This window comes from Amphibalanus amphitrite, unplaced genomic scaffold, assembly GCF_019059575.1.
Source record: "Amphibalanus amphitrite isolate SeventyFive unplaced genomic scaffold, NRLGWU_Aamphi_draft 000221F_arrow, whole genome shotgun sequence".
NCBI lineage: Eukaryota > Metazoa > Arthropoda > Thecostraca > Balanomorpha > Balanidae > Amphibalanus > Amphibalanus amphitrite.
Genome location: NW_024881716.1, coordinates 178,336 through 248,641, shown reverse-complemented (window position 1 = coordinate 248,641; position 70,306 = coordinate 178,336). Strand labels below are relative to the sequence as shown.

At 50.2% G+C, this 70,306-nt stretch overlaps 4 protein-coding genes and 1 long non-coding RNA gene across 9 annotated transcripts in view; 2 read left to right on the top strand and 3 right to left on the bottom strand.

Moving 5' to 3' along the window:
• Window positions 1–9: 9 nt before the first annotated feature.
• On the top strand, window positions 10–18,641 carry LOC122385517. Of its 3 annotated transcripts, none has more exons than XM_043373854.1 (8): window positions 10–256; window positions 4,938–5,009; window positions 5,052–5,148; window positions 11,147–11,372; window positions 13,636–13,763; window positions 14,945–15,034; window positions 17,373–17,598; window positions 18,165–18,641. In XM_043373854.1, exons 1-8 carry the CDS (start codon window positions 16–18, stop codon window positions 18,294–18,296), a joined length of 1,212 nt encoding a protein of 403 aa, XP_043229789.1. In that variant the 5' UTR covers window positions 10–15; the 3' UTR covers window positions 18,297–18,641. The 3 variants fall into 3 exon arrangements, with proteins under 3 accessions (XP_043229789.1, XP_043229788.1, XP_043229791.1); XM_043373856.1 differs by adding an exon at window positions 4,473–4,581 and having other exon boundaries at window positions 140–256; window positions 4,938–5,148; XM_043373853.1 differs by having other exon boundaries at window positions 4,938–5,148.
• Window positions 18,642–25,005: 6,364 nt separating this feature from the next.
• Window positions 25,006–26,130, bottom strand: LOC122385505 (leukocyte elastase inhibitor-like). The gene has a single exon (XM_043373831.1). The coding sequence runs from the start codon at window positions 26,128–26,130 to the stop codon at window positions 25,006–25,008; it is 1,125 nt and encodes a 374-aa protein (XP_043229766.1).
• A 4,203-nt stretch (window positions 26,131–30,333) lies between these two features.
• Window positions 30,334–57,405, top strand: LOC122385514 (monocarboxylate transporter 13-like). The gene is made up of 10 exons (XM_043373849.1): window positions 30,334–30,756; window positions 36,188–36,324; window positions 36,744–36,876; window positions 37,087–37,230; window positions 52,066–52,201; window positions 53,182–53,303; window positions 54,058–54,257; window positions 54,626–54,752; window positions 55,060–55,224; window positions 55,533–57,405. Exons 1-10 carry the CDS (start codon window positions 30,687–30,689, stop codon window positions 55,859–55,861), a joined length of 1,563 nt encoding a protein of 520 aa, XP_043229784.1. The 5' UTR covers window positions 30,334–30,686; the 3' UTR covers window positions 55,862–57,405.
• A 612-nt stretch (window positions 57,406–58,017) lies between these two features.
• LOC122385515 (ubiquitin-like-conjugating enzyme ATG3) lies at window positions 58,018–65,799 on the bottom strand. Of its 3 annotated transcripts, none has more exons than XM_043373850.1 (7): window positions 65,772–65,799; window positions 63,532–63,630; window positions 62,581–62,769; window positions 62,202–62,462; window positions 61,531–61,710; window positions 59,579–59,706; window positions 58,018–59,265 (listed from the first exon to the last, which is right to left on the bottom strand). In XM_043373850.1, exons 2-7 carry the CDS (start codon window positions 63,601–63,603, stop codon window positions 59,115–59,117), a joined length of 981 nt encoding a protein of 326 aa, XP_043229785.1. In that variant the 5' UTR covers window positions 63,604–63,630; window positions 65,772–65,799; the 3' UTR covers window positions 58,018–59,114. The 3 variants fall into 3 exon arrangements, with proteins under 3 accessions (XP_043229785.1, XP_043229786.1, XP_043229787.1); XM_043373851.1 differs by lacking the exon at window positions 65,772–65,799 and adding an exon at window positions 65,425–65,455; XM_043373852.1 differs by lacking the exon at window positions 65,772–65,799 and adding an exon at window positions 64,506–64,515.
• Window positions 65,800–68,308: 2,509 nt separating this feature from the next.
• The window catches only part of LOC122385516, a 2,465-nt gene continuing 467 nt past the window's right edge, over window positions 68,309–70,306 (bottom strand). The window contains exons 1-2 of the long non-coding RNA XR_006257208.1: window positions 69,503–70,306; window positions 68,309–68,738 (exon numbers count right to left, since the gene is read on the bottom strand). The exon at window positions 69,503–70,306 is cut by the window's right edge and continues 467 nt beyond it. This is a non-coding gene — a long non-coding RNA (uncharacterized LOC122385516). The remainder of the gene's footprint in view (window positions 68,739–69,502) is intronic.

The following is a 70,306-nucleotide window of genomic DNA, read 5'->3' as shown; positions in this document are numbered from 1 at the left end:
GTCTCTTGAGACGTAATGACCAGGCACTTCAGGACAATCTACTCCGCTGGTATCGGAGCCGGTCACCCGATGTCAATATCGGTTCGGGGCCCTCCATCGCGCCGCCCCTCCCCGCTGGCCGGGGAGACGTCCTCCGCGCGTACTCGGGCGTCTGGCCTGGCGTCACTCGTCAGTGTGCCACCGGCGCAGGTCCCGTCAGCACCGTTCCAGCGGCCTCCCGCAGACAGAGCGACCAGCGGCGAGCCAGCGCACACCGGTGAGAACGCTGCTCGTCTGCAGGCATATAGTGCGGAATTGAAACGGGCACTGGCACCGTTCTGGTTCCGTCGTTTCCATCCTCAGGATACTGAAATCCTTCTCCTCGACGCCGCAACCCCCACTCCGGGCTGGAGAGGCACCTTTATCTCATGCGGGGTGGTCCCTTGGAGCGGCACCGCTGCTCCCGAGGGAGCGCACCCCGTAGCAGGGGGCAGAGAGTGCTGGGGAGGGGGGGGGCTGGTCGGCCTGTCCATTTGGACGGGCTCAGCCCCGGTGACTCTCTGGCGTGTCTGCCCAGACCAAAGTCTCCCCCTAATTCCTGCATCCTTCAGGCTCTGAAATGGTCTTGTCAGGTCGAAAGGGCCTAACCCAACAAAACAAAACAAAAACGGGCACTTTGCTATATATGACATTTGGTAGCATTTTAATGATAAAGCGGTTAGCGATTGTATGAATGTACGCCGTATATCCGTAATCCGAGTCAATGAAACGATCCCGGGAAACGTCACTTTACTACGGACTGAAATGCGCAAAAATGCCGTTATGTTCAATGCTTCAAGCCGGACTATAAATTGCAATGTTGCTTTATATAAGCACCTTTTGAGAAAGGTAGGTACCCAGTCAGGAATCAAAATAAATTACATGAAAGAAATGCAGCCAAAGAAACTATTAAAAACACATTGTTTCAATTCACATGAACGATGAGCTGCTGACATTGCCATTGCTGCCAAGCTCTCGGAAAATCAAATAATACAATTCAGCTTACATGCACATGGATTGGAATTTGGAAACCAAATACCGGGTAGACAAGTTGGCCAGCCATCCGAGTATTTTTGTTTAAGGCCGACCTGAGCTGGGATACCCTAATTGCCAAACGGCACTCATATTTCCACTGTACGATATGCTGGCAAGCCGTGTACAGCTGAGCCCACACAACCGACTGATGTGGCCTATTGCATAATACTTGGGAATATAAAAGACAACATTGCGCTTCTTTTAGGGCTAGGTATCTGGCAGACTTTGTAGATCACCACCAGTTCGAGAAGTAAATCTTAAACAAATTGTAGGTGCCGGTTTTTCTCCTGATTAAATTCTTCGCTTCGGTATATGTACAGTCCACAGCAGAAGTAATGTGGGGTTTCAGTCATGGGTATGTTCTGCTTCTGAAGCTTAGGAACGATTAGCCAGACTACAATGAAACTTTGAATGTAGCTTATATGTATCGTCACCCTTGCAACTGCAACTTTAGCTATTGACATCTTCTTTTTGATCACTCTGCATTAAACAATCGCCAGTCAAAGCCAACCGTTGAGATTGGTAAAACCCTACATTACTTTAGCGGTGGGCTGTACTTAGGTAATGGGGTGTAATACAAGTACCAAAAAACTGTATATAAGTAAAAGAGAGGATCATTCTAAGTAACCGCTAACCCGCGCCCCACTGGGGGGGGGGCTATTCATAGCCCCCCTCCCGTTTTTCTGCAATAACTTCCAAACCCCTTGACGTATCGACGCCAAACTTTTAGTACCTTCGGCTGCATCAATTTGACACCTTGTGTCAAAATATGAACTTCGTAGCTACCATATGTCGGCCGGAAATGACGTCAGAGTGACGTCATGTTCGGCCGATTTCGACGCAAAACATTGAACCACGGCAATCGCTCCCAAGAACTCAGTTTTGAAGCTAGATCCAATTTCTTTGCATGAGAGGACTCACAATAGACTGTGCTATCAAACTGATATCTCGGATTTTCGAAATTTTGAAAATTTTGAAAATTTGATATAATAAAACTCAAAGTTTATATTTTTACATTGTTTTCAATTTTTTTATTTTTCGAAAAAAACCGGAAATATGTGATAGAACGCATTATTATGACCAACTCTAGCAAATTTCGGCTAAATATCTTCAAAAATGGCCAAGTTATACGCATTATTGCAAAAAATCACAATTATTATTTTTTTCAAATCAATTTTCAGCACGTATTTGACATCGTACGCCAATATAAATAGCACCATCGTGTTTCTGAGCTTAAACTACATCCAATAGACACCTTTTTTGTTGAAAAATTTTAACTTCAAAATTTGACCTTTTTTTACCTGAAAGTGATCTGACCTAAGCTAAATTCGACTCAAAATGACCTCGAATGACACAGACGACATCAAATTCGAAATCTTTGGCCTAAATGGACCATAAAACATGTGTCACGTGACCGAAGCATGATATAATATTTTCATGACCTCTGATGACCTGACCTTGACCTGAAAATCAAAGTACAAGTTTGGTACCCTTAGGGTATCTAGAGCATCTGTTCACGAGTGTGTGAACCAAAAATGAGCCTGATCTGACTCGTAAGACGGCGGCCAGAGCCCAAAACGTGAACAAGCCAAAATGCTAATAATTTTTACTTTGACCTGACCTGTGACGTCATCGGTGACCTCGAGGTCAATGAAATTATGTTTCGTTCGACAGTTTTTCCGGGGCTATCAGACGCCGTTTGAATTTTGACGATCGGCCCAGTAGTTTCGGAGTTAGGAGGGGGGGCTATGAAGACCCCCCCCCCCCAGCAGGGCGTGTTATACGCAGACCCCAGTGGGGCGCGGGCTAAGCGAGAGAGTAGAAGACAAGTAAACATCATTGGCTCAGCTGTGATAGAAGCCTATCTGGAAGTTATACGTTGTTGGATATTTCATTGGCGCACCTTTCTCACCCCCCCCCCCCCCAACTCCTCCTCACCACACCTCCTATCCTATCCAGCTCCCCACCGCGGGTGGTTGGTGGGCAGTGGGTATACCTGGGCTGGACCATCTCCGCTGGACGGTCGTCAAGTTACATGTAAGTGAATCCTAATCTATAATCTAAGATTCGGAATCAGGTGAGCCCCTACGATTTGGACCAAACCTGGTCAGTGGATAGTACGTAACGTCCTGATTACGATGAACCAAAATCTAAGCTCGGCCCGCCATATTTACGAAGTTACGGATGTTTGAATTTCAAGGTCATTCGGGAGAGCCCCTACGATTTCCGTCAAAATTTGTGTACGGACACTCTAGATGCTCCTCATTACGAATATCACAAAATTTAAGCTCGGCCCGCCATATTTACGAAGTTACGGAGGTTTGAATTTCAAGGTCATTTGGGTGAGCCCCTGCGATTTCCGTCAAAATTGGTATACGGACATATTACATCCTCCTCATTACAAATATCATAAAAGTTAAGCTCGGCCCGCCATATTTTTCAAATTACGGAGACACAAAGTTACGGAATTTCAAGGTCATTCGGAGAGCCCCTCCAATTTTTGTCAAAATTTGTATGCGGACACATTACATGCTCCTCATTACGAATATCGTAAAAGCTAAGCTCGGCCCGCACTATTTCAAAAGTTAATGAAGTTTGAAACTCACTGAAATTCAAACCTCAGTAACTTTAAAAATAGTGCGGGCCGAGCCTAATTTTTATGATATTCGTAATGAGGAGCATGTAGTGTGTCCGCATACAAATTTTGACGAAAATCGGAGGGGCTCTCCGAATGACCTTGAAATTCCGTAACTTTGTGACTCCGTAACTTGAAAAATATGGCGGGCCGAGATTAACTTTTATGATATTTGAAATGAGGAGGATGTAATATGTCCGTGTACCAATTTTGACGGAAATCGCAGGGGCTCACCCAAATGACCTTGAAATTCAAACCACCGTAACCTCGTAAATATGGCGGGCCGAGCTTAAATTTTGTGATATTCGTAATGAGGAGCATCTAGAGTGTCCGTACACAAATTTTGACGGAAATCGTAGGGGCTCTCCCGAATGACCTTGAAATTCAAACATCCGTTACTTCGTAAATATGGCGGGCCGAGCTTAGATTTTGGGTGCATCATAATCAGGACGTTACGTACTATCCACTGACCAAGTTTGGTTCAAATCGTAGGGGCTCACCGGATTCCGAATCTTAGATTATAGATTAGGATTCACTTACATCTAACTTGACGACCGTCTCCGCTGGGGCTGCAGAAATCCATAGAGATGGAGCTAGTCACCGGTCCGACACTGCAGCTCATCGCGCACATATGGGGATTAACGCCAGCTTACCGCGCTGACGGTCTGACATGTGTGCGGGTGGTTCTACTTGGAAATCGACTTACCACCAGCGCTCCGACGTAACTGAGAAATGTGCAATTGTGTATAGTGGTTATGTCAGATGTGACGTGTTTTTTTTTCAGCAAAGGCATTGTGGGTCGCAGACGTTTAGCAGAGGACGGGGAGCACCATCCCTATTTCGTGGAGAGGAAAACTATTAGCGAGAAACGACTGTTCGAAGCTCGTGAGGAGGTCTGTCTATTTAGCGCCGGTCGTTTTTTATTAGGTCAAAAATAACATAGGCAGATGTCGTCAAAGGTAAAATTATTTTGATTTCACTATAATGACAAACAATACTTCACAAACGGCGGCGTAGCTCGTAAAATAAAAGAGAAATTGGAAAAATACGTAAAAGCAATCGTTGAGTGAGCTGTTGAATGACCTCTCAAATTAAACTAGATGTAACGCTTTATTCCAAGGAGGTCATAGAAGGGCATACTGATTTATTTTAGTCACATTCTATCTATAGTCGAGTGAGTCCGCGCTGCAGATAGGTAGGTACTTACCTTGATGGCCGTCAGATGTGTATTCGTGTGTTCCGCTCGCAGAGAGCCCCCCGCACTGCTCGGACCGTCGAGCCGCCGGAGCCGCCGCCATCGGTGCCTGGGTCAGCCGCAGCCCGCCGATCATGGAGCAGTCCGAGATCGGGGTCAGCCGCAGCGCGCCGGTCATGGAGCAGTCCGAGATCGGCCACCTGCGAGACGTCTGGCAGCTCGTCGAGCCCGACAAGGTCAACCACGGCGTGGAAATCCTCATCAGGTCAGTGGCGGCCGGAATGAGAGCATCGGGTTATCTTTTACATAGTTAACCATCCTGTATAGATAAATACAATGACCCTCCAAACACTAAAGCAGCACATACAGTTGCACATATTTTCACATTCCAAGTAGCTAGCACAATCAAAGGTCTGTTTCCATTAGTTAAAGCGTTATTTGTTGGAATTATGTTTTTTCTAAAAGTAATTCGTTGCAGAGAGATTAAATCATTCACATTATTCCAGTTCCTAATGAGTCGTTTTCGCCCGTTGTTGGGGCGAAAATGACTCATTAGGAACTGGACGCCCGTTTGGCGTTAAAACGCCCGTTAAATGGCGATTACTGATCATCGATGCAAGTTCAGGCATAATGTACATTGTACATACTTATCCTATGTACATCTACATACCTACTACGTAGTATGTAAATGAGGCGTCCTCCCAATAGTTCTAGTAGATAGCTAAAATTGTGCATACTAGTGAGCCTGACTTGCTATTGTTAGACGGTGGTATTTATGATGCGATTGATTGTAAGTGAATAAAACGTGTAAATGAAGACACGAGGTGTTCGTCAAAGTTGCATTTAGTTTATTGAACCCACCACCAACGTTACAAAATCGACTAAGCCCGAATTGCCGACCAAAGGCTGAACTGGCGGTGCTCAGGCACGCGGAATTTCACTCCGTCATAATAAATGCGGAAATGATGACGTGGAAAAATATTTTTTGGATAGAAGCTCAACAAAGCGATTCCTAGACACAATGCATTATTTTTATTGGCTTCATCTAGCTCTGTCGATTCAGAGACCACAGCGGGGTGGATGAATGAGAGGTATTTCGTCAGCCGGCGCTCTTTATATAGCAGCCGCGCGGTACATCGGCCTGAGATATTGTCCGGTAGGCCCCTGCAGCGGTGACCTCAGAGTCCGCGCCGGCGATGGATCAGAGCGGCGCGCCGGCACGTTCAGAGGCGCTAATGCGTGGTGACGTCGGCCGGCGGCCGGCGGCGCCTCCTTGTTCTTCGAGATCGCCAAGGACGGGCCGGAAGGGGGCGGCGCCCGCCCTGACCCGGCCGCCGCGCCGGTCCAATGTGCGATCACTTCCGCCGGTACTGTCACCAAGACCTGCGAACGCCCAGTCACTTGGTAGGGAGTCGGGCGGCCGCGATGACTCGGCATGTGTCGGCCGCAGCCGTTCGGAAAACTGGGGCGGCGCTGCCACTGCACGAGCGTCCTGACAAAGTTCATATTCATCATTAGATGGAAAAATTTAACTGGTTAGGGCGGGACGGATTATGTCCCGTTTAGTTTGCACGGTAATCCGCATGGCAACCCAAAAGTGAAATTCATGTGGGTGAGCTAACGCCGTTAGTAATCGCGGACCGCGGCCCGCCCCGCATGACATAGTCAGGCGCCCGCGGTCCTTTCCATAGCATCCCCAAAGGGCGATGATGGCCCAGCTGAGGCTGAAAGGGAACTGTCAAAATCAGAAAGCATGCAATGGTCCAACTCCTTTCCTTGCGCTGTGTAAAGGACGTAACACTAGAATCTGACTCTAGAGTGGTCATGGTCCCCATGGGTTGCGGTGGCTGTCAGTACCAAAAGGTGTGTCCCCTGCAGCCGCTGACACCTCGTGGAATGGGATCCGGTGGAGCCGTCTCACCTGGAGCGCCGCAGCCAGGGTCGCAAGGGAAGCGCGGCCCAGGGTGGGGCCGTGTGACAGGCCGGGTCAGGCCTGGGCAGTCAGCTCGGGGTCAGGGAAGAGCGCGGCCGGGTTCAGGGAGCAGTGTGGGCAGGACGGTGTGTGACAGGCCGTGGCCCTGTGCCCAAACTAACCCGCGGCGTAAATCTCCCGCCGTCTCCCGCTGCCATCTCTGCACCTTTCACTGACACGGCGGGACGCCGAACACACTTTGTGCTGACGGCTGACAGCCCACGGGGGGTTGAGGGTACCCGGGGGCGGGGGGGGGGCTGACGGTCCACTGTGAGTGGAGGACAAGGATGCCTTTAGATGTAGGATATGCATTTCCCCTTTTTCTGAGGCCGATGACTGTTGTATTCTGAAGAAACATGTCGTATGATGAAAACGTCAACAAGACACCGGTTCCTGCAAATGCCGTCATGGTTAAATAGTCGTAAATTATACGAGCCGTGACCAAACCTTATTCTTGTTACATGCTGCTGACTCGTGTTACGTGGTCTGCCGTCTGCTAAGGAAACTGGCCTCTCAGCTCCAGGAGCGTTAACCCTATTCCTGGCGGGGGGGGCTCAGGAGCCCCCCTGAGGTTTTTTGGGTATTTCTCCCAAACGCTTTGAGCTAGGAAGCTCAAATTTTCTGACTTTTCCTAAAAGGCTTTTACGCAACATTTCTGAAAATTGTGAGTTGATCTGACCTCAGGTCAGGTCACCAGAGGCGGTTTGGTGACCCTACCTCAGAAAAGTTTGCAATCATGCCAGAGCTAGAGTTTTTGACCGATCAATTTCTTCTCTTCAGGCTTTAGTTAGGGTACCAGTATGTGCAATTTGTATATCTCAGAATTTTCATATCTGTGACCTGAGGTCAGGCCAGACTCGTGACCTTTACATTGCAAGCCTATGGGAAAATATTGAAACGCCTCCTGCTTCGTGTAAACGAGTCAAAACCACCCAATTCTTTCAGTATTATGGAAGATTATCTCATCGGTGATGATCCTGGTGCCGCTAATTGACAGGGGCACGGGCAAAGGTCATCTGAGGTCATGTGACGTCATAAGTCGTTTTTCTGTCAATAAATCACGACATTATGGTGCTAAAGACTTGTAAGTGGTACCACACTGCTCGCCTGGTCAAGGCGCGTCGTTTGGTATGCAGCATGACCATACCCCACAACCTCATTGATGAATGACCTGACCTTGACCTCAGGTCAAATTTCAAATTGACCTGTGAAGGTCATCACATACTTATTTCGCATCGCCTCGGCGAGAGCAACAAAAAATGTATTGGTTTTATGTCTCTATGTTTCTTAGTTTAAAAGTTATATAGTTAACTAATTCCAAAACATTTTATCGTTGATGACCTCTGGTGACCTCAATATTGACCTGACCTGAAAGTGTTTTATGTAAAAGTTGTAGATCTTTAAACGACCTATCAAACGCCGTTCGCCGTTTGTCGCTGCGATGTGTAGTTTTTGAGATCTGAAGGGGGGCCGAATCGGCCCCCCCCCCCCACGCCAGTTTCTTGTCCCGGCGGAGCCCTCCAGGAATAGGGTTAATCCGTTCCCTCTGAGATACGAGGACATGCAATGCTATGATTATTCCGATTGACGGGAGCATTATCCTGCTCAGCTTCCGTTTTATGTCTGATCAACTCAAAATCCATTCAACAGGCCTCAGATCGGAGTCCAGAACGTCTTAAATTGAACGATCCTTAGATGGTCACTTTAAACGGCGTTAAGATTACGACTTACAGAATGTGATCAGCTTCTCTTCTTTAAACATTGTCTTCAAAAGATCTACAGGGTGTTTCACAATTAACCCTCGCCCCGTTGGGGGGGGCCATTTTGGCCCCCCCCCCTGTGGTTTTTCCTGAATAGCAAGAAAACAGCGGCGCGCAGCGCCGCCAAATTTTCAGTACCTTCCCGGGCATCAATTTGACACCTTCACACCAAATTTCAAGTCTTAGGTCACCTTAGGTCAGGAGTTATTGAGGTCAAACTAAGGTCATGTTCGAGCGAAAATGAGCAAAAAAACATGCGATCTTGAAACGCTCACCAAATCTACAGTTATCAATCAATGTCAAAGTTCTTTATATGGTCTAGTAGACAAAAAACGGCGCTACAAAACTGCTATCTCGGATTTTCAAAATTTTGGGTTTTTGACCCCAAAAAATTCAAAAAATTGTTTTTTTTAGAAAAACTAAAAAAAAAATCCAAAATTTTTTTTCAGAATTTCGAAAAAATGGAATATATGTGATGGTCCCTGCGCTCTTCTATATACATACCAAATTTCAGATCGATATCTCGTTTTTTGGCCAAGTTATAGCGAAAAAACTGTTCAAAAATGATGACGTCAAATTTTTGAACTCAATTTTTAGCGATTCTAGACCACGTACGGCAAAACAAAGACCACCATTGAACTCCCCGTGACGAGCTGCATCGATTCGATACCCATTTTATGCAAAAATATTAACTTTGAAATTTGACCTAATTTGACCTGACTTTGACCTGACCTTGACCTGACCTTGACCAAAACGTGACCTAAGCTGGCCCCAAAGGCTGCCTGACCCACATAATCGCATTTGTCATGTAAAATGGGCCATAAAACATGTATCACACGACACTTTCATATTGTGACCCCCCAGTGACCTGACCTCTGTGACCTGACCTGGTATCAGTGACCTCAAATAGCAAAATATGTGTTTGAATAACATTTCCCCATCGATGATTTTCAAGGAAATGCATTTTACCCGATTTTACAACGCATTTCTTGAAATGCCTGTAAACGGTGAAAATTGGACCTTTGACCTGACCTGTGACGTCATCGGTTTGACCTGGGTCAATAAAATTGGGTCACAGGGTAGTACCCTGATGGGGCTATCCAGCACCGTTTGCCGCTTGTCGCTAAGTTGCGTGGTTCTCGAGATCTTAGGGGGGGGCCAAAATGGCCCCCCCCAACGGGGCGCGTTGCTCGGCAGAGCCCAACGGGGCGCAGGTTAACGTTACAAGATCAATGCTCAATATCTCTGGGCATAATGACTTTATTTCCGCCAAAATTGCACCATATGCACCCAAAACCACAGAGACCAACATCCTTAAGTCCTACTCGAAGTGGCCGCCTCCAGCCTTCACAGCGGCAGCCAACCGTCTCCTGAAGTCACGGACTGCGGCACGCACAAACGCGTCGGGGATCTTCTGCCAGGCGCTGATCAGAGATTGCTTGAGATCGTCGATCTTCTTGTGCGGTTTGGAGCAGGCTTCCTTCTCGAGCACGGACCACATCGTGTAATCCATCGGATTCAGATCTGGGGATGATGGGGGCCACTGGTCCTTGGTGATGAAGCCTGGGCAGTTGTCTTCGCACCACTGTTGGGTGACGCGCGCGGTGTGGCTTGTTGCGCCGTCCTGCTGAAAAGTCCAGCCCTTGTCTCCGTACGTCTTCTTGGCCCACGGCTTCGGCGTCTGTTCAAGGATGGTCTCGATGTAGGTTTCTTTGTTGATTTTTACGCCCTCGGGCACAAAAACCAACGGCGACTTGCCGGCCTGGCTGACGGCCGCCCAGACCATCACTGAAGCGGGTTTCTGAGTCCGGAAGACTCGGAAGTCCGGAAGACCCGGAAGGTCTGTGCCCCCTGGCGACCGACAGCTGTTGCGGAGTTTCATGCACTAGTGCCCCCGATCCGCATCGCGGCGGGCCGCAGGGGGGCACGCGTTAATCCACCCACACATCCCAGCCGCCAGGTCGGCTCGCCGGCCGGCACGCAAGTCACCTTTCTGACACGAGGTAGGAAATGACGTCATTGCCATTGAAGCCTGTGCGTTGAAGACTTGAAATTCATACAGGAGGTCGTAATAGATACCTGTTGACTACACCACGCAGCCATGTACAGCCGTCTTCAAACAGGTCCGCGAGCAACAAGCTTATCACACAGGCTCTAATCCTGATATTCGAGATAATCGCAGACTCTGACCTCATTTGGATCAGTCTTTCATCTGCTACACCCATTATCTGTCCAAAGGGCATTCAAAATGCAATTAACCAGGACCAGAATTATGTGCTCTTTCCAATGGTGTATTGTGTTTTCAGAAAAACCACCTTTAAGTGCACCAAAATGGAGTGGGAACTCTTGTAACGGTAATTAAGAAACACCCTGTAGCTGCTTTATGAAGTGACAAAACAGAAATGCACAAGCCATGCAATAGCAGCTAATGGTTTTAATATAGCAATCGTTCAACTGTTTTTGTTTATAAATTTGCTTTGCTAGGCGCCGCTTCCATGCAGCGTTCCACCCCACGTCCGCCTCCTCTGCAGGCTGTTCGACCGTTTCCCGGAGACCAAGGCGAAGTTCAAGCGTCTGAACACGAGCAGTGCCGAGGCGATGCGCCAGTCGGCGCGGGTGCGCGCGCACGCCGGCCGCGTGCTCGTCTCGCTGGGCTCGGTGATCGCCAGCCTGGAGGACGCCGAAATGGTGGACGAGACCATCTTCCTGCTGGGGGATAGTCACAACCGGCGCGGCGTCACACCCGACGACTTCCAGGTCAGATGCCCGAACGGTTGGAACTTCATATAGGTATGTACAGTGGATCTATTTAAGATCTCCAGAGCCACCACGTGGCGCTACGGTCGGGGTAGGGCGAGTCCAAATCCCGAGGGAAGTGAGGTCACCGGTCATTGTGGGGGAAGGAGGGAGGGGGAGTGACGCGGTATCACGGCGCATGTGGCGTGCGTAGCGCCGGGAGTGGGCCGCCCAGGGCCGCCCGCCACTGCGCCGAGGCTGAGGGGAGGGGATGACGGTTGCGGGTGCGTTCACTCCGGTATGGTGGTATCCTGTTCATGTGGAGCCGGCAAGAATGCGACTGAAGGGGATCATTATCTCAAACAAACGGCCAAGCCAGAGGCAGCGCCAGTTCCAGCCAAAATGTTGAACAATGATAATTGAAATCTAGGACGTATTCATAGCATCCAACTATTCAGTCGATAGTTCTATGATGTTTTTCATGATGCATGATGAGGCTTTTCTAAACTGTTATTTGAGTTACATATTTTTCATTTGGCACGTTCAGTTTTGGCGGGGTTTATCGGGTCGAAAAGAATCAGAAAAGAAAAAAGAGTTGAAATGGCTCCAGACAAATTACCAAAAATATTTCCTTAAAAAAAATGGATCTTAGCTAAACATTTATAACCCATAGTTATGACTTTTGGAGAGGATATTGGGGAAAGATATTGGGGAAAGATGTCATCGTGCTTTTCTGTGTTGCAGTAGAAGGAAAGGTTTGGTTCGTGTCTAGATAAAACCAGACCCGGGAGTGGGGCTCGAACTCACGACATCGCATTCAGCTCACAGGTTACCCAACCTCAACGCTACGAGCACCTATCGCCGGCCTGCGCAGCCTGCTCAGTGTTTCGGCTAAAGTTCGACCAAAGTGTCTGACATCTGTCAATGTCACGAGGCGAAAGAAACCCCAAGGTAAATGTCCGTCCCGGTAGCTCGGTCGGTAGAGCGTTGGACTCCATGTACCATGTGGTGAGAGCGCACGTCCCGATTGCAAAAGTCCGGGTTCGAAACGCGACGTGTGCTTGACGTTTTTAAGCCTCCTGACGGGTATGGTTGTTATTGGTGGCAGGCCGCTGCCAGGCGAAGTCAGTGAGGGGACCGGCCGTGCGCGGCTATGTGCGCACGTTGCAAATTTGGACTCTAAATTCTGCCATAGACCAGGAATTGCTTACCCGGAGGGTAGAGGGCAGGTTCAACGCAACAAGCTCAGCTTAGCGGGGACTCTGTCCTTGTGATTCCTTTCATTCAGAAGGTCTGGGCCAAATTTATACTAAAAAAGGAGGAGCCGAACCAGGTTGGGCCGGGTTGAACCCGGTTGGACCGGTGTCTTACACGTTATCATGGTCAGACAAAACAGAGGCTAATATCGGGTCAAATATGTTTGTTGACTGATATAAGGTATTGCTTTTTAGCTTACACGCATAATAACTTTTAGCTTCTTTAACTCGAGACTTCATGCACAAAAATGTGGCATTCGTCCACTTTTCCTCATCTTCTCTTAGCGACTTGATTTGACATTAAAGGCCCATCTTACCAGCAAAAAAAAAAATCACCTGCTGATAATTATTTGCCCAAGGGCGCTCTACGCAAGAAACGCCAGCCGGTCAAAAAAAAAAACTGGCGAACTATACGATCTTTCTAGTGCTTGAATTACATTCAATGAAAATTTCATGAGACATAAATAATCTTAATCCTTACAGCTACTGGGCGCTCGGAGCATTCGCTAGCATTCCATTGCCAGCTGCATTTATACCAACATCTCATTTGCATTTCTTTGGGTTCATCATAGTTGACAGTAGATGAAGCGGCCACAGCAAACCCATGCCTCATTATCCTTTCCTTCCAAGCAGCCAAGCTAACCGGCCGCTCGGCCCACCACCGCGATATGGAACAACGCTGGAGTGCGCCATTTGCCTGCGGCAGTGCCCCACCGCGCCGGGGCTGTTTGACAGGTCACCCGTACCGTGACCTCGCCACCCGCCACCCCCCCCCCGCCCATTTCCCCATAGGGCCCAGCTCGGTAGTGACCTCTCCTTGAATTTCACATGGACTCGACTGAGGCTCAACGCCATCTAGTTTCGTCTGGAGATCCTTACTAGATCCACTGTACATAGAACGTCTCTTATTGCTATTTTTTGGTTTATTAACCAACCGTGGACGACGAAGCATTCAGAACACATAGGTCTGATATAGGTATCGTTAAATCGTTTATCAGAAAATAACAAGTCGACTAACCTTGTTTCAGAAATTTACTCTGGTGATGCTGGATTATCTTTCTGAAACATTAGGCGACGCCTATCCTGAGGAGGCCGCGGCGGCTTACAAGAAACTCATGGATATCTTCAACACGAAGATGGGTCAACATTTGAACAAGTGAGTAGTTACCTGCTAAGACCCCATCACTGTAAAAGGCACCGCTCTGCTGCGACACGAAGAAAAATAACGGTGCTGATCACATGATGTTTAGTCAGCACACCTTTGTGGTTTGGCTCACGGCTTTTCCTTTTTGGAGGGCTTTTGTGTTGGTATGATTACGAAGCGAGCGAAGCGAGCGGAGTCTTTCCTTAGATTAACGGAAATTTCTGAGCATGAGCGGCCGGCCGGCCGGCCGGCCGGCCGTGGTCACGATTTTGCGACGCTTACGAGTATATCTCAGCAACCACTTGACCGATTTACACGCGGTAATTTTTGTAGGGTAGCTTCATTCCTTCTACCAAGTATTGGACTATTCCCGATGCATGTGGGTGACCCCTTATGCACGTGCCACGTGCAAAACGAAGAGGTGTCACTTTTGTAATTGTTGCAATATCTCGTTAACTACTTGGCCGATTGCGCTGAAAGTTGGCATGTAGGTAGGCACCCACTAGGCAATGCATATCCATGTGCCAGAGTTGGAGTGCTGCTGCACTGGCGCACGTGCAGGGGTCGATTCCAGATCTCGAGAACGGCTGGAGCGATGACGCTCAAATTTGGCACATGGTTAGGGACCGGTTAGTAGGGTGCCGTGCAGAAGTCAGTTGGAACCCATTTTGCACGTGCGCACGTGCAGGGTGCCGCTTCCAGATCTCGAGAACGGCTGGGCCGATCGTGCTCAAATTTGGCACATCGCTAGAGACCGGTTAGTAGGGTGCCGTGCACAAGTCAGCTGGAGGTACGGTACCCCTTCGAAATTTCGCACGTGCAAGGTTCACCCTCTCGCTCGCTCTGTTAGTCGCCCCAAAAGGCGTTATACTGGTTTGTAAATTGTGTATGATTATAGGTAATGGCTTTATAATTTATCCGTTTTGTATCGGCATACTGAATGGCGCGGACCTGCAGCCTATGTGTATAGTTATGTATTGTGTATGGGTGGATATGGTTGAATATGTGCGTATCTTTTCGACAGTCATGCGAAATGTGTCACTGTGTAATGTGTATAGGTATCACTCTGTCCACCTTCTGTCAGAAGACGAGCGATGCGGGCCTGCTGGGTAGGTATGTGTACTGTGTAGGTACCTATGTGGTGTATATTGTGCATGGGTATGCCTGACTGGCTGTCCGTCTCGTGTCGGCAGACTGAGTGACGCGGACCTGCAGGCGATCCGCTCCGTCTGGACCCTGGTCGAGCCCGACAAAGTGCAGCATGGAGTCGAAGTGCTCATCAGGTGAGCTCAGTTTACGTCACTGCTAGGTCAGTGGTAATATTAGTAACCTTTTGCATATAACTTAAGTAAGCTAAAAACAAATCCAAAGTTTATTTTCGGTGCTGGACCTTCTTCAGTGTTTTTTTTTTGTCATTCCACTGAAGAAGGTCCAGCACCGAAAATATATTTTGGATTTGTTTTTAGCTTACTTTAGTTATGAGCAAAAGGTTAGGGTAACTGTAGGGAAAACGCACCCCTGGGTTAAACGCCTTCCCTAAAAAAATCGTATTTCTTATCGACGGATAGGTGTTTTATCCTGTCTTTCAGAACAGTCAGCTGCTTGTTTACGCAGGTCTCTATTTCCGGTTCTGCGTCATGAGGAGCAGCGTGGGTAGGTGCTGATGTTGGTTTTGGGTGTTGTTTATGTTGTTTTTACAGAAGATTCCTAATATTTTGATGCCCTCTTTATATCACAAAACTTGCTATTGTGCACATCACTCAAAACTGCGTTTTATTGTCATTCTGTTGAATGTATTATGCTGCGGCGTTAGTGGCGCGTTTTTTGTCAATATTTTGTTGACCGGAAATGGAGTGGATGGGGAAAGACGCCTACTCGATGCATGGGGCAAGACGCCCCCAGTTTTCTGAAAGGGGGGCGTTTTGCACGGTGGTGAGAGTGCAGGGTAGCGCCCTGTAGGTCGGGGCCGAAAAGGCCTCTCCCTGTCCTTTTTTGCTGATATATCCTAAACGACTGCAGATATCGTCACCAAACTTTCAGGACTCCTCCGGGCATCCATTTTACACATTGCAACACAATTTTATTCCAAAGGCTATGATAGGTTGACCACAAATGACGTCAGAATGAAGTCAAGTTCTGCCATGTTCATCATTTTCTATTGATGGATGGGGTGGGGCGCTTTGCACATGGGTGTGGGCGTATTACCCAGGGTATGGGGCAAAACGCCCTTTTGTAAGGGTATGCGAAAACCTTTTTTGGGGGGTTAAATACCACACGCAGGTGTCTTTTCTTGGTCTCAAAGCGTAGTAAAAAGAATGAGCTACATAATGGTGCCCAAAGGTTTAAGTAATCTGTGTTGGGTTGAGTGTCAGAAGGTTTCGCGCTTAAGGGGGGCGTTTTTGACCTATTCACCCCACTATTCCATCTGATTTCCATTCTGTGTATGTGTATGTAAGGCACCCTCATATTTCTTATGAATGAATGAATGAATGAATGAATGAATGAATGAATGAATGAATGAATGAATGAATGAATGAATGCATGAATGAATACATGCATGAATGAATGAATGAATGAATGAATGAATGAATGAATGAATGAATGAATGAATGAATGAATGATAGAATGAACGAATGCATGAATGAATGAACGAATGAACGAATGAATGAATGAATGAATGAATGAATGAATGAATGAATGAATGAATGAATGAATAGACTGGATCCATCCAACATCTTATTGGCTTATTACGCAATCATTTGGCTTCAGCGGCAGCCGTTTGGCTCATTACGCATCCCTTTGGCTTTGGCTTTTGCTCATTTTTCATCCCGTTTTCCCATTGCGCAGCCCATTGGCTCCGTCGGCAGCTCTCTGGCTTATTACACAGCCCTTTGGCTCCGTCGGCAGCCTGGTGACGCCGGCGGCAGTGTGTTGGCGGCGCGGAGGACGGGGTGGCGGCCGTCTCTCAGACGCCACTCGGCGGTGTGCGTTGGTGCTCATGAGCCGTTTGTTCTGAGGGTGGGCCGCCCACTGTCCGTATCGGCACTGGCCGGCCGAGCGCGCCGCGCCGCAGCCCAATCTCGCAGATCTGAGGCGCCGACAGCGGTGACGCCACGCCAGATAAACCGCCGGGCCGGCCGGGCGGCGCACGGCTGTCGGCCGCCACTGGGCTCCTCCCCAGACGGCCGAGCTATGATCGATGGTGCCCGCCCTTCCGGCCGCCGCAGTGACTTGCACCCTCCGCCCCGCCGAACAGCCGCGCACCACGACTTTTCTCATGGCCCAATGAGTGAGCGGAGGGGTGTCAGGGTGGCCCTGGGCGCCAGGGACACTCCCTCCCGGGCCAAACGTGATGCCATTACATTTTCCGACTGGTCATGCGACTTGGAGTTTCTGTTCAGTATAAATAAAACGCTAGCGTGGCAAGCGTAGTTACCCGTGCTCTGCAGCGCCTCTTTAGGACGCTTTATCCCCATGCACGATGTACAGTCTTGTTCTTCTTTTGAATGTGTCGTCTCGACGTGCTCATCAATCGTCAATTGAATCTGCTCATCAATTGTCAAAAAAAACTCATCAATTGAAAGATTAACATACGTAATGGCTGAATGTATTTCTCTGCAGGCTGTTCGACCGTTTCCCGGAGACCAAGGCGAAGTTCAAGCGTCTGAACACGAGCAGTGCCGAGGCGATGCGCCAGTCGGCGCGGGTGCGCGCGCACGCCGGCCGCGTGCTCGTCTCGCTGGGCTCGGTGATCGCCAGCCTGGAGGACGCCGAAATGGTGGACGAGACCATCTTCCTGCTGGGGGACAGTCACAACCGGCGCGGCGTCACGCCCGACGACTTCCAGGTGAGCCCCGCCGTGTCGGTCCGCGCCGCCTACCGACCGTCGGCAGCGAGCTCACATTACAGAAGGAGAGCGGCCAACCAAAATACCGCTCACATCAATTCTTTTGAAGAAAAAAACTGTTGTAGATTACAACAAAATAATGCTAAATAAAACTGAATACACAAAGCCTATGTCGCTAAAGAATAGGCTGATTTTTTTGTCCTTGCGAAAATAACACTGGGCCCATGAAATCCATGCGTTTACTTCCAGCTGTCTCGTAATTCAAGACGGCGCCGCGACGCGTTCCCCCCACCGTCGCCACTTATTAGCTAACAAAGCCGACAAATTGATGGATCTGTACACAAGGTCATATGTCATTATGACAAATAACGTCTTTCACACATTCGTAGAGCCCAAGAACTACTGCGCTACACACATCACCCCAACAGAATGAGTGCAGCCGATGTCATTTCCGCATAAATGCTGCACAATTTCGTTGCGCATTGTACAGAGTGAGAATCCGTCAAATGTGCCATTACATTCCGGTAGGCTGTGTAAGTTAACAGTGTCTTCGTCTGTTTCTGCAGAAATTCACCGTCGTCTTCCTGGACTACCTGACGGAGACTCTGGGAGACTCTCTGACGCCTAACGCCGCCGCCGCCTACCGCAAGCTGATGGACTCCTTCAACAGCAAGATAGGGGAGCACCTGGACAGCTAGCCGGTGCCGGCCAGCCGCCCGGCTGCTCCGCCGCTAGCTCCCAGTGGTGTCTGGGCCGCGGGCCGCTGCAGTGCTCGGCGCCGCTCCGTCATAGTGCACTGTTAATAGATTGCGGTGCTCGGGGGTACGCCGCATACCTGAAGGAACACCTGTTACTGCAGCAGTTTTTACACAGCTTTATCGACCACTGCTAGTGTGTGGAACGTATTGAGAAGTATTCAAGGGGCGAACGTTGAGAGAGAACCCAAGGTCTTGCATTGTTACTCAATGAACAACTTCCATGTTTACTAACAACTTATGAATGAATGCATTTCAATGACTTTAAATAAAATAACTTCGATACGAGACGACGCATTTTATTTCCAATCCTTTGAGAGCTCAGTGGTGGCTAGTTGTGGGATCGCTGAACGGCCAGTCAATTTTCACCGAGTTCTAACGTCACCAAATCATACACTAGAGCAGCCTGGGGTCTGGAGTCCCGCAATGGACCCCACACTAGAGCAGAACAGTAGTCCGGCTGTCACTGTATGTAAGGCACTGGACCACACGAGCCGCCCTGGGGTCTGCCAGTTACCATGTATGGCACCGAACCGTAGAAGAGTAGCTTTCGGGCCTGGTGGTCCCTAAATAATATCAGACAATGCGACTGATTCGTGTGACGATCCTCCAGAGTAATTAACTATTAATCTCATCCACTGATCTAGCAGCGTTCAATAGACCGAGTGACCGAGACCGAGACCGAGAGACCGAGTCCAATAGACCCGACCCGAACGGCGCTGTCCGCTCGAGTCGGGTGCGGTAGCAGAGCCGCAGCGTTTGTATGTGGGCCGACAAATGAGGGTGCAGCCCACACCTGCAGCGGTGCGGTCCATGTGCCGGTACATCGGGGAGATCAGACCCGAGCGCCATCTGGGGCTGGGGTCTGCCGCCAGACGGAGCTCCGTGCACCATGCAGGGAGGTGTGTACAAGGAGACACGGCTACCCCCAGTTGCCGAGGTTTAGCACGGTGTGCTCATATGCATATGCACCTAGCCTATGCAGATGCAATGAAGCAGACCCAGAAAAAAGCAAGAGAGGCGAACAGCAATGCAGCGCCACAAAATCGTAGGTAAGCGTGTTCAAATGATTCCTGTTCGGTCACACAACAACCACTCAGGTCAAGTTCTGTGGAGGGTCAAGTGGAAGGTCAAGTTCAAAATTCACGTGTCCACTTTTTGTATGAGTTTTCCAATCAGCTTGGCCATCGGAAAGCGATTTCCCCTATGGATATCCCCTTTCAGCAAGATACCTAATAGCCGTTTTCACGACGGCCATCTGGTACACATTTGGTGCACATTTGGTACAGATTAGGTGCATTTTTGGTCAAATCAGGTTCAGTGTGTCTCTTAGCAGCTATCAGATAGGGTTGCTCTAACTGCTTATATGCCTGCTTTGTCATATTATCAGAGAACATCATCGATTAAAACACTGAACTAAATTCATATGAAATGAAGATATTTGCTGTAAAAGAAATTAGGTGCAGATTTGGTCAAATCAGGTGCATTCGCCGGATAGCCCGTCGTGAAAACGGCTATTAGGTACCTACCTACATAGGTAGGTGTACGACAGAAGAAGCAATTAACCCGCGCCCGGCTGGGGGTCCTGGATTTCCACGCCCTGCTGGGGGGGGGGTGTTTGAACACCCCCCCCCCTTGTAACTCGGCTCCTGGGCCACGTAGCGATACGCGGAAGGCGGCGTTCGAAAGAGCGTCAAAAATAATGACGAAATCACTTCGGTCAATTTTTTGGTCAGGTCAAAGGTCAGGTCACCAGAGGTCATTGAAGGCAAAATTTCGCCGATTTCCAGGTCGAATGTCGAAAATTTCCAAGAAGCCAACGCATAACTCGAGAACCAATAGAGCTACAGCGCCGCGGAAAAGCGCATTCGATAGCCCTATTAAAGCCCTTTCTGAGTAATACTCTCAGATTTGACCTAACGTCAACGGTTTTGCCTGCAGGGGGCAAAAACTGCAAAAATAACCGATTTTTTCGGAAACAGTTTCTCTGCAATAACTTTTGACCCAAGCCTTGTACGAGCTTACTTTTACCGGCATTGTGTTCCTCTCGTCAAGACGCATCGAATGAACTATAACTTGACCTTGAAAGGTCAACTTGAAAATTTGACCTCAGGTCAAGGTCATGACCTGACCGGAAAGGGTCATGTTGCATATCAGTCAATCCGTATCGTCGAGCTGAACATATCTAAGGCGTTTTCATCGCTTTAGCATGCCTCTATCAAAAGTTATTTGCGAAAAACTGTTAGATACCATTCGTGACCTAAGATGACCTCAGGGCATAAACAAGGGTCACGGACACCATTTTCATGTTCAGTGTGTCTAAACCACTTGTAATTCGGTGTTTGGGAGTGTTTATAATGTCTTTTGTCCAAAAGAGGCGCATTTCAATTTTCTCCCATTGACTTATAATAATGGGGAGGTCGCAAAATTGACCTGACCTTAGGTCATCGATATCAAAATTCTGAGATATACATTTTGTACATGCTATTGCTCTTAGCAATCGCTGAAAGTTTCAAAGCGATCGGTCACTCGGTGTAGCTATGACAGACATTGAAACTTTTTATGAGGTGAGGTCACTTCAAGTGACCTGGTGACCTGACCTTGAATGACCTTGGTCTGAAATTTTCACAACATGTGTAGAATTGATGTATGATAAGGTGTACCAAAAACGGCGGCGCGGAGCGCCGCCGTTTTTGAGATATTCGCGAAAAACCACAAGGGGGGGTGTTTGAACACCCCCCTTGTGGTTTTTCGCGAATATCTCAAAAACGGCGGCGCGGAGCGCCGCCGTTTTTGGTACACCTTATCATACATCAATTCTACACATGTTGTGAAAATTTCAGACCAAGGTCATTCAAGGTCAGGTCACCAGGTCACTTGAAGTGACCTCACCTCATAAAAAGTGTCAATGTCTGTCATAGCTACACCGAGTGACCGATCGCTTTGAAACTTTCAGCGATTGCTAAGAGCAATAGCATGTACAAAATGTATATCTCAGAATTTTGATATCGATGACCTAAGGTCAGGTCAATTTTGCGACCTCCCCATTATAAGTCAATGGGAGAAAATTGAAATGCGCCTCTTTTGGACGAAAGACATTATAAACACTCCCAAACACCGAATTACAAGTGGTTTAGACACACTGAACATGAAAATGGTGTCCGTGACCCTTGTTTATGCCCCGAGGTCATCTTAGGTCACGAATGGTATCTAACAGTTTTTCGCAAATAACTTTTGATAGAGGCATGCTAGAGCGGTGAAAACGCCTTAGATGTGTTCAGCTCGACGATACGGATCGACTGATATGCAACATGACCCTTTCCGGTCAGGTCATGACCTTGACCTGAGGTCAAATTTTCAAGTTGACCTTTCAAGGTCAAGTTATAGTTCATTCGATGCGTCTTGACGAGAGGAACACGATGCCGGTAAAAGTAAGCTCGTACAGTGCTTGGGTCAAAAGTTATTGCAGAAAAACTGTTTCAGAAAAAATCGGCTATTTTTGCAGTTTTTGCCCCCTGCAGCCAAAACCGTTGACGTTAGGTCAAATCTGAGAGAATTACTCAGAAAGGGCGTTAATAGGGCTATCGAATGCGCTTTTCCGCGGCGCTGTAGCTCTATTGGTTCCCGAGTTATGCGTTGGCTTCTTGGAAATTGTCGACATTCGACCTGGAAATCGGCGAAATTTTGCCTTCAATGACCTCTGGTGACCTGACCTTTGACCTGACCAAAAAATTGACCGAAGTGATTTCGTCATTATTTTTGACGCTCTTTCGAACGCCGCCTTCCGCGTATCGCTACGTGGCCCAGGAGCCGAGTTACAAGGGGGGGTGTTCAAACACCCCCCCCCCAGCAGGGCGTGGAAATCCAGGACCCCCAGCCGGGCGCAGGTTAAGCGAAACAACTTCATCACGCGTAGGACGACACGTGATAACAAAGAAAAATATTACAGCCAGGGGTCGAAAAAGGCGTGGAGTGATACAAACCTTCAGATCCCAGCTTCTCATTTTGATACAAAAATTCTTATAATTGTTTTTCTAATCGAACATATTGCTCTATAGCTTACTATCCGTTATAGATAAGTGTTTTTGATTGATTTAAGGTCAAAAACCTACCATAGCTTAATGCTTCAGCACCTAAAATTGTCATTTTCGTCGTCGTCAAGTTCCACTGAGAGTCGGCAGCGACACGCTGTTTTATTGGGGGTCATATGGCCGCTTCCGTGGGAGCCAAGGGACGGCGAGCGCATCTGGAACACGTTACCGGCACCAGGCACGGCCAAGGACAGTTACTTTCGATCGGAGACGAGGCTGGGTGGGAGATGACTCCCTGCGTAGATTTGGATAAAATGTGCAGAGAAACAGCAATGACGTTATCAAAACCAAGGGCAGTGAGACACATCATTGGATAAACATTGCAACTACATCATTGCTTTGCAACTTCATCCACTTGTATGCAACGGCTGTATGCGAAAACTGGGCAGAATTATTACATGACGTACGAGAAATTGACAGTCTCCACTCGCAAAATAAATGACATGCAATTGCACACATCATTTTCTATGCAAACAATAACGCAAAGGAATCATCCTTTCATGAACTCATGTGTCATTGGGCGGGTAGATCCTCGATAATATTGATTAGGTTGACAGAGATCGGTAGATTGGACCGATCCTATAGGTACATTTACGAAGTCAAAAAATATAAAATAAAGGTAACACTCACTCATTGGACTGATTCCCTCAGCTCGCTATGGCGCGCTTCTGCCCGACCGAAATAGGAAATGTTCACCCAAAGCCTGATCAGAGCGCTCACTGCTGCCATTGGAGTCTGAAGGTCTGAAGTAGGTCGCCGCGGGGTATTTTAGAGGTGAAACCATATTTTTACCGCTACGGTGTAATACATACATACACACATAATGCCGCGGGGTATTAAATACATACATTGCAAATTAGAAACTAGATTTTTGATAATGCTCACCACACATAAATTTTCAAATTCAACTCATAAAGTGGTGAAAATATTAGAAACTTTTTATCGTTAACGTTTAACCCGCGCACCGACGGGGGTCTGCGCCAACTTCGCACCGACGGGGGGGGGCGGATGACCGCCCCCCCCTGAGATCTCGAGAACGAAGCAAGATAGCGACAAGCGGTAAACGGCATCGGATACGCACGGTCAAGATCTACAATTTTTAATAAGGTCATTTTCAGGTCAGGTCAAAGATGACGTCACAGGGGTCGAAAAATTCAAAATGGCGGCGCTAGATATGGAGAGAGTTTTTCTCGAATAACTTTCGAATTAGTCAAGATAGGAGCAAACTAAGGGCATCATCGTGATACTCTCGTCAATCCGCATCGAATGATATATATGTTGACCTCGAAAGGTCAAGGTCAAAGGTTGACCTCAGGTCACGTGACCTCGAGGTCATCATGTATATCATTCGATGCGTCTTGACGAGATGAACACAATGAGACCATCCACGCGGCTGTATCTTGTTCCTGTATGGAGTTATTGTCCAAAAACCTTTGGTGACCTTTGATGACGTCACATGACCTCACAGCTGCCCAACAGCAAAACAGACCTCAAGGTAGTGAAGGTTGATCGTATATGAAGTCATGTATGGTATATGGGGCCATTCCGACCCGTTTTAGTGGTAAAAATAGGGAGTTGATTTTTCCCCCATTGACTTATAATGGGGAGGTCGCGAAATTGACCTGACCTTAGGTCACCGATATCAAAATTCCGAGATATACAAATTGTAGCTACTAATGACCTTATAACATCCTGCGACTTTCAAAGGCCTCCGACATCTACTGTAGCTCTGGCACGGTGACAAAGTTGCTAAAAAGTGACTTGAGGTTGGGTCTTTCAAAGTGACCTGGTGACCTGACCTTAAAACGTAGGAGGTTCAAACTTGCACACCATGTGTAAAATTGATGAGGGAATAGTCGTACCAAATTTCGCGGCGCGTACTCAGGGGGGGCGGATATCCGCCCCCCCCCCCGTCGGTGCGCGGGTTAAAGAATGTGATACAAAATAAAAAGGCCGATTTTCCTTTACTAATGAACATATTTAAGGACGATAAATAAAATAAATGTCAGATTCTTCAAACCGAGGAATAAGCAAGCTTATAAAGTTCTGTATCATCTTGTATCCATGTATCGGTTTCCGTTCGTGCCGGCATAGTGAAGAGCCGGCGGGAAAACAGTCAGCTGCTGGCAGGGTCTTTGTGTCCCGCCATCTATCGACCAGCCGGAACACCGATGGTTGGTCCTACCGCCCCCGGCTACCAAACGAATCGTCGGCAGCGACGCAGGACGCAGTGGCGCGTCGACGTGCGTCGCGGGCGGACACGCCGAGCCTCTTCTCGCATGCCGCTGGACTACTATCCTGTATCCACTTTGATACATTTGCACCCCCGAAACAGACCTGATTTGCAACAACCGCTGGGTCGTATGTTCGAGACATTTTCGACCCCTGATCACAGCAAAGCTTTTACAGACCTTTTTATTAGTTATGCATAAAGTGGTGTATATCACAGAATAAGACTGACATTAAGTTAAGCGCGAAGTGGTCTACAAAGGACGGCGATCTGCGGGATAAATTACACCGGGAGATCAGGCACCCTCAGCTCATCTTCATCAGTGCACCGCTCACTCGGGCTTGACGTAACGGCCAGAGAACAAAACCAGACCGACCTCGTTGTCAACGATAGCGAAGAAGAACGGGTGGTTGGCAAAAAACTCGAAGTTAGGCACAAAGCACATTAACTGCATGACCATCCCCGTGGCGGCGGCCGCCTTGGTGCCTTCTTCGTTGACCTCAATGAAGGCCTTGTGGACCACCTTGGACACAAACAGGTCATTGTTGCCCGATATCTTGGACAGGTCCGCCGAATTGGAATCAAACAAGTCAGCGATGTCCAGCTTCTTCAGATGGTCCTCGAGGTTGTAGGACGTCTCCAGCTTGAACTTGGGGATGCTGATGGTGGTTTTTTCACTGTGCAGCTTCTGCATGATGGACTGGACCGGTGTGTTGGCAAGCTTCTCCTCCAGAGCCTTCAGTCCGTCCTTCTTGTCGGGCAGCAGCAGCAACATGCTGAACCGCCGGCCCTCGTACGGCAGCTCCAAAGCCTTGCAGCCAAGGTCGGAGAGCACGCCGCAGTTGAAGCGCTTGCCGTCCATGAACATCATGTCCGTCTTCACGGCGCTGTCTGGAGTGACGAAAAAGTCCTGCTTCTGCGTCACCTTCTTGTCAAACTTCTCTTGCCACGAGCCCTTGAAGTAGATGGCATTCACCAGCACCAGGCGGACAAGTGCGTTCAGGGCACTTGGATCGATCAAGTCCTTGATTTTCCCTCTCGTCAGTGACTCCACGTCATCATTGATCAGTTTGCTTGTGCCGGCCGCGTCAGCAAAGTCCACGCTCTTCAGCTCGCTGAGGTACTGGTTCTTCATGAGCTCGAGGTAGCTGTCCAGTATCTTGTAGGAGTTCTGGACGTACATCTTGTTGGCGGTGCTGAGTGTGACGTTCGGCGGGTCGTTCAGCTTGGCCAGCACCTTGCCGTAGCCGTCGTGGAGCGCCGCGGCGTCCTCGGGCAGCGCCAGCGCCTGCCGCAGCTGGAGCGCCGTGTCGCCGCCGGCGCCGCCGAAGGCCATGGACAGCGCGGTGGCGATGCTGAACGGCGACAGGAACACGTTGTCGTCGCCGGCCGCCTCTGCCAGCACTCGGTACAGCCGGGAGGCCGCCTGCGCCTGGTGGCTGGCCACATGCTCCATGGCGCTGGGATTGGTCTGAACGGACGGGCACGAGTTGAGACCGAGGGTCGGTCCAGCGGGCAGCAGCAGCAGCAGCAGCAGCAGCAGGGGAGCCGGCGCGGCGCTCTGACACCGACTAGGACCGGCGGCGGCCGGGACTGGTGGGCGGCGTCCGGGAACACCACGCTGATTCACTACCAGAAGCACGTCACTTCACGGCCACGGCGCTCAATAACGTGGATGGCACCGCTCCGCCGTCACCTCTCGGCCGCGCCAGCCGTGCCCCGATGACCTCACCCACCCACGACACCGTCGGCTGGCGGCCGCCGCATGCGCCGCTGGTCGGCCCGATAACCGGGCGACCAAAGCCGTAGCGCTGGTAACCGCTGACGAAACGCGCTGCGAGTCCGCCGCTGACCTTGGCGTGGTGCCCGATAGGAGCGGGAGTCGGCTGACGGCCTGCTGCGGGCCGGTGGCGCCGCCTCTGGTCGAGCGAGCTGCGCCCCTGGCGGCACCTACAGCCAGTGCTCTGTTCTGAACTCTCTCTGTCCTGAGCTGACCTCTTGGGCCCGTTACCTCAGTTGGTAGGACATCAAACGATTGATGTATGATCAGACTATGCTATCATTGCTGATTGATTGACTAGGCAGAGATCATTGCATTTTTAACCTTTGCCCCAGTGGGGGGGGGGGCATATGTTACCACCCTGTCGCGTTTTTTGCGTGTGAATAAGAAACCGCGGCGCGTAGCGCCGCACCGCTTGGATATCTTTCTCTACATCAACTTTGGACAATGTGTGAAATTTTTGAATTTTGACCCCATGTCATGTCAGGTCAGGTCACCAGTTCGAGTTAACTGACCAAGCTTAAAAAAGTTTGGAATCATGTTCAGCCTGCAGTGTTTGTCAGAGAGATTTTAAACTTCGTGGATTGCATGATGTTATGGGCACCTATAATTTGTATCTCTCGGATTTTTTTTTATATCCGTGACCTAAGGTCAGGGCAGTGGCGTGACCTTTCCATTATAAGTCAATTGAGAAAAATGAAAATGCCTCTAAATCCGTGTGTACTCATAGGAACTGTCCAAATATTTCAGAATCACAATTATTTGGACCACCCGTGACGACCAAAGTGTCTTTTTTGCTGATAGCCTCTACAAAGGTCATCCGAGGTCATTAGCCCTCGCCCGCACATTGGAGGTTGCCCCCCCCCCCCCCGGTAGTTTTCCTGCTCTGCACTCAACATTTTTAGAGCTAGAAGGCTGAATTTTCGTATGGTTGCTCCTCTATACTTTTTTGATGTCCACTGAAAATTTATAGTTTCTGTGGTTTTTTGTTTCGGGTATATAACCCTGTTCTTCAGGTCATGTCATGACCCAAATGACAAATATCCAATATCTTGCGTTGGCTATGGGTCTTGTGAGCTTTTGGCACCTTGATTTCGGCCTTTTTTGCCAGTCTTACCTCCCACCTATCATGGAACATGTTGTTCGATGATGTACAGATGTCAAGGTCAGGGTCAAGGTCAACCTAGGTCATCTAAAAACATTGCGTTTTAGGCTAGCTAAATTTACTTTTCGTGAAGTTTCTGTGACTGTATTTTTGATAAAAGCTTCTCATTTCATGATATCATACTAATATGGACACATAAACAATCGGTGCACACATCAATATACCTACACACAGACACACACAGACATACAAACACATACCTATCATTGACCTTGACCTAACTACCTGAAATGACCTCAGCAGCAAAAATCTGGTCGGATAGTGTGACATACGAGTAGAGGTTCTAGCTGGCTTGGCACCACAATTCGGCATCGTCATCGGTGTATGATGAGCAGCGCACTTGATATCCAACGGTGACCCAAAACAGCAACATCTTTAGTTTGACCTGACCTGGAAGGTCAATGACTGACCTGACCTGAGAAGGTAAAACTGGGTATCATTGGATTCGTCTCTTCCCAAAGAATCTTTTTGGTCCTTACCGCGAAGCTCTATCTCCAACAGGAACGAAATGGTGCGAGGGGTGGCAACCCCCCCCCCCCCCATGTGCGTTCTAGGATGGGAAAATGGCATGTGCGGGCGAGGGTTAGAGGCTACCTCCTCGCAATTTCGCACGTGCAAGGCCCACCTTCTCGCTCGCTCCGTTAGTCGCCCCAAAAGGCGTTACACTGGTAATAGGTAGGTACTAGGTAGGTAACGTTTCGACGGCGTACCACAACCGGCAAACCGTCCTTAGTGGTCTGCCGAGCAACGCGCCCTGTTGGGAGGGGGGGACAATTTGCCCCCCCCCCCCCCCTAAGATCTCGAGAACCACGCATCATAGCGACAAGCAGCAAACGGTGTTTGACCATTTCATTGACCTCGGTCAAACCGATGGCGTCACAGGTCAGGTCAAATGTCAAATTTTCACCGTTTACAGGCATTTCAAGAAATGCGTTGTAAAATCGAGTAAAATGCATTTCATTGAAAGTTATCGTTGGGGAATTGTTCGTCAAACACATATTTTGCTATCTGAGGTCACTGATACCAGGTCAGGTCTCAGACGTCAGGTCACCATGAGGGTCACAATATGAAAATATTATGTGATGCATGTTTTTTGGTCCATTATATATGCCAATGCAATTTTGTGGGTCAAGCAGCCTTTGGGGCCAGTTAAGATTATGTTCTGGTGAAGGTCAGGTCATGGTCAGGTCAAATTAGGTCTAATTTTTTGCGTTTTTCTATAAAAAAATGCAACCTTTCTTATTTTTGATGGTCTAAATCCCAAACTTTTGAAGAAAAAATCTGAGATAGCAGTTTTGCACCGCCGTCTTTTCTTTACATGATAATATAAAAACCTTTGAAATTGCTTGGTAGCTGGGGCTTCTGTGAGCGTTTCAAGATTTCATGTTTTTTTTTTGCTCATTTTTGCTGGAACATGGCCTCAGTTTGACTTCAATAAATCCTGACCTAAGGTGATCTAAGGCTTGACATTTTGTATGATGGTGTAAAATTGATGCCCGCCGCCGTTATTTTGCTATTCAGTAAAAACCACAGTGGGGGGGGGGGGACCAGCGGGACGAGGGTTAAATGTGACCCAGCCGGCACTACAGCACTGCGTGGAACCGGTCCGCTCTGCCCAGCCCGACCTTTGGCGGCGCCATTTATCACTTTTATCAGAAGGACGCCCGACCAGGCGGTTACTACCGGTCCACTGTGCGTGCCCTCTCGCCCATCAGCTTCGTGGCACAAGTGTTGTGAAACTCGCAACATCTGGAACAACACTGTGCATTCGGGTAATAAGAGGCTTGTCTTGTGTCTTGTGCATGTTTTTACAAGCGCACACAATGTAGAATTGACAAAAAATCGTCCGACACCTTGCCTCAACCTACTGTTCTAATAAATATAGGTACAGCCAACAGAGTTTCGGGTAACAGTGTTGGGATCCAGGCATAAAATAGAGACTGTCTTTCTTTTCCTCGTGGTCTGGTCATAACATAAGTTGTGGTCAGATACTCGTATAGTCAATTCTCAAAATTCCTCATGCCGGCCGAAATAAGCACATTCGATAATGACGGAGCCTGCGTCCGTGTCCACACCACAAGAGGATGATTAAAACATGTTGTGCTCGAGATGTTGCAATGAATGGAAATGTACTGAATGTGTTGCAAAAACATCCAACGACACGAAATTGCTGAGTAGACAATGACACCCTATCAAGGAGCCCAAGGCGCAAATACTCCACTGCTAACGTCGCACCCCTACAGTAGCTCTCTGCCCCCACCCCCTTCACCCCCACCCCCACCCCCGTTTAGCGATGTTAATTTTCAGTTCCGTTGTCATGGCTTGAGGTATCCATCACCTACCCACTTTCCCATGCCATTTGTTTGTTCAGTGATGCCGGCTACAATTCTAAATATGCAACGGCTATATAAAAACTTCGTGACCTCTGTGGATAACAAGATTGCATATTATCGACACAATATGTTCAGTGTTGACATAGAATTGACCTCAATGTGACCTCAAAATTCGAATATAAATATGCACCTCAGGAGGCGCCGCCTAGCACACCTCGCTAAGATAGTTTCGGAAATCTTCTGTACCTAGACGGCTGCTGACATTTGGCGAACGGTTCAGCGAAGTGCAGGCTAGGCAGCCCAACATCAACCAGTCCGATGTCTGACAGCACAGTAATCCGGCATCAGTCTGGTAAAGTCCAGTCTGGCACCGACCAGACCAGTTCCAGCCGGTCCACGAGTACAGTGTGTGGTCTCCAGTGCGGGTCACAGTCTGCGGTACCCGGGGGCAGCAGTACGGGTCACCTGTCGGCAGTGTCTGACCTCTGTACAGGTCACCAGTCCAGTATCTGACCTTCAGTGCCGCAAGTCGCCAGTGGAGGTGCAGTACCGCTGCTGGGGCTGCCGTCGGCTCCCGATCGAGCTCGGCCGAGTATAAATTGGTGGCCGGCGGCGGCGGCCGCTATTGGTGCCCGGTCCCGCGCCGGCCGCAGTCTCGTCCCGTCCCGCAGCGCGGTCCGCACAGAGCCCCCAGCGCCGCGGTCCGCTGCGGCAAGGTGTCAGACGGCAGCGGCATGGAGCGGCTGAAGAACTGGGTGGCGGGCATGTCGTCCTGCGCGGCGGCCTCCCGGTCGCAGGCCTCACGTGAGTACCTGTCACACCGTGCACAGAAGTAGGCACTGCACTGCAGGAGCATATCTGGCACAGGGCACATACATATTACATAATGGTACACAGAAAGCACCTGTTGCATGGTACACGGCGTATAGAGTAGAGGCTCGGTACACAGGGCACAAGGTCTCAGGGAAAGAGAGGGTCCATAGAAGTGAGCACAATTGCTCAGCTGTCCAAATTACCCACTGCATGGCGCAGGGGGTGACAATGCGTGATTTTGGTCTGAATCAGACGGAATACCGACAGTCCGACTACATTCGGGGTGAGGGAGCCCCCGCCCAACCGACTGCAAGGGTCGAGGAACGGTGCCGCCGATACCCCGCCAGGCGACAGGGTGAAGAAACGGGCAGCTTTATAAATACATGCAAGATCATGAGAAAGCAATAGCTACCCGGTTTGGGTAACAGAATCGGTTACCATTGGGTGCTTTCGTTCGAAAATACTAGTGAAATTAAATGCTGCAAAACCATGTAAATTGTTTTGACCTTGTCACATCACGCAAACAAACCAGACTAAAGACAAGTCATTATGTAATAAGCAGGCAGTAATCTTGTTGTCGTCTTTCTGTTTAATGGTGAACTAAGCAAGTGTTATATTGAGCCTAACTATTATGTTTGTTTGTCTTCATCGTTGCTTAGCAACATATGAACCTTGCCCGATTACCGACAGCCGTAATAAATCATCAATGTCGATTAGTTTCTTCAATATTTCATTTGAATCACATTCTTTCGTTTTTGGCTTATACATACAGTGCACACATGCCATGACGTTGACAGATCGATTTTGTTACATATGATATACAGTCACATTACACCATTAGGTATTTGCCTTGCAGTCACTCTTGAGTTGATGCCGAGTAGACATATCTCTAGAAACGAAAGTTCCAGGGACATCATGGAGACTGACCAGTCTCACCTGCCCGACTTGAGTTTCCATAGGCCGTAGGAACAGGGGGCCGCGGGGGGCACGACTCCCACTTTTCAGCCATTTTTTAAGTAAAATCTTATTTTTTAAATACAAAACTAAGAGCAGGAAATGGCTCGACAAGGCGAGATGAGCACAAAACTGCAAATAATTTCTTCACAGGGGTATTGGGCTCCCACAAAGTGACATTGAAGTTTTGCTCCCCCCCCCCTCACTTTTCGTGAGGTTCTTACGCCCATGTGAGTTTCCCAGGCAAAAGTCTGTCTGGGCTTCCCTTAGTTCTCTATCCAGAAGGGTGTGGAGTGGACTGACTTGAACAATCTAGTTACGTATCAATGATGATGATTTATCAATGATGGAATAACATTTAACATATGAAGTGGTGTCAGACCTCGCTGGCTCCCACACAAAGACGGTCAGACCTCAGTGGTTTCCGCCTCGCACACAAAGGCGGCCGGTGGCTCGGTGGCTCAGTGGCTCCCAGACAGGGCGGCCAGAGCTCGCCGACCCTCCCCCTCACCCCCCCCCCACCCCCAGCTGGGGTGTGCGTTCTTGGGCAAGCCGGAAAAGGACAACGTACCGAGTAACAACAAAACCGTACCCAAGATCGCATGTTCAAATAAGCAACTGGCGAAGATCTGTTTGTGTTCCGAGTCGGTTGGATCTGTCGCCCGCTTATCGACATGAGTTATTGCCACAGCGGGGCAAGCTGTTACCAGTCGCCTTGTCGTAGCACGCTCACCATAACAGAGTAAGAACACTCGAAAACACACCCGGCCAGCCGCTGACCTTGTTTCAACACACGGGTACTTCCAGTCTACAGGATGCGTACAGCTACACTGACAACACGGTGGCTTTTCATGTCATTACATTTCAACTTATTTATAGGATTGAACCATGACGTGGATAACTCATTCATATCTTTAACCCTCGCCGGCACAGGGGGGGGGGGGTTGATGGAACCCCCCACTTAAGGTTTTTCGCAAATAACTCGCGTAATAAGCGGCCGATCGCGACGACACTTTCAGTACCCTCGCATTGATCAATTTTACACCTACCCTGAAAATTTCATGACCCTGACCCAAATGACCTTTGACCTGTGACCTCTTTTCTGAGACCATGTTTGGCCGGAATCGCGATTCGGCGTATGTCGGCTTGCATTAGCCGCGCGTTTGCAAGCTTTTCGTGGTTTTAAACGTTCAAACATGTGATTTGATGTTGCGTCACTTGCTCCCATACATTAGGGTGGGTGTCAAGGTCACCTGAAAGTCAGGTCAGGTCATTGACCTTTGGTGACCTCGGGTGACCTCGGTTCACTTTTTCGAGTTTTATATGTTTCTAGGCTAGTTTTTGGAGCTGAATTCGAATTAAGCAACCATTTGAACATTTACGAAGTAGTTTTGGTGCCTTCGTAACATGTTACGAAGCTGTCAGAGGCGGTTGACACGTATTACGAATACCCGTCACAACCCCTACCGGTTGACCTGACCTGACCTGACCCGACCTGGTCTAAATGCTTAAAGACATCATCTCTGATCAAAACTAACACGATATTCGTGATCAGCACCCCGGAAAACCACCACATAGCAGCCACACTTTACGACTTTCTAACAGGTCCCGATTTTCCCGGTTTTCGGGTCATTGACCTGACCTGGAAGGTCACCCGATGACCTAGGACCTTAAAATTTGGTATCATCGGCTTCCTCTCGTGACGGGCAACACGCTCGTTTTTTCCGCGAAGCTCTAGCTCAATCAGGGGCCAAACGCGAGGGGGTCGTACCAACCCCTCCCCCCCTTGTGCCGTCGAAGGACGCAAAATGGCCTGTGCCGGCGAGGGTTAAAAAAATAGGGGACCGACGCATGCGTGCGCTTGGTCAGCGACTCTATAGCATAAATATCATTATTTTATTATCATTTTATGGTGAATTCTGCGCTCGAAAATCTGTCGAAAAGAGCATGCCTACCTAAGCATAGATAAATGGTAAAATCTTAAACAAAGACTAAAAGCAAAACACTTCGATAGTCTCGTTTGTGGTTGCTCGCGGCTAATTCTTTTGGGGTTTGTGAGTCCCATCCTCCTATAAAGTGGCTCAGTTAGTAATTACACAGGCACGGTTCAGACAAGGTTACACGGTTCCCGAGCCGCGCCGTTTGGGGCCGTTCTGCCCCTCACGCGCCGTGCGGCCTCTGTATACGCCAGCCCCATGCCGAGCTGCGCAGCCTGGCTCACTACTAGCCAGCCCTGCACGTGTGTCACAGCCCGGCCGCTCAATATCGCCCTGTCAGTCGATAGAGTTACCCGTCCCGCTCAGTCGGCACAGGCGTTTTTGTTGTGCACTGATGCTCACAGCAGCCCAGCATTCAGGTGAATATTGTATTGTTTTAGGCCTAAATATTTAAGATGATCAATAATGATCTATAATGTGACAGCCTAGAGCAACAGTCATTCCTCACTGCAATCACTGCGCCACACACAATCCTCATATAGAACTGTGACAAAGTATCCCAATGCAGCAGTGACAGGTATTACCATCAGGCATCAGTGACAGGTCTTACCATCAGTGACAGGTCTGACCGCATCGGTGACACGTCCAACCAGTGACAGATCTGACCAGCAGTGACAGGCCCGGCCAGTGACCGTCCCGGGGCCAGCCGGCCGGGACCGGACGCGGCTGCGTTAGGTCTCCCCCGAGCAGCGGTCCCGGTGGGTCACGCAGCTCCATACAAGGCACCAGTCTGATAACTGGCACAAGAAACAGGCTGTTGATGGCGGCTCCCAAACGGCTGCGGCCGCCGGCGCTGGCCGCTGCTATCGGGGCCGGCGGCCGTGTTGTTACAGGCCCCGAGGTGCCGGCGGCCGCCACTGGACCGGGCGGCACCGTGGGTGACCAGACTGGCATAGATATGGGCCACGCTCTGCGTCTCCCGAGGTCAAACCGCCACAAACAGCTGGCTATTTAGGTACTACATCAATTACATATGAATGTATGCAGTCGATGTCACTCGTGAGGCGTACTGAATGAATGATATGGTTATAGCTAAAAAAAAATGTCGCAGAAATCATGAGTGTCTCTGTCATTCAAAGTTATTACACCAAAAGCACATAGGCTAACCAACCACTCTTTTGCTGGAGGGCCGTACAGGGCGCACGGTCGACGGAACCGCGGCGGTCGGCCGCGGCTCTGCCTACCTGGCGTAGCGTACTGCCTGGAGGGTAGGCTGTGCCGCGCAGCACCCGAGTACCGCGGCACAGCCTACCGCCCGACAGCCGCGCCCGCTGGGCCGGCGGATAGCAAATGGAGCTCAGAAATAACCTGCTTAGCTTATAGATGTGCATTTGGTTATGGCACGTTTTTGTATAGGTGTATCTAATACCTATGTGTTGCAACTTGCCAGTGTTCGTTACAAGCTGTATTGTAAACAATCCAGCAGTCCTCTGAACCGGTCACTGAGCGAAATTAGAGCCCAGCTGCATCTATAGGTATGTGATGGTAGTTGGAAATGTTCAGTCTGGACAAAGAGTAGCGCACTGCATTCTTGGCAGCGCCAGTGGTCCGGTGTTTGTGGACTGAGGGTTACCAAGGCCGGCTCTGACCGGCCGCTCGCCTGACGAGCCCGTGTGAACGGGGCCGGCCTGACGTGGGGGTAGGGGGGGGGGGGGGCGCTGGCCGACCGCCCAGCTCCCCTGTCTCCGGGGGACCCGAAACAAAGGTCATCCACCTGCTGGAGAGGCTCTGACGATGCGGTAACCGAACGAGGAGAGCCGTCTCGCAGGCTTCTCTCTTGAACCTTTACAGCCATTAGGCGCTTGGTAATCGCTATTGGCCAATCTATCTTCAAGCATGCAATACCTATATGTCTTATGCATACCTACATGCCTAATATGAATAATGAGCTTAATCTGATAGAACAGTCGAGGGATTTTTTACTAATCAAACAGACCTAAGCCGGTGTGGAGGGCCGGTGAATGGTGCGGATAGGAGCGGCGCCATCCCCGGGTCCCGAGCTGCCTGGCCAGTTACCTCCCCCCCCCCCCCCCCCCACCCGGCTGTGTTGGCGCCCCTCCACGGCGGGCCGGCGATCAGCAGTGCTGCCGAGACTGGTGCCTCGGTAAACGCACCACTCGGCCAAAGCACGTGACAAGACCGTGCTCCCAGCTCTGGCCTGGGAAGCGCTGTGTATCGTTTGGCAGGGATATCGGCGGTTCCACTAAATCGGCCCGGCACAGACATTGCACTCTGTAGCCGCAATTAGCTCACCTACACCAGTGAAATGTAGTGTTAACATCAAAATAAATGCATCGCAATGTCGATTTGAGGCTAGGATTTGTAGACAATGTATATGTGAGTAGGCAGGACTGCCACGCCTGCCAGTACGACACCGCCGTGCCGTGTCGCAGATGAGCTGGCCGATGGGAAGGTGCGGGGCTCGGACTCGTGTCAGGCCCGTGACCCGTGACCCGTGACCCGTGTTGCAGGTGAGCTGACCGATGGAAAGGTGCGCGTCTCGGACCCGTGTCAGGCCAGGTGTCTGGCAAAGGACGCCGAGGCACACCAGACGTCTCCGAAACCGGACGGCGGATACGGGTGGCTCATAGTGTTCGCCTCGTTTTTGGTCAGTGCTTTGCATTTAAGCATTGCTTTATTTTATGGTAACACCTCTCTCTCTCTCTCTGTCTGTCTGTCTCTCTCTCTCTCTCTCTCTCTCTCTCTCTCTCTCTCTCTCTCTCTCTCTCTCTCTTTCTCTCTCTCTCTCTCTCTCTCTCTCTCTCTCTCTCTCTCTCTCTCTCTCCCTCTGTATATATATATATATATATATATATATATATATATATATATATATATATATATATATATAATATCGTGCTTCTTTATTTCATTATCAATCGTCACCTGTTGAGCTGTGAATGTGCATTGTGAATACTTCAGGCCCACATTAAAGCAGCATAAAACAAAGCTCATTCCTAGCAGCGCATGAGTATGTGTATCGTTTAATGTCAGGTCTAATTTAGTCACCGTGAGTCTGATTTTCAGGCCCATGTCACCATCTACGGCGTTTCGTGGTCGGTCGGAGTGTTTAACATCATTTTCCTAGAAGAATTCCAGCAATCAAAAAGTACGACAGCATGGGTCGGCTCTTCATTAAACGCTCTTATGTACACATCGGGTAAGTATCGTGCGAGTAAGTAAGCTGTACCTGTTATAAACTTATAAATATACGGCGTGTTTTGGTGTCATGTTACTTTTCTGTATTTACTGCAATAATTATTTTCTAGGGTTAGTTACATATTACTTATCCCACTCTGACGTTGCTAGATGAGTTCTGCCCTGCGCGCCGAGTCTAAGACTGCCCCCTCCCCCCCCCCCTCCTTCTCAGGAATCGTCTCGTCGGCACTGGTGCGTCGGCACGGCTGTCGACGGGTGCTGATCGCCGGAGGGGTGCTGGCCGCCGTCGGTATCGCACTGTCGGCGCTGGCCCACCGCCTCTTCGTGCTCTATTTTACCTTCTCGCTGCTCGGAGGTGAGGACAGGCGGTGCGGCGGCCCCCTCTCTGTGCGGCAGGTGACGACGGACCAATCCTGTACATTCACTGGGCTAGTAAGGAGGCAGGCCACGCCGTCCCGATCTGGCGCGAGCCGGGAACAGCCGAGCCGGCGGTGCCGGAAACGGTGCAGTGCAGTGACTCACAGTGAGGAGTCACCAATCACCTCAATGGCCCGTCAAATCAGACAGCCATTACGGGCAGCCGAGCGGTGCCGACGACCTGCGGGCACCGCTCACAGGGAGCACACAGGGATCACACGGGGAGCTGACGGCCCTCCGTCCCACCGTCCCGTATCCCTCCATCCCACCGTCCCGTATCCCGCCGTCCCGTATCCCGCCGTCCCACCGTCCCGTATCCCGCCGTCCCACCGTCCCGTATCCCGCCATCCCACCGTCCCGTATCCCACCGTCCCGTATCCCGCCGTCCCGTATCCCGCCGTCCCACCGTCCCGTATCCCGCCGTCCCACCGTCCCGTATCCCGCCGTCCCACCGTCCCGTATCCCTCCGTCCCACCGTCCCGTATCCCGCCGTCCCACCGTCCCCATCTCCTCACCATGGCCGGTCCCAGCGCGCCATTCAAAGTCGGCATATCGCTGGTGTGTGTACACTCACCTACTAAGTGATGTTCGCCCCCCGACGGCCCAGCGTTTGACTGGTGCGGTAGACTGCGCCGCCTCACACCCAGGTTCAGCGGTACAGTATATCCCTCTGGCCTCACGCTCGGCACAGACGCATTGGGCTGGGTCAGGGACGCGCCGCGCTGCGCTGGCCGCCTTACCACTCATTACGGAGCGAGCGAAGCGAGCGAAGTCTTACGTAGAATAACGGACATTTCTGAGTATGAGCGGCCGGCCGGCCGTGGTCACGCTTTTGCGATGCTTATATCTCAGCAACCACTTGACCGATTTACATGCGGTAATTTTTGTAGGGTAGTTTCATTCCTTCTTCCAAGTATTGGACTATTTCCGATGCATGTGGGTGACCCCTTATGCACGTGCCACGTGCAAAACGAAGAGGTGTCAGTTTTGTAACAATTGCAATATCTCGGTAACTACTGGGCCGATTACGCTGAAACTTGGCATGTAGGTAGGCACCCACTAGGCAATGCATTTGCATGTGCCACAGTTGGAGTGCTGCTGCACGTGCGCACGTGCAGGGGTCGATTCCAGATCTCGAGAACGGCTGGACCGATTGCGCTCAATTTTGGTACGCGGTTAGGGACCGGTTAGCAGGGTGCCGTGCAAAAGTCAGTTGGGGCCCATTTTGCACGTCCGCACGTGCAGGGTGCCGCTTCCAGATCTCCAGAACGGCTGGGCCGATTGTGCTCAAATTTGGCACATCGCTAGAGACCGGTTAGTAGGGTGCTGTGCACAAGTCAGTTGGAGATACCCCTCGCGATTTCGCACGTGCAAGGCCCACCCTCTCGCTCGCTCCGTTAGTCGCCCCAAAAGGCGTTATGCTGGTTTTATTTTTTATAGGTGGAATGCGTTGGCGGTTGAACCAGCGCGGCTCGTAGGAAAGTCATTTCATCCACCAAAGAAACGAAATATAGCGTTCGAAAGCTGACGGTGAGCTGATTCCAAAACAGTATTTTATATAGAAATCGTTCGATGGCCTTTTTAAGAAATTGCGTTTTGTAAAATCGTAAAAATCTTTTATTTCATTCAACGAGCTGTCCAGGACAATTTTTAAATCATAGTCATGTTTTTTTTCGATTACCAGTGAAAGCTGAATGCCAAAAGAACAATATGTAGCGAAAAAAGTATTCTGAAATATTAAGATGTGTCTCTCACAGCCGGCAACAAGGCGCAATCACACAACTCAGTGTCACGACGGATCAAAGTAAGCCACACAAAGGCGTCAAATGACCCTTATCGACCCGCAGACCCGGCGCTCTCAGCTGTCTGACGGGCCACAGAAGAGACGTTCGGCTGTCGCCCTACTAAACAGACGTCATTTTTGTTAGTTTAACAATTCAAGTCGGTACTTAAGCAATTCAGGATACCTGAGAGGAAGTTTCATTGCTCTGTCATTTTCACATCATGTATGAATTTGCATTTGTTTTTGTCTACTTTGCTCAACTCAGCTAGGCATTATGCCCATACAAGAAGAGTTGGCCGCGCTGAGCTGTCAGAGGCTGTATCGGCTTCAACTGGTCAGAAGTGGGGGTAGCGCCCGGCTGGGCGGGGTAACCTTCGACCGGTCGCAGGGCCAAACAGTTGTCACTGGTACAACCTCTGACAGTGAAACCCCTCTAACTTTCCCCGCGCGGGCATTGAGCGCAGCGGGACGGAGCAAAACCTGTATAAGAAAATGTAAGTTAAAGCATCTTGTAGGTCAATCTAGCAGAAGAATGAACTTTCTTCACCGGTATCCTGAAAAACTTTGATAGTGATATGGATCGTTAAACAAACAAATATGACACTTGTTTAGTAGGACGAGACTCGAACGTATTCCATGGCCGGTCAGGCGGACCTAGCGCACAGTGATGCTAATGGGGTTGACGAGTGGCTATAAATACCAAAAAGTCAAGTTTACCAAACCGAGTAAATCACTATATGGCTAACCAAATAAATGTCGCATCTGAATCACATAGTTTTCATAGTTTTGTCAAAACCGGCCTCGTGTATGATTGTCAGAACTCGTGACATTTTCTATGTCGTAAAATGACTGTCAGATACTTGCAAGCTCAAACGCCGCTAGCGTGCGTTCATTTAATACAAACTGCAAAAATTATGCATCACAATGATTCCTAAAGCCTGCTGCTTCTCATGCGGGGTCACAAAAAGCCGCATCTGTTTTGGTTTGGCGGTCATCGAATCATTTGTCATCATATTGCAATCGCAGTTTTTTACTAAAAAATATTTGCTTTCGTTTCACCTACAGCAGTCTACACAGTGTGTGCCCGTTAGTGCACCATACCATAGCATTTCCTAACCATTTCTGAGTCACACCGTGAAAGAATTAAGGCGCTAGCACAGGGCAGACCGACGCTATTGAAGTTTTTGTCCGTTGCGGTCGGGTGTCGCAGTCGGGGTGGATTGCTTTCGCCGCGGATTGCAATTTCGACAGACGTTTAACTTTGACCTGCTATAAGTAGGTAAAATATTGACCTTAACTCAAAAGTAATATGCTCACTCGCGAGATCTTGTCAAGAGCAATCCGTCGGTTTTTGTCGCGAGGCGCTAGGACACTTCGTTTAGGAACAGCAGAGGGATGCACCGACGAAACCCCGCTGTGGCCGCCCGCCCGCGGCGCGGCCGCCCGGGCCGACCACCGCGCCGCGGCACCCGACCGCAACGGACGAAAACTTTAGTAGCGCCGGTCAGCCCTGTGCTAGCGCCTTCATTCTTTCACAGTACGGCTCAGAAATGATTAGGGAATGCTATGGTATGGTGCACTAACGGGCTCACACTGTGTAAACACCTGTAGGTGAAACGAAAGCAAATATTTCTAAATAAAAAACTGCGATTGCAATATGATGACAAATAGTTAGATCAACGCCAAACCAAAAGAGATACGGCTTTTTGTGACCCTGCATTAAAAGCAGAAGACTTTGTGGATCATTGACATATATATTTTTTTGCCATTTGTATGAAATGAACGCAAGCTAGCGGCGTTTGAAGTTGCGAGTATCTGACAGTCATTTTACGACATAGAAAATGTCACGACTTCTGACAATCAGACACGAGGCCGGCTTTGACAAAAACATGAAGATCGTGTTTTTCAGACACTCCAAACATTTGCCTGACTGGCCATTTTACGATTTATTCGATAAGGTGAACTTGAAATTTGGGCCTTTTCGGTATTTATGGCCACTCGTGAGTCGTGAACCCCATTTGCATCATTGTGTAGCGGTGAGTCGGCGAGTCGATAAGGGTCATTTCACGCCGTCTGTGTGGATGACTTTGATCCATCGTGACGCTCAGTTGTGTGATTGCGCCCTGTTGCCGGCTGTGAGAAGCGCATATTAATATTTGAGGATATTTTATTGCTACATATTGTTTCTTTGGCATTCAGCTTTCACTGGAAAACGAAACAAACATGCATATGCTTTTAAGAATGTCCTGGACAGCTGGTTGAATAAAGATTTATTACGTTTTTACAAAAACACAATTTTTGAAAAAGGCCATCAAACGATTTCGATAAAAACACATTTGTGGCATCGGCCCACCGTCAGCTTTCGAATGGTATATGTCGTTTCTTTTGTGAATGATTTGACTTTCCGACGAACCGTGCCAGAGCGATGCCATGCCGTTCATCTCATCCGGATAGGCTACAAAACTGCCTGTGCAGCTTCAAAACACGGCATACTTCTGCCTTGCCCTCAGAATCTCTGAACATCTGAACCACTCTCATACTTATTCGAAATTTCCTTCCTAATTTTTCTTCTCCCTTTCTTATGGTATGCCTAATACGAGGCTCATTATAACTATGTTATGAAGAATATGGAATACCTTGACGGCTAGATTGGGCTGTGGTCCATGTCGGCACTTTGCAGCCCATTCATGGCAATATTTCACATTAATATTATCAGAATATTATCTCTATATTCTCAAAAACCCTCCGTGGTGGTCCGTTAGCGAACCCTACCTGTGGCCTTGACACAATGGTCGAAATATCTGGCCGTTGACATTGGTCTTGAGAGAGAGAGTGAGAGAAACGGTCACGAACAGCTCCTTGGTTCTGTCAGATGCTGGGATTCGCTGACCACCGGCGCCACGCAACCACTGCACTCAGCTGTTTTCTCCGAAGCGCCAGTGAACGACCTCGCGACCTTCGTTCTCCCCTGCCCATAGCCAAGCTGTGGCTGAACAAATCCGTCAGCGCTTGAAAGGACTGCGCGGCAATGGAAAACAACCCCTATCCCGCTAAAAAAAGAGTGAGAAAAGCAACAAACCCAAAGTCTGCTCTCACTTCTGTGTTGGCCCGTCTCTTGTGTCCTGATTATTTATTTAATTGCTTATAAAACGCATCAATCATACATCATCACGAGACCCACCACCGCCAGCAGCCACTCGCCAACAAACAAGTGCAGCTTTGTAGGATAACTATATAAACTTTATAGGTAATATAGACTATAAAAACTTTATTTATATTGTCCGCGTATAAATTTCGGCCCTCGGGACCCTGCTGGTGGCTCAAGTCCTTAACTACAGGCACGTGGTTATGCCCCGGGGCTCCGTATCTCACTCACTTCTGGATTCTGTGTGGGTTCCCACACTTCGAACCGGTCACATGACTTACCTCGCCCGAGGCTTGGTCAAGTGACCCAAGCGCAGACTGGGCGCTGCGGTGCCATTGGGTCGCGACCTATCGACACTGCAGCCGGCCGGGCCAGGTCAGCCCGCGGATCCGTGGCGCTGTGGTATGGCGTCGGGCTGGTCTTTGAATTGTCGTGTGTTCGGATCGCGCGGGAGTCGTTGCTTTTCTACAGAAAGGAGATCTGTGCTGTTGTAACTTGACAGCTGGTTGGTTAATAGCTTCGTGTTTATCGTTGCGTGCCTTACCTGTTTAGTGTTTATGCGTTGCATTTATTTTAATTATCAAGAATACAAAATCATACCTATTGCAGCGACTTGCATACCTACTTAGATCCCAGATATTTACAACTGCATAGACATGTCATTTCCTAAATGTTACGTAAATGGTGTCAAAGGTGCCGCCAACATCTCTGCTCGTTGCACCAATGCAATAACAAGGACCATTTTCACTTAAGCCTGCATTTGTAAACTGTAGGCCAAGGCCCTACCTGTCACACATAATCTGGCACCCCTGACCCCACGGCCGTTAGTTATATCCTTGGCTCCCGGATCTGGCTCCGCCTGTGTTTACAGTGTGGAGTCCTTCACCACCAGTCGGTCGGTCACGTGACTGACCTAGCCCGAGCCCCGGCTGTCTGACCAGAGTGCGGGCCGCGTGCCGACTGATCGTTTCGCCCACAATTGATACACCTCCGCGGCTTCCGACAAACTTATCTCCTTTCAAATTGGGAGTCTGTGCCTTGGTCTGTGCGTATTCCGTGGCGTAGCAGCAGGGTGCTGGACTATGGATTAGAGGGTTGTGTGTTCGGGCCACGCTGGGGTGATTGCTTTTGTTAGGAACTTGTTTTTCCTAGCGCGGCATTAAATTAATTCTTTTCCGCCTCGAGACGAAGTCATCATGCTCCTCACGTTTCCCTTTCCAGACGGCGGTCACCCCACCACACGACCGGTGCAGGTGACGGAAACTCCTCATTCGATTAGGGGAGAGTGGGGCAAAGCGGCCACCCTAACGCTTCTCACGATGCCAACGCTTGATTTTTAAACTTGGAAAGATTCTTTCTATACCAATGTGATCCCTATTAAGTTGCCTTTTATTTCAACTGCGTTTTATTTCCAAAGGCGTTCACATATGGAAGATATTAACAAAACTTTAAACCTATGCATATTGGCCACTTTGCCCCATACCCTGAGGCAAAGCGGCCACTGGCGTCTTCTCAAGTCCCGATATGAGAAACAAAATTGTTGCCTCATGTACGACTAGGGTATTTGATGGTGACAAGGTTTAAGCGAGGATGGATGTTTACTTAATCATCTTCCACCTGTAGGTAAACAAAGAAAGGATTTTCATGAAAGAAAAAAATAATTGCATTATTTGGTAACTCATGCAACTGAAAAGTGGCCAAGATGAATGCCTGACGACACATTTGAATATAAATAATGTTTTTTATCCAGATGGAAGCAACTTATGGCCAATTGGGGCGTGGCCACTTTGCCCCGGCCACTTTGCCCCGCGCATACCGTCCGAGACAATAATATTCCAGCCTAGCCATTAGTGGGGTAAAAAACATTAAAATTGGTAGAATACATGTACGATAACCATGCAATGCATGGACAAGAATGCTTATAAAAATTCCAAACTGTTATGGAATAACATAACATTTAAAAATTGTAAACATAGTTGGTAACCTGGCAAGAAATGCTTTTCCGTGTTTCACAGAACAATGGTGATGGACCTGAAACCCCGGTCTGGCTCATTCGAACGACCGTGAAGAGAAGTATAATTGGAAACCATAAATTGGAACTGACGCCAGCTATGAAGGGCTAAAACGATGGGTGGCCGCTTTGCCCCGGGTGGCCGCTTTGCCCCACTCTCCCCTACACCATTTCCGGGGTGACCGTTTGAGCGGCAGGACGGGTTGTCCTATCGGGACGTTCCCATCCCACTATCGGTACGGTCTCTGCCGCTGCGGCACACCCTCGTAGGCCCGCGCAGCCCAGCGTTTTACGCCCGTGGAGGTGCATCGAAGTCAGCGAAACGATCAGTCAGCACGCGGCCCGCATTTCTGTCACCCGGCCAAGCCTCGGGCTAGGCCAGTCACGTGACCGACCGACCGGTGGTAAATGACTTAACACTGTAAACACAAGGCGGAGCCAGGTCCGGGGCCCACGACCTATAACTAACGGCTGTGGGATGACAGCGTAGGTATCAATTACAGTTTGCAATTGCAGGTCAAAGCCTGTGTAAATGGTGGAACGTGCGGAGGTGTTGGCGGCATGCCTTGACACCACTCAACATCCTTGATGACATCTCTCTGCAGACATAAGTAACTGGGCTTTATCTAATGAAGTCGCTGCAATATGCTTCCTTTCTATACACACTAGTAGATGATTTCAAGTAATGCTACGCGTTAATAGGTAAGGCATGCAACGACATACAGGAAACTATGAGTTCATACAGCCAGCTATGAGTTCAATGGCACGGATCTCCTTTCTGTAGAAAAGTTACGACGTCCGCAGGATCCGAACGCACCGCCTCTCAATTACAAGCCCACCTTCTAACCACAGCGCCACGGACCTGCGGTGGTTTTCGAGTGTTATCGCAGTGAAACTGTTGTTCTGATAGGTGGCGACCCCATGGCACCGCGGCGCCCAGTCTGCGCTTTGGTCACTTGGCGAGCCTCGGGCGAGGTCAGTCATGTGACCAGTTCGAGGTGAGGGCTCAGCCACAGCTTGTCTGCGAGGCAGGGGAGAACGTGGGTCGCGAGGTTGTTCACTGGCGCTTCGGAGAAAACGGTAGAGTGGTTGCGTGGCGCCGGTGGTCGGTGAATCCCGAGCAATTGACAGGTGGGCCTCTCAGCCAACGTTACCATGGTGGGGGGTGAGGGAGGGGGCCACACAAGTATTTGACCACGCATGGTTACCTCGGAAGGTAAGAAAGCAAAAAAGAAAAAGACGCAGTAAAAAGCAATCTATAGCCCACTGTTAAATTTTTCATGGGTTATTATTCCATCAGATTATCGCTAAGGTCACTGCAGGTCACCAGCATTAAAATTATCACGAATTCTGGTTCCCCATTTTGACAACTTCTCACAAGCGGCGCATAAGTCAAGTCTGGAACTATTAGAGCTACAGCGCCGTAGAAGAGCGCATTGAATAGCTCTTTGAGTTTTTTTTTTGTGTGTATTTTCTCAGATTGGACCTAGAGTAAATGGTTTATACTCCAGAGGGCAAAAACTTTCAAAACTTGACGTTTTGCGGGTAGTTTTTCTGTAATAACCTATGGCGTCATGTTTTATTACGTTAATTTAACCGGAATCGCGTTTCTTTCGTGAAGACGCGTCAAATGAACCATGCATTGAAATTTAATTTACAAAAATGATCTCAGGTCAAGCTCATAGAAAAGGTCATGTTGTGCCTATCAGTCGATTCCTATCATTGAGCTGAACGCATCGGTGTTTTTCAGCGTTCTATCATGTTTTATCTAAAGCCATTGTCAAAAACTGTTAACCCTGGCCGGCACAGACCATTTTGCGTCCTTCGACGGCACAAGGGGAGGGGGGTACAACCCCTTCGCGTTTCGCCCCTGACCAAGCTAGAGCTTTATGGAAAAACGAACGTGTTGCCCGTCACGAGAGGAAACCGATTATATCCCATTCTTAACCCTCGCATGTGTGCGGCGTTTGCCAGCTTCTAACGTGTAGGGGGGGGGGGGGTCGGTTGGACCCCCCTTGCCGTTTGGCCACTGATCGAGCTAGAGCGTCGCGGAAAAAACGAGCGTGTTGCCCGTGACGAGAGAAAGCCGATGATGCCCAATTTTAAGGTTCTAGGTCATTGGTTGAGTGTCGCTGACGCTGCTATGGTTTTTTGGGGGGATGCTGATCACGAATATCGTGTTACTTTTGATCACAGATGATGTCTTTAAGCATTCAGACCAGGTCAGGTCAGGTCAGGTCAGGTCAACCAGTAGGGGTCGTGACGGATATTCGTAGTACCTGCCAACCGCCTCTGACAACTTCGTAACATGTTACGAAGGCACCAAAACTACTTCGTAAATGTTCAAATGCTTTCTAAATTCGAATTCATCTCCAAAAACTAGCCTAGAAACATGTAAAACTCGAAAAAGTGAGCCGAGGTCACCAAAGATCAATGACCTGACCTGACCTGACCTTCAGGTGACCTTGCCATCCACCCTTTTGCATGGGAACAACACCAAATCACATTTATGAACGTTTGAAACCACGAAAGGCTTGCAAACGCGCGGCTAATGCGAGCCGACATACGCCGAATCGCGCTTCCGGCCAAACATGGTCTCGGAAAGTAGGTCACATGTCAACGGTCATTTTGGTCAGGGTCATGAAATTTTCAGGGTAGATGTAAAATTGATCAATGCGAGGGTACTGAAAGTTTTGTCGCAATCGGCTGCTTTTTACGCGAGTTATTCGCGAGAAGCCTTAGGTGGGAGGGGGGGGGGGGGGGGGTGGCGGGTGCATCAACTTACCCTGTGCCGACGAGGGTTACGGAGACGTATCATGATGTGAGATGACTTCAGGGGCATAAAATGGGTCAATAGTTGAATTTTGTGATTCGGCCGTGCCATATTCACCTGTATCCGGGTGCCATCGCTAAAAAGAGGAGCATTTTGACCTGACTTTATGATGTGACCAGGTGTCAACAATTCCAGACACGATACGAAATTCATAAGCTGTGCCAAGTTTTGCGTCGCTGTGCGCCGCAGTTTCCGTTACAGACACACAAACATTGGCTAGTGTGGCCAAACACCCCCTCCCCCCACCCCACCCGGGAGAAAATAAACGATATAAATTGCTATAACTAATCTCACTGAGCTAAATGCGATCGTGAACACTTACAAGCATATATTCGAGTCGACACAGAAAGACCAGCGATTCGCAGCAGGCCCCCTATAGCCACAGATATGTGACTGTGAGCGATAAGGCAACCAGCGCGGCGCGTCCCTGACCCGGTCAAACGCGTCTGTAGCGAGTGTGAGGCCAGAGAGATATACTGTGCCGCTGAGCCTGGGTGTGAGGCGGCGCAGTCTACCGTTGAGGCCAGAGGGATGTGCTGTGCCGCTGAACCTGGGTGTGAGACGGCGCAGTCTACCGCTCCAGTCAAACGCTGGGCCGTCGGGGGGCGAACATCACTTAGTAGGTGAGTGTACAATGTACATATATCATGGTGCACAATGAGGACACTGTTTTAACCTCGTCGCCGTCTTATGGTCCGATGGAATGGAAGCACAGTATATTTTACGATTTTTAACCCTCGCCCGCACATGGGGGGGGGGGGGGGTGGTTGCCACCCCCCAAGGCAGTCTTTCTGCTCTGCACTCAACATTTTTAGAGTTAGAAGGCTGATTTTTCGTATAGCTGCTCCTCTATCCATCCTTGATGTCAACTGAAAATTTCAAGTTTCTGTGATTTCTGGTTTCGGAGATATGACCTTGTTTTTTTCAGGTCATGTCATGACCCAAATGGCCAATTCTCAACATCTTGCGTTTGCCATGGGCCTTGTGAGCTTTTGACACCTTGATTTCGGCCTTTTTTGCCAGTCTTACCTCCCACCTATCATGGAACATGCTGTTCGACGATGTACAGGTGTCAAGGTCAGGGTCAAGGTCAACCTAGGTCATCTAAGATAATTGCGTTTAAGGTAAGCTGAATTTACTTTTTGTGAAGTTTTTTGACTTCATTTTTGGTAAAAGCTTCTCAGATCATGATTTCATGTAATATGGACACAAAAACAATCGGTGCACACATCAGTATACACACAGACACACACAGACATACAAACACATATAATTGACCTTGACCTAACTTGACCTGAAATGACCTCAGCAGCAAAAATCTGGTCGGGTAGTGTGACAAAGAGGTTCTAGGTGGCTTGGCACCAGAAAACAGCATCGTCATCGGTATATGATAAGCAGCGCACTTGATATCCAACGGTGACCCAAAACAGCAACATTTTTTAGTTTGACCTAACCTGGAAGGTCAATGACTGACCTGAGAAGGTAAAACTGGGTATCATTGGATTTTTCTCTTCCCAAAGAATCTTTTTGGTCTTTACCGCTAAGCTCTATCTCCATCAGGAACGAAATGGCGCGGGGGGGGTGGCAACCACCCCCCCCCCCCCATGTGCGTTCTAGGATGGGAAAATGGCATGTGCGGGCGAGGGTTAAAGCCGTAATCGCCACGCCATATGTGGAAAGCTTTTGGTGCCAATACATACATACATACATACACAGTCCCTACACGGTGGTAGTCTGATTGTCGTACTCACGCGGCCGTTCCATAGTACTTCAATGAGCAGGCCTGGCCAAAGGGAAGCTAAGCCTATATAGTTAGCAGGACAGGACGGCCGGGAAGTGAGCCGACCGCTGACGCAGCATGGTCCGATCTGACATAGGGAAGAGTGGGGCAAAGCGGCCACCCGGAGCAAAGCGGCCACCCTTCGTCTTAGCCCTGCACAACTGGCGTCAGCTCCAGTTTATGGTTGCCAATTATACTTCTCTTTGCGTTTGCTCGAATGAGCCAGATCGGGGGCTCCGACCCGTCGCCATTTTTCCGGGACAGATGGAATGACATATATATTGTCCCAGCTCATTCTTATCATCCCACTATTTTTACGATTTTGAAATGCTTCTTTAAGTGTTTGCATTCCATCATTGAGTAGTTATCGTACATGTTCCATGCCCAGTAGCGGCGGAACACTTTCAATTAGGGGGACACTGCCGACTTTTGGTCCCATTCTTTCCATGCAACGCCCATAGGGCTAATGTTAAAATACCAAAATCAAATGGGGACGCGGTGCCCCGGTGCCCTCCCCGTTCCGCCGCCTATGTCCATGCCAATTGCGTTTGCCCCACTAATAACAGAGCGGAAAGATTGTTTGATCTCGGATGGTAAGCACGGGGCAAAGTTGACTGGCCAGAGTGGACAGCTCTCAAAACCAAAAGTTGTTTCAACTTGGACAAAACGTTATTCTTATCAATATTGAAAAACATCGTTATGCGTTCATCTCGGCCACTTTTCGGTTACATGAGTTACCCAAATAATGCATTTCGTTGTCTTTCCATGAATGTCCTTGCATGGTTTACCCACAGGTGAACGATGACGAAATAAGCATCCATCCTTTTTTAAACTTTTTTACCATTAAAACATTATTACTACAGAAGTAACTAACCTGTGTCTCATTTTGGGGCAAGGAAGTCACTGGTGGTCGTTTTTTCCCCGGGGTCCGGGGCAAAGTGGCCAAAATGCATAGGTAGGTTTAAAACTTTGCCAATATCTTATCTCCTATATGTGAATGCCTTTGGAAATGGCACGAAGTTGAAATAAAAGACAATTTTAATAGGGATCATATTTTTATGGAAAGAGACTTTCCAAGTTTAAAAATCAAGTGTCGGCACTCGGCATCGTGAGCAGCGTTAAGGTGGCCGCTTTGCCTTGGTCTCCCCCATCATCTCGGTGACTCCGGGCGGACCGCCGGCAGTGAGCGACTGGGTAATTGACGTCACTGGGACATGCATCGCATATAGATCGAACGCGGGCCCACATATTGCTAAGTCATTGAAAATCACTTTTATAATGCATACATGTATAAATGATATTTTCGGCTATTGCCATAAGGCATCGCTGGCAGCCTCGCCGAGGGCGGTCTGAAGGCTGAACATCTGTTGTATATCTGGTTAGAACTGACGCTTCCGACCAAGGACGGGCGGGGCTGGCCGGCCCGGACTGTTCCGCTCGCTCGTCACCGTGTTCCGCCCGCTCGGCGCCATGTTCCGCCCGCTCGGCTGCAGTGTTGCTCGTCGCCGTGTTCCGCGCCGCGCCGGACCCGATCGGAACCGGCTGGCGTGCCGGCCGCTCCCAATCGGGCCTGATGGGCGCCTTCCGGGCCGAGCGGCCGCCGGTGGGCCGCAGTTATTCAATCCCGCGCCGGCCGCCGCCGGCCGGAGCACCGCAGCCGGATGGAGCGGGATTGTTCTGGAGAGCGACGGTCTCCCTGCGACTGACTCACCCAGCGGGACACTCAGCTGGAATCGAACGGAACTCACCCATCGGAATCTGAAAGCTGCAGATAATCATTGTTACCAGCTCGGGAATATGAATTTAACCTACTCGTTAACCTTCCAGGCGGTGGGGGGGGGGGGCATTTTTTTGCCCCCCCCCTTTAGTTTTTTCGATATATCTCGAGAACCGCTGCGCCGATCGTCACCAAACTTTCAGTACCCTCCCGGGAGCAGCTAGCGCACATGGTGACCAAAAATTTTTCCAAAGGCTATGATAGGTTGGCCGCTAATGACGTCAGATTGACGTCATTTTTGCCATTTTCGACCAAAAAAAGGTTTCGCGGGAAGAGCTATCAGGCCTACAGCTTTAGAGATACAGAAAAATGTTTCAAACATAAAAGGTGTGGAATTAAGAGGGCTACAAAACTGCTATTTCGGTTTTTCGACTTTTTTGGATTTTGACCCCCAAAAATAAAAAATAGATTTTTTGAATATAATAGCCTAAAAATCCAAAAAGTTTTTTGAATTTCGAAAAAAAACCGGAATATATGTGATAGCCCCTACCGCCTTCTATCTACATCTCAAATTTGAAATCGATACCTCTTTTTTTGGCCAAGTTATAGCGAAAAAAACTGTTCAAAATTGATGACGTCAAATTTTCAAACTCTATTTTTAGCAATTCTAGACCTCGTAGCGCAAAACAAAGACCACCATTAGACTCCCCGTGACGAGCTGCATCGAATCGATACCCATTTTATGCAAAAATATCAACTTTGAAATTTGACTTTTTTGACCTGCCCTTGACCTGACCTCCACCAGAAAGTGACCTAAACCGTACCTGATGGTCTTATAACCAACACCATTGAGTTGGAAATGAAAAACTGGCCATAAAACATGCATCGCATAACCTTAGTAAAGTTGGGCTCATGTGGTGACCCTTGGTGACCTTTGGTGACCTGACCTGTGACCTGACCTGGTATGACCAGTGACCTCTAATAGCAACATATGTACTAGACAACTGACGCCTTATCGCTGATTTTCGACAAAATGCGTTTTACTCTTTGTTATAGCGCTTTCCCTAGAAGCCCCGTGAACGGTGAAACATTTTATCTTTGACCTGACCTGTGACGTCATCGGTGACCCCGAGGTCAATGAAATTTGGGTTCCCTCGACAAATTTGACAGGGCTATCGAACGCCGTTTGAATTTTCCGGATCCGTCCAGTAGTTTCGGAGATACGGGGGGGGGGCAAAAAAGTGCCCCCCCCCCCCCCCACCGCGCGGAAGGTGGCTGGTAGGCCCACCGCCTGCCGGGTTAACTCGAAAGTGCACGCACTGCTCGCTTATACGTAACATGCCTGACTTATAAAGTCGTTCTGCCCGGATTCATACAGGAAACCAGGATTCCAGACTTAGCTTTGCGAGTCCGGGGAATGTATGTGACCCTCTGTTGACTGAGAATGTTGCCCCAGTGCATGTGCTGCCCCTCTGTTGACTGACGTCTGGCCACTGTTCTGCAGGCGTCGGTCTCGGTCTCGCCTACATCCCGGCCGTGGTGATCGTCAGCGAGTATTTCGAGCAGCGGCGCACCATCGCGCTCGGCCTGGCCGTCTCGGGCGTCGGCCTCGGCGGCTTCGTCTTCCCGCCCGTCATCAGGTGAGCGTCATCAGCCGCTGGGCGTCATCAGTTGAGCGTCATCAGGTGAACTCGATCAGTCGAGCACCGACTGCCATTCTTTGTACGGTACTGTTCAGAAGCGAAACAATTCACTTAACGTCGCACCTACAGTTTTGATACACGAAATGCGCCCAGTCCAGGTAAGAGCGCACTTATACATGCAAGGTCCAGCAACTTTAAAATCGCTCGAATTCGGGCCAATGTTAATCAATCATACCTCATGACTATGAACGGTCAAGATGGTAAACCATCGCATAGGCCCTAAACTTACCTACGTGACCTGAAGCAGATATACCTAGGGATCTATCGGATTCTTTTGTTTAGACAGCTGAACAGATCGACTTTCAATTAGACCACAGCAAACGAAGAACTCTTCTCCAGGTATATTGGAATGGAATAAGAGCCTCCCTCGACTCTGTCAATGCACGCTGAGCCCGATGTAACTGCGTCGTTGCGATGTTGCTGCAATGTGGGTCGGCGTGCCCGCCGGCCCGGCGGTCAGGCCGGGCCGGGCCGGGCTGCTTTCTGATCAGTGGCCGGACAACCAGGCCACAGTACACCGGTGACCTGGGACGCCCCACCCGTGCCCTGCGCGGCGGCCAGCGCGCCGGTAAACAGCGCGTGCTCGACTGACCTATGGAGCCTCGGCCAGGAGTCGGCCCCGACCACCGTCACAGCCCAGCGTCTGATCGACGACCTGTGTTTACAGACGGACCAGTAGGGCGCCGCCAATCGAACCCCGTGACATTGCAGGCCAGCAATGCATTTAACAATACCTATTTAAATTTATGGCAGATGCCAGATGGGCTTAGATTTAAGAAGCAGATGTTATGACTTATGAGCGAAAATCAAACCGACGCATATGTAAAACTGTTATTGACGGTTACCGATAGCGTTAGTGTGGACCCGTCTGTTCCCCACACAGCGATGTCCGCCACGCTGTCCGCCACGTTCCGCAGGGCGCTGATGGAGGTGCACTCGTGGAGGGTGGTGCTGCTGATCATCGCCAGCATCGTCTTCAGCTGCCTGACCGTCTGCGGCGCGCTGATGAGGCCGCACGGACCGCCCGACCGGACCACCGGTGAGGCGGTGCCGCGCGCTCATAAGAATTCATACACGCGAACATGTTATACATTTACTACCGAGACGGTGCTTATTTATTAATTTTTTTTTGAGTTTTTATGTATCTCGTCCCTTCATTTATCGTCGATAGAGCAACGGCCTAACGTAATCTGGCATGTACCAGCAGGTTACCTCACGCACCTGACCTGACCTGACCGGTTACAGTGTGCTTCCTTTCAGTCCTAATATGTATGTATTATCTGACCTAGCCTGACCTGACCCGTCTCAATAGGCTTCCACCACTACCATAGTTTAACCTGACCTGATTTGTCACAGTCGACAATCGGTCTGGACTGACATGACCTGACCTATGACAGTCCAGTCGGCTATCTCACTGGCATGACCTAACCTGACCTGACCGGACCCGTCCCATGGGCTCATCCTCAGACCTGACCTGTCACAGTAACTATTTGACCTGATCTGTCACAGGTGGATATCAGTCTGCTCTGACCTGACCTGTCACACTAGGCTACCTGTCAGCGCTAGCATGGTTTGGCCTGACCTGACATGTCACAGTCGACTAGCGATCTGACCTGACCTGACATGTCACAGTCAACTAGTGATCCGACCTGAGCTGACCTGTCAAAGTCGGTCATAGGTGGCTGATCTAACCTGACCCAGCCTGTCGCAGTTGGCTATCAGTCTGACCTGACCTGACCTGTCGCAGTCGGATGCGTGTATGACCTGACCTGACCTGAGCTGACCTGTCGCAGTTGGCTACCTGGCCGAGCTCCGGGAGAATATCGGCATCATGAAGTCTGTGCCGTTTGTAACGCTCTGCTTCAACAACCTGCTCTACTGTTTCGGCCTGGTGATAGTGTACGTGCACCTGGGCGGGCTGGCGCTCTCCTCGGGCCTCTTCAGCAAGGCCAACTCGGGACTCATCTTCTCCATCGTCGGCGTGTCCAACCTGGTGAGCCTGCTGTCGTCCCGGAGGAGGCGGGTCCCTCTCTCCCAGTCGGGTGTGCGGGTACGGCCCGGTCCCTTCTCGCCCTCACTGGGTGCTGGGATAGACCTATGGACGGTCCTTTCTCTATTGCTCTCACTGGGAACTGACCGGACCTGTCTCGCCCTCACTGGGTACACACCGGACCTGTCTCGCCCTCACTGGGTACACACCGGTCACCGGTCCTTTCTGACTACTCACTGACTGGTGACCGATCCGTTGTCGCCCTCACTGGGCAATGACCCCCCCCCCCCCGCTCAGTACTTGGGACGGACACAGTCGTTATGGTGGGCTGGCGTACCGGACAGCGCTGACCGGTCCTCTGCTGTTCTCAGGTGGGCCGGGTCCTGCACGGCGTGGTGTGCCACTTCCCCCGGATGACCACCATCCTGGTGTACATGATCTCCAGCGTGGGCTCCGGCCTGGCCACCGTCCTGATGCCCATCTCCAGCAGCGTCACAGGTCAGTCCGCCCAGCAGTCGGCGGCCACTGGCCATCAGATCCGCGCCAAGCAGCGTCACAGGTCAGTCCGCCCTGCAGTCGCCGCGGCCACTGGCCATCGGATCCGCGCCACAGACGGCTGAGCGCAACGCTGGGCACCGCACATCGACCAGGCTGCCAGTACATACCACAAATTTGTTGAAAGTAACAGGTATGCTGTGTGTGACGTTCCATGTAAACTCGGCAGCCGCCCATCACCCCGTTATTATCCCGTACGTCGGCCGCGCTCAGTCCACGGCCCCTCACGCGGTGCCGCCCCTGTCCCCAGCGCTGGCCGTGTGCGCCTGCGTGTTCGGCTTCTGCAGCTCGTGTCTGGGCGCGCTGCTGCCGGACATCATCATCCGTCTGGTGGGCGACCATCGGCTGGGCACCGGCTACGGCCTGCTGCTGCTCTTCGAGGGCGCCGGCTCCATGCTCGGAGGACCCGTGGCCGGTAGGGCAGTGTGTGGGGGAGGACCCGTGTCCGCGGTAGGACAGTGTAGCGGGGGGGGGGGGGCGGTAGGGGGCAGAGTGGGGGGGGCGGTAGGTGCTACAAGGGTCACAACTCACAGTGGTTAGTATATTTAGGTAGTACCTATATTGCTGTGTGCTGTTCGTTCCCAGGTGCTGGTGTACTGGGGATCGGGGAATGCAATTGTGCACTAGCACGTTGCAACGCACGTTTAATGGGTATCATTCAGACAGCTGTTAGGATCGGCTGCTGGGGAGACCTCTGACCCCTCGGCCCGCGCTCGCCGCCAGGGATGCTGTTTGACTACATGCTGGTGTACGACTACAGCTTCTACCTGTCCGGGGCGCTGCTGCTGGCCGCCGGACTGGTCATGGTGGTGCCCTGGCGGTACACGCACTCTTGGCGGCGCGCCGAGAGCCTGTACCGGCCGGCGGGCAGCGCCGACACCGACAGTCCCCAGCGACGGGCGCGCCGAAAGGACGCCGAGGCCGGCCGACAGGGTCCCTCCGCGGACCCCTCCACCAGCCGACACGGCCCCTCGGCGGGCCCCTCCACCAGCCGAGAGGGCCCCTCCCACTGTCAGCCGTCAGAGCACGCAGAGGCAGATCAGGGTGTGTAATGGCCGGTACAGCTGACCGCGGACACGGGGAGGGGCGGAGGGCGCCCTCTGCCGGGCCGCCCGTTCCAGTCTGGGCAGGTTCAGTGTGAAAGGAACGCCGCCAGCGCCATTCGCGGCCGGTCGCTGACCACTGGACGGTGGATAAAGAGGGGAGGAGTTGTGTCGCTGTCCCGGCCGGACTGGCCTTTGGCGGTCCACGGCACAGGGGACCCAGTCGGCCCGGTCGCGGCCCACTGATAGCCCACCAGTGTCGGTCCTCCGTGCCAGTAGCTGCCGTCACGGGAGGGGACACAGGCGTCCGGCTACTCAGTGCCTGTTGTGCACAGCTCACGGTGTAGTGTGCACGGCTCACGGTGTTTTGTGCCCAGCTCACGGTGTAGTGTGCCCAGCTCACGGTGTTTTGTGCCCAGCTCACGGTGTAGTGTGCCCAGCTCACGGTGTTTTGTGCCCAGCTCACGGTGAAGTGTGCACGGCTCATGGTGTAGTGTGCACGGCTCATGGTGCACAGCTCACAGTGCCCGAATCTCAGCGGCTCACGTAATCTGTGTGTAGCGAGGCCAGCAGTCGGGAACTGAGAGTGGCGGCGGCGCGACTATCGCAGTGCCTTGGCGAGGGAAGCGCTCGATGGCCCAGCTCACGCCTGCGTTATCAATATCGCCTCACATCGACAGCGTAGAGCCGAGTGTGTATAGGCACTGCATAGTGTATGCGTACATGTTACCGGAGAAGTGAGCGGTATAATGCGTGTGAGACGACTACCGTAATGAGAGCCGCTACCGTTTGATATTATTATGCTGGCCGTGATGCGTCCTAATGGTTCTAGTTGACAGTCCGTATTTTTGTAAAATGTATGACTGGGAGGTTCATGCTGGCTGATACGGCCGCACTCGGTCCAATAACGCGGCTTCTGTTCGGAAGTGTCGCAGCAGCCCGGCTCCGCCGACTTTCCCGCCACTGGTATGTCCGTCTGTGTGTGGTGTGTGTGAACGTCTGGTCTGAGACCGGTGGTGCTGACATGTAATGCTCGAGTACGACCTGTCCTGGTTCAACAGAGCTCGGCGACGTACAGCACACGCACGTCCAAAGCTAACAGTGAAATAAGACGGTAGGTCCCCAAGCCCTTCATTGACGAAACTGTGAGTTATGAGCACCTACTTCACATAGCGCACGCACAGTATGGCTGCTCCCTCCCCAGTTCGTCGGATCGCTCCTCTGTGAGGTTTGAGCCGCGCCCGTGAACCCGCAGCGGGATGGGACGGCAGTCCCTCCCCCTCCTACTCAGTGATGGACCTCCGGGAGGTTAGTAGCGCGCGTCCATGACCACGGTAACTAGCCAGGTCTCGCTTTCAGCTCATTCCCAGATAACAAGGGCCTCTGTGACGTGAAAAGCACGTTCGAGGCCAACATAGGAATGAAACAGAATGAAACATCTCTCTCTCTCTCTCTCTCTCTCTCTCTCTCTCTCTTTCTCTCTCTCTCTCTCTCTCTCTCTCTCTCTCTCTCTCTCTCTCTCTCTCTCTCTCTCTCTCTCTCTCTCTTCTTGCCTAGCCGCTCCCCAGCCCCCCGCCCGTCCAGTCTGGCGGTCCTCTGCTATAGCAGCTGCTCTGATGAAGCTACTGCTGGCTCCCCGGTCCGCCACACATCGCTGTTCGCGTAAAGCAGTGCCGTGGATCTGTGTAATGTCCGAGCCCATCCGATGTCCCCAGTCCAGCCGAGCTGGAACCGAGCAGAGCATGTCTGTGACGGTGTGGCTCGAGCTGCGGACCTTCCCGACTGGGCCCGGGAGCTGCGGACCTTACCGGCTGACCCGGACGCCGTATCATGTCACGTGTGTGCGTCGCGGAATCTGCTGACGCCGGCAGACTCGTGAGTGAGCGCTCACAGCAGTGAGGACGGGCCGAAAATAAATATTAACCAGCACGTCTCGTACGATCCCCACCGTGTGGACTAGCCTGGGTGAGATGCGTCGCGGCGGAGACTCCAGCTACCACAAACAAACGGCACAGAGCGGCGGCCGTAGCCCGTTCGACAGCCAGAGTTTCGCCAGTTTTTTCCGCCAGTGAACGCCGCGGACCGCGCCTCCTGGCACCCGTCCGGCCACTGCAAACCGAGCCGCCGCGTCTGTCCCCGAGAGTACAGCACGCCCACACACGGCGCCAGGCATCAGATAGAGCTATATTCAGGAGGCTGCGGCAATAAACACGGTAATTACAGATCACAGTCGGCGGGTGGGCGGTCCACCCAGCGCAGTGGGTCGCCACGGGGCCAGCCGGGGTGCTCGGCGCAGCGGGTAGCCACAGAGTCGCGACCCAGCCCTGGGAATTTGTGTGGCCGGACGGCTCGCCCCCAGGGCCAGTGGTGGCAGTGGTACTGACAGGCCCCGCGGTGGAACTGGCAGCACCCGTGGCCAGCACCACACATCAGTAACGCCGGCAGATACCGGCAGATACACGGTAAGATATCAGTCAGCAGTCAGCAGACACGGTCAGCAGATACTGCTAGATAAGGGTCGACTGGTAGTGGTCAGAATATCCTCAGCACTAGCAGACATATCCCAGCAGACATATCCCAGCAGACACCCAACAGACATACCCTAGCAGCGACACCCAGCAGACATGCCCCAGCAGAATCACCCAGCAGACACATCCCAGCAGCATACATATCCCAGCAGACATACCCCAGCAGCAGACATATCCCAGCACAGACATATCCCAGTAGACATATCCCAGCAGCGACACCCAGCCGACATACCCAGCAGACACCCGACAGGCATATCCCAGCGGCAGACACCCAGCAGACATGCCCCAGCAGCCGACATATCCCAGCAGCAGACATATCCCAGCAGCATACATATCCCAGCACAGACATATCCCAGCAGCAGACATATCCCAGCAGCAGACACCAGTCGGTGGTCGGGCAGCTACAAGCGGGGGGTGGCCCACCTGTCAGCCGCTAAGCCCTGGGTGGACACCACAGACTCGGTCCCGGCGTATTGGGCCCCGTCCCGTCAGTGGCTAAACCCCGGGAGGGCAGCGGAGACTCGGTCTCGGCGTATTGGGCCCCGTCCCGTCAGTGACTAAACCCCGGACGGGCAGTAGAGACTCGGCCCTGTCTGTGGCTGAGCTCCGGGCGGGCAATAGACGTCCTCCAGAGTGCTCAGACCCGCCCCGTCCCTGGCACAGTCCCCAGTAACAATATCCCACAGAGTACTACAGCGAGTCCCCTTTCACAGTAGCAGCGGCGTCGAGCCGTCTCACAACTGGATGTTCTGCGTGAAGTCGTACTCGATGGTCGGAATGATTGCCTGCATGAACTTGAGGAAGACGATGAGGTACTTCTGGACGGGAATTTGACGTCCGCCCTCCTCGGCCGTCTCCACCAGCTTTTTCATGGTGTCAGCGTGCCTGGCGGACACACATCGCGCCAGTCATCTGACAGTCATAAAGCAACCATCGCTGGTTCGGGCGACCACAGACTGTTACAGGAACTCACCAAACACTCAGTGACAACAGCGTCCACTCTTTAGATGACCAGTAACACTACCAGAAACCAGCAAACACCAACTGCAGAGAGTAGAGTAGATACTCTCGTATGTAAATATACGACTGAACTACGGCATCCGTCGCGCTGCTGTTCTTCCACCCACGCTGCCATACGGCCGAGCGCGCGCCAAGACGGACCCACTGCGGCCGCTGCGGCCCGCGATGTGTGACTCACTTGCACGGGTGGATGGAGGCCTGCGGCGGTCCGGCCAGGTGTGGGTGCGTCTCCATCGTAATTGTCTTGTTGGCGTGGTCCTGACTGAAGTCCTCGTACATCTGGTCCACCGACAGCGGCTGGCGGCTCTGCAACCCGCCCCCGCCCCGGTCAGACGCAGCACGACAGCGGTCTCATCCTACGCCGCTTGCGGCCCGTAAAAGGGACCTCCCGCCTTCAAAAAAGTTTATGAATTGACATAAAAATGATGTACCGTGGTTCAGAAAGAGCGAAACTGAATATCTACCAAATTTGACCGACACATATTTACCTTTTTAGACATAGGACACATATTTGTCTTTTATCAATAATCAAGGTTTTAGTATAAGATTGAAAAATTTAAATGTTGGTGACCTTAAGCCCTAGTGTTAAGACGAAGAAACCAGACTGACCTCCAGAAGATGTTGAAGACGATGCTGTAGTCGACGATGATGAGAAGAAGACTACGAAGAGAAGTTGTGTTTTGTGCACAACTTCTCTTCGTCGTCTTCTTCTCATCATCGTCGACTACAGCATCGTCTTCAACATCTTCTGGAGGTCAGTCTGGTTTCTTCGTCTTTACACTAGGGCTTAAGGTCACCAACATTTAAATATTCAAGTAGAAACAATGCCCTACATCCAAGAAGCGTTCCGACAATTAAATAAGATTGAAAAACTGCTATATCTGCGTTGACGTCACAAAGTCTAGGCGGGCATTTAGATGGCCCTTAGAATATGAAAAGTGCGGACTTCGAAATTAAATAGTTCCGATTTAATGCCTTTCTCGATAATGTCGAGTGCCCAAACCGGAAATTGCAAGCCAGGAACTCTAATTTGACTATCTCAACTCAAAACTAATGTTGAGGTTGGATGGCCACTTTAAACGCCGCCCGAGGTCCGTCCCGATAGCAGACTCCACCCCGAGGTCCGTCCCGACAGCAGACTCCACCCCTAGGTCCGTTCCGACAGCAGACTCCACCCCGAGGTCCGTCCCGACAGCACACACCGCCCCGAGGTCCGTCCCGACAGCAGACACCGCCCCGAGGTCCGTCCCTACAGCAGACACCACCCCGAGGTCCGTCCCGACAGCAGACTCCACCCCGAGGTCCGTCCCGACAGCAGACTCCACCCCGAGGTCCGTCCCGACAGCAGACACCACCCCGAGGTCCGTCCCGACAGCAGACTCCACCCCGAGGTCCTCCCCTACAGCAGACACCACCCCGAGGTCCGTCCCGACAGCAGACACCACCCCGAGGTCCGCCCGATAGCAGACACCACCCCGAGGTCCGTCCCGACAGCAGACTCCACCCCGAGGTCCGTCCCGACAGCAGACACCGCCCCGAGGTCCGTCCCTACAGCAGACACCACCCCGAGGTCCGTCCCGATAGCAGACTCCACCCCGAGGTCCGTCCCTACAGCAGACACCACCCTGAGGTCCGTCCCGATAGCAGACTCCACCCCGAGGTCCGTCCCGACAGCAGACTCCACCCCGAGGTCCGTCCCGACAGCAGACACCACCCCGAGGTCCGTCCCGACAGCAGACTCCACCCCGAGGTCCTCCCCTACAGCAGACACCACCCCGAGGTCCGTCCCGACAGCAGACTCCACCCCGAGGTCCGTCCCGACAGCAGACTCCACCCCGAGGTCCGTCCCGACAGCAGACTCCGACCCGAGGTCCGCCCCGACAGCAGACTCCACCCCGAGGTCCGTCCCGACAGCAGACACCACCCCTAGGTCCGTCCCGACAGCAGACTCCACCCCGAGGTCCGTCCCGACAGCAGACACCACCCCGAGGTCCGTCCCGACTGCAGACACCGCCCCGAAGTCCGTCCCTACAGCAGACACCACCCCGAGGTCCGTCCCGACAGCAGACTCCACCCCGAGGTCCGCCCCTCCCCTGCCACCCGAGTCCCCCACCTCGGCGGTCACCTCACCTCGTCGAAGCCCTGCAGCCAGAGCCGGGGCGTGCGGTAGTAGTTGTCGTACGTGATGTTGAGGTTGTAGGTGCGGGTGCGCACAATCTCTTCGCCGGCCGGCTCCGTGGCGGCGGAGGGGGCACCGGAGGCGGCGCACGGGGCGGCGGGCGCCGGCAGCGTCCGGGCCAGAGCATCGTCCTGGGAAGGAGGCGCCGTCCGTCAGCCGCGCCACTCGCCGCCGGGGCCGGGACCTGAACGGGGCTCAGCCGCGCCACTCGCCGCCGGGCCCGAACGGGGCAACACAATCCAACTACAGCCGACATGTGAAAAAAATTACAGTCAGATTTTACCAATCATCAATATTTGAGGTTAAAAAACTTGTAATGGTATATACAAAAGGGCTGTTTGAGCTGATGATAAATGACAATCTACCCTCCATTAAGCCGTATGTGTGAACACCACGTAAGGATTTCGAGGCTACGGGCAAATCCCAGCTAAATTTCATGCAGAGAAATCCACTATCGCATCGAAGAATGAAGCACAAACGACTGCCATCACTTGTCAGGCATGAACTTCGAAAGTATCCAGCACCTAACAGCGGCCACCTCTGTTGGTATCAGGCACAGGACAGCTCGGGCAGCGGTTCACCAATGCCGTGGCCGGTGCCCCACCGCGCCGGACGGACTCACCGGGTCGTCCAGGCCGGCCTCCTCAAACTCCTCCATATCACACGCCTCGCCGTCGCCGTCGTCGTCGTCGCTGTCGGCGGCGGCCGGCGGCGGGGGCGGCGGGGGCGGGGGCGGCTCGGCGGGCGCCTCCATGGCCAGGGCGGCGCTCTCGCCGCCGGCGCCACTGGCCGTGCCGCCGCTGAAATGGTGCGTGTCCACCCAGCCCTCGCCGTCGCCGTCGTCTGGCTCGATAACGCGCTCCTGGGCCTCGTCATGGTCCAGCTGGGGAGGGGGGGGGGGGTGCAGGCAGCGGTTAGGGCTGGTAAAGGCATGGTCCGAGCAGTCTGCCGCCAGGACATTCACCGGTGGCCGCCCCTGCCCTCCCGTCCCTCACACCCACCTGTTTGCAGCGCCGGTGGCAGGGCACGTTACGGGTGATGAGAAACTGTTTGTCTGCGGGCAGGTAGGTTTTGGCGCGGCTCTTCTCGCCGGCGGCCCAGGCCCAGGTGGGACAACTGTGCACCAGCTGGTCGCCGCACTCGACAAACTCCTCCGGGGTGAGCATCCCCCGCTCCCGGAAACACGACTCCTGTACACACACAGACAAACAGGGGTGAGCATCCCCCACTCCCGGAAACACGACTCCTGTACACACAGACAAACAGGGGTGAGCATCCCCCACTCCTGGAAACACGAATCCTGTACACACACAGACAAACCGGGGTGAGCATCCCCCACTCCCGGAAACACGACTCCTGTACACACAGAGACAAACAGGGGTGAGCATCCCCCACTCCCGGAAACACGACTCCTGTACACACAGACAAACAGGGGTGAGCATCCCCCACTCCTGGAAACACGAATCCTGTACACACACAGACAAACCGGGGTGAGCATCCCCCACTCCCGGAAACACGACTCCTGTACACACAGACAAATAGGGATGAGCACCCCCACCCTCCAGAAACATGACTCCTGTACACACAGACAAATAGGGATGAGCACCCCCGCCCTCCAGAAACACGACTCCTGTACACACAGACAAACAGGGGTGAGCACCCCGCCCCCAGAAACACAACTCCTGCACACATAACAAGCAAAGTGTGGTTCATTAAAACAGGACAACAGACATCTATTTATTTACCAGATTTTCTTGCCAGAAATGTTCTTTATTCACGCGATTTTAAATGAATGTGAATACGTCCAGGACTTTGAAGAATTAAGCAAGCACCATTAGCTGAACAGTGTGCGCCAAATCAGTGATAAAGCACCTGTATCAGCCAACACCAAAACACAGCTAACAATCTGTACATGAAAGCATAACTTATTTTTTGCTTGTGCAATCTCTTACCGTCAGAAGGGGAGTGACCTGCTCTGCGAAGCCCAGGGCGGCCCCCCGGACGGTGTTCAGCACTGACTGCATTGTTAATTAATGTTATTCCTGATTTATCTGAAAAGTCAGAAAATCAGTTGAAAACCAGCTGGCCAGGGGGCTGTTTCACTGCCGCGCCGACAGCCACTGCCAGCGCATTTCATGAGCTGACGTCACACTTGTGGTAGCGTTGGAGCGATGGGCTTGTGGATGTATCCATGGAAACCCAATTTTACACGTGCACTGGCAGCGCGCTGGCAATGGCCATGAAACAGGGCCCAGGGGAAGTGTGAACTGGAAAGCATATGACAAAATGCCATGCAAAATGTCAGGAATGGCTATGATGGCTAACCTTGCTGGATGCTAAGTAGCATCCAGCAGGGTTGGCCATCATATCAGTACTGATATTCATTCATTATTGTCAAATTGGTGAAAATTGCCATTAATGATACAGACTCATCTTTGGATAAAAATCAGCCCATATGATCTCAGGACAGGAACAATGAATAGACTTTGACAATTGTTGAAACAGTCAGTACTCACCAGTCTCTAATATCTAAAAGGCATAATAACTGCTACAAAATGCTACAAAAATGACTGAAGGTTAGAAGCACTGATCATGTGCCACTGATTGCTACTATCATGGAACAAATAGCATCACAGATGATTACGATATGGTATTTTCAATTATAGTCTGAACTAACAAAAACTTACCAAACCTTACCCAGCCTAACCCAACATCACCTATCCTTACTTTGCATAGCTCTAACCTAGCATCGCTTATGAAACCTAACCTAAAAGAAACATAAAAGGTGGTACTATTTTTGTGCTGCACTATTATGCAGTGCCTGGCTGTGCTGAAACGCAAGCAATGCATGATGTACCAAGTTTGTCAGAGGTACAGGTGCCACTGCCAGTGTCTTATGATTTTGTGTAAAACATGGGAAAAGTACTCAGGTGTTGTTACACTTCCAGCCAATGATGGTGTATTCTTTCCTTTCATGAATTTATTTTGTGAATTCCAGCAGCTCTAGTGCAAGATAGAGGCTGGCATAACTGTCAAATCTACCCAAAACTTCTCTTGACTGCACTAGCCACTATGTGGTTTGTGCTTAACTGCATTGCGACTGTTTCCAGCAGAAGAATCTCATCTCAATATGGTCAGAATCATTTTTTGGAAAAGTATGCCCCTACCCAAGGACACAATCAGATCTCTATTGTAAATAGCATCTGTCTCCTAACTTGGCAGCAGAGAATCTTTGGTATATGTATAGATGAAGTATGGTCAGTTTGGTAGGTTGTAGGGTGTAGGTTTTAGACTAGGTTTTAGGTTGGTGGGCTGTAGGTTGGTTGTGAGTTTGTAGGTTATAGGCTGGAAGGTTCAATGTTGTAGTTCAGTAAGTAAGGTTAGGTCAGATTAAATTATGTTTTTATCTTCACCACACTTCATCTAGACATTTACCAAATTTTCAGTCCAGAAGCCCTATGCTCCCTGGTCTGCTTTCCCAAACTTTGTTCCCAAACTATGTTGATTTAGGTGGGAAACGACATCCAAGTGGAAAAAATTATCCACTCTCACCCCCACTTTTTAAAACTTTTTTTCACTTGTGGCTTTACTGAAACAAAGCATGTGCACGGATGGTCTTTTTCATCCAACAATCTACCACATTTGTATATAAGCTCATGCTTTTGATCATTTTTTCCACCTTCAATGGGCCCTACCTAACCCGCAATTTTCACTCCCATCTCCTTTTCGGTAAATAATTTTTCCCTCTGAAGTCTGACACCCAAGCAAAAATACATCTTGGGACACTGCTGCTTTCCTACATAATACATAAAGCAAGCTGGCAACAGGCAAGAAAGCCACATTACAATTAGTCCATGGAGAAGCATGCTGCTATCTATCTGCACTGCATTTATATATCTACTAAAATTACCACCGGTGAACCGGGCGCTGGCAATGTGGGGCGGCCAGCACTCAGCAGTGGGTTTATACTTTATTCATTGTTGTCATTCACAACTTAAGCACTGCTTCACCTTAGCAACTAATTAGGCATGTCACATGAATTACCCACAATCATCAATGCATCAATTCAGGCTACAGTTTTTATCTTTTAGAAACATAAATTCATAGAAAACAAGATTATCAGCATAAACCTTACATTGAGAGGCAAAACATGTTGAAAATGGTCCCAGCTCATGGTGAAACATTCTCTTACCTCATTCTCTTACCTCATTGGGTTCCATCAAGTCTGTAAGTAGGCACGGAAGGATAGGCTAGAGGATAGACAGAACCCTACACATATAAGACGCGCCAGCCAAAAATTAAGCCAGTCATATGGTAATGTCATGCAAGACTTGACTGGAATCATGCGCCTAACAGGTTACACAGTGCTAACAAGTTTTGCTAGAATCAATAAGAATTTCCGATAAGTATATATAAGATAATACAGTGTACACCTATTTCCATGTTCATAGAGTTCATTCTGTGATAGTCTACTGCACGTTTGAGCGCTGTGAGATAATACACGGATAATACAGTGCATACCTATTCTATGAACTTATAGAGTTCATTTTGCAAATGAGTGTTTATTGCACGCTTGAACGCTCTGAGATTGGGTGCGCAAACGGCATCTGGTGGTAAAGAGTTCCATAGCGGAATACATCGGACAGAGAAAAATCGCTTCCGGGTATCAGTGACGGTGGAGGGAATATGTATCTTATGACGATGGCCCCTGGTTCTAGAGCATGGAGGTGTGTGAAATAAGTCATTGGGGTGGATGCAGGACTGAGCATTAAATATTTTCCAATACAGGATCAGGTCAGCCCGCAGAAGCCTACCATACACTGAATATAGTTCCAACTTTTTTAGGCGTGTTCCATAGTCAAGGCCCGCCATGCCGTCAATATGTTTTGTCCACCTTCGTTGGACTCCTTCAAGCGCACGAAGATCTTGCACATACCCAGTGTTCCACAAGCATGACGCATATTCAAGAATCGGTCGGATATGAGACAAAAATAGAAAAAGCATAAAGTTAGCGGATCGACAAACTGTGGATTTTAAAAGACTTTCAGCCAGCCCCCCTGCCTTATGGACGGTAGCCTGTATATGATCGTGAAATTTAAGCTTGACATCGACAAGAACACCCAAGTCCTTTGCCTTTACTTCTACTGGTATCCGTTTTCCATCTAGAAAGTATGAGGGTTGGTCCAGTCCTGCAGAAGATCTAGCAAAACGGAGTGCTACACACTTATCTGCATTAAAGTTAAGACCCCAAGACAAGGCTGTTGCATGAAGAATGTTAATGTCTTCCTGTACGTCTTGGCATGCAAGAACATTTACATCTGATCGACCATTGGAGTCTGTACAAGAATAGATTTTTAAATCGTCGGCAAACAGTTTGTAGTTGCTCTTTAGCTGGGATGCAATGCTGTTAATATAAATAAGAAAAAGGATGGGTCCAAGAACAGATCCCTGTGGGACACCACTCAGCACTGCTTTAGGCTGACTTGATTGGCCCTTGATACACACTCTCATAACTCGAACAGCCAACAAACAGCCTATTGAATTTCAGGAATAAACATCAATAATTGGGACAGAAACGAGATAAAAAATGTTTTATTATTTGCAATTTAAAGTGACCATCCCACCTTAAAGGGACCCTCCCACCTTAAAAAAGTTAATGAATTGGCATAAAAGTGATGTACCGTGAATCAGAAAGAGCGAAAATGAACATCTACCAAATTTCACCGAAAAATATTCAAGGGACCCTCCCACCTTAACATTAGTTTTGAGTTGAGATAGCCAAATTGGTGGCCATGGCCTGCAAATCAGTTGGGCAAACTACGGGGAGGTAATCAAGAACTTGATTAATCAAGTTCATGATTATTTTATGCCCATATTTGGTCATGTCTGCAGCCCGTCACGAAAACGGCTGAATCTCGATTCAGGGTCTACGGAGATGCACGAAAATTGTAAGACCGATAGAGAAGAAGTCACTCTACAAGTGTAATGTTTGAATGATTCAAGTTGAAAATCGTGAGGCGGTAGATTGCAACCAAAACGTAATCAACAACTTGATTACGAGGCGTCGTCCCGGGAGTCCGATGATCAACTTCTTGATTATGCAGCCAGCTGGCTAATCATGATCTTGATTTCGCATTCAGCTGGCTAATCACGATTTTGATCGCGCTGATCGTGCTACTGGCGAGCGTTGAACAATGCAACTAATTAAAAGATACAATGATAATCGTGTATATTATTGACAAAATCAATCAGTTTTGGTGGGATGGAATTTATGTTGCAGTTAATGTTTCTCATGAATGACTTGACCGAGCCTGTTCAAATTTTTGTGTGGCTAGAAGCCTATTAGCTATAAGTTTTGGACAAATCGGGGATAGGATATGTTTGCACACGCGCACATCATTTCTGTATCTCCGGAACGGCGTCACCGATTGTTTTTCAGTTTTGGTGGGTGGCTAGAGACTTAATAGCTGTAAGCTTTAGACAAGTTAGGGAATAGGGATGTGGCACACACATGTGGACTTGTGCACGAGCACACCTCTTCTCGCGCTTGCTCGCTCACATTGCCGAACACGGATCTGAAAAAGACCACCCCGAGCAAGAACACCGCTGTCCGCGATAAGCGGCCTGACCATAAGTCAGCTCAAATGATAATCTGCATACGACCACATATATTGGACGAATAGCGTTACAACCCTAAGCCCGTGTAACCAAGCACAGATCAAAGATATATTTCAAGAAATGTGTATTGAAATGTGTATTTATAGTCCGCGCCGATGGAAGGCTCAAAGAATTGGCAAAAGCTTCCGACACCCCGCCGCGGCATGCTCTACGGGGATCTCACTCCACTTGCTTCACGGTCGCGATGGCCGCCGCTGATGGCGGCACATCGGCCTTCACTCCACCAAACACTTTGGTTCTCAGAAACCAATTCAGATTGACCATGTTTTTAGGAGTTTTGATGTTAAAAATCCAAAAGGCGGCCTGCCACAGCAGGAATGCTTGGTCTGGTGGCGCCGATACCACCTCCTGGGCCTCGACGAATACCGCGTCTTCCCCGCCCAGCTCTCCATTCACGATTATGGGATGGAAAGTTTTGCGGGCCTCCGTTGGCTTCCGTCGTCTCTTGGAGAATGCGCTGCAGGTTCTCCCAGCTGGTCCCCTGCAAAATGTTCATAACCAAATTATAGGTACACTTAACATTGCGTGGGAGAAAATGGAGGAGAAAGAATAGGAGAGAAGGAGGGAAAGAGTAAAGGAGGGAGAGAGAGAGGAGAGAGAGAGGAGAGGAGAGGAGAGGAGGGGAGGGGAGGGAGGAGGGGAGGGGAGGGGGGAGGGGAAGGGGGAGGGGAGGGGAGGGGAAGGAGGGAGTGAGGAAGGAAGCAAGGAAAGATGGAAGGAAGAAATGATGGAGGAGAGGTAGACAGATGTAACAAGACAAACAAGACAAGACATGGACCTGATGTGTTGGCGCAGGGCACTGATGCTACATTTCGGCACATGATGTGAAAATAATGTATAATGCCTCAGACTCAGCAGTCTGGAAAATGTAGGTACAAATTACACATGTATCAGTAAAGAAGTTTCTGCATTTAGATTAGAATGAATTGTTTTGAAAACATTAGAATAGACAATGCCTGTATCTTGAAAAAGGATTAGATTGGCCTGTGTCAGGACAAAACTGGGGATGAGTCATGTGAGCTCGCAAAGTTGTGCCAGGCAACTTCATGAGATCACACTGAAGGAGCTCCAGCGAATTATTTTCAGCATGCCCAGCTCGAGTGTGCAACATGTACACTGGACTGGATCATTGTAGTGTCTGAACGTGACGCACCAAACTCAACGTGACACACCAAACTGAATGTGACGCACCAGCGACAAAACAAAACACTACAACCATCTATTGCAAAAGCAATTTATACATACCTGCAGCTGTGTGTCCCTGCATCCTGGCCTGCTGTCTTGCATGAGCGCTGCACATAATACAAATGTAGCTGCAGTTAGTCCGCTTAATTCCAAAGAAGTTAATCATATCATTTTTTGATTGAAAATTCCTCAAGGTAGGACCGTAGGTACCATTATCACAAGCTTCCTGAACAATACTGTGGTGACGCCCACCGCTACAGCGAGGAGGTGGTGCTTTGATGAGCTGTGGAAAAACAGACACATTTGCAGTCACCACTTCTATTATTGTTCTATGAATCCATGACAAAGCCACTTAGAATGCAAGTATGAATAACCTAGCATAAGCCGAAGTTTAACTTTTTATTGAAAACTAAAAGATATATCCTATTGGTACCTGCTTGCACAGATAATTGACAAGAATAAATAATATGGCCACACTACAAACTTTTGCACAACCTGCCAGGCCACAACATTTCTAGCTACTGTGGGCAGTTCAATGTGCCTCCCTAATCAACAATTGCCCCAAACAACAAACTATGCCTATTATTTACTTTAAGATAAACTATAACCTTGTAAATAGCAATACATTTTGTAAATAATTAAAATATTATACCGCGGAAAGCATGCGCCATGATAGCCTACAAAATCATCATAAATTCTATCGCGATATTTCAACATTTATACCGACGCACATGAACGTTGAGGCTATTCAAATATACAAACATGATCTAAATTATTTAAAAAAATGCTAATTTTACCTATAAGAACCAAATTACCAATAATTCGGCGCTAATTTCCAGCCTCACCCACACACCGACAACACGG

Coding starts and splice junctions, on each gene's coding strand:
- LOC122385517 (XM_043373853.1), top strand. CDS start 16: ATGACCAGGCACTTCAGGACAATCTACTCCGCTGGTATCGGAGCCGGT. Junction 257..4,937: donor CGGCGAGCCAGCGCACACCG/GTGAGAACGCTG, acceptor TTCCGCTCGCAG/AGAGCCCCCCGCACTGCTCG. Junction 15,035..17,372: donor GGAGTCGAAGTGCTCATCAG/GTGAGCTCAGTT, acceptor ATTTCTCTGCAG/GCTGTTCGACCGTTTCCCGG.
- LOC122385505 (XM_043373831.1), bottom strand. CDS start 26,130: ATGGAGCATGTGGCCAGCCACCAGGCGCAGGCGGCCTCCCGGCTGTAC.
- LOC122385514 (XM_043373849.1), top strand. CDS start 30,687: ATGGAGCGGCTGAAGAACTGGGTGGCGGGCATGTCGTCCTGCGCGGCG. Junction 30,757..36,187: donor CTCCCGGTCGCAGGCCTCAC/GTGAGTACCTGT, acceptor CCCGTGTTGCAG/GTGAGCTGACCGATGGAAAG. Junction 54,753..55,059: donor CATCTCCAGCAGCGTCACAG/GTCAGTCCGCCC, acceptor CCCTGTCCCCAG/CGCTGGCCGTGTGCGCCTGC.
- LOC122385515 (XM_043373850.1), bottom strand. CDS start 63,603: ATGCAGTCAGTGCTGAACACCGTCCGGGGGGCCGCCCTGGGCTTCGCA. Junction 62,770..63,531: donor AGGTCACTCCCCTTCTGACG/GTAAGAGATTGC, acceptor GTGTGTGTACAG/GAGTCGTGTTTCCGGGAGCG. Junction 59,266..59,578: donor GCCTCCATCCACCCGTGCAA/GTGAGTCACACA, acceptor TGTGTCCGCCAG/GCACGCTGACACCATGAAAA.